Source organism: Ixodes scapularis, unplaced genomic scaffold (assembly GCF_016920785.2).
Source record: "Ixodes scapularis isolate PalLabHiFi unplaced genomic scaffold, ASM1692078v2 PGA_scaffold1__304_contigs__length_218370807, whole genome shotgun sequence".
Taxonomy (NCBI): Eukaryota; Metazoa; Arthropoda; class Arachnida; order Ixodida; family Ixodidae; genus Ixodes; species Ixodes scapularis.
Window position 1 is genome coordinate 194,360,050 of NW_024609846.1, and position 72,089 is coordinate 194,432,138.

The 72,089-nt window shown below is 48.0% G+C and overlaps 1 protein-coding gene and 2 pseudogenes across 1 annotated transcript; 2 read left to right on the top strand and 1 right to left on the bottom strand.

The window, feature by feature from the left end:
* Positions 1-10,648: 10,648 nt before the first annotated feature.
* LOC120842557 lies at positions 10,649-11,722 on the bottom strand. Its single transcript, XM_040213696.1, has one exon. It carries the CDS (start codon positions 11,720-11,722, stop codon positions 10,649-10,651), a length of 1,074 nt encoding a protein of 357 aa, XP_040069630.1.
* A 40,355-nt stretch (positions 11,723-52,077) lies between these two features.
* Positions 52,078-53,350, top strand: LOC120842552 (annotated as a pseudogene).
* Positions 53,351-54,967: 1,617 nt separating this feature from the next.
* Positions 54,968-55,706, top strand: LOC120842545 (annotated as a pseudogene).
* The last annotated feature ends 16,383 nt before the right edge of the window (positions 55,707-72,089 follow it).

A 72,089-nucleotide genomic window follows, 5' to 3' on the forward strand; every position in this document is an offset into this window, starting at 1 on the left:
AGGCAGTACATATCATTGCCATCTGCAGAATACAAAATAATATATTTATTGTTTTTTGACGTTAAGGAATAAATTAACTCATTGCAGAAGATTTCTAGTAGTGTTCAAGTTCAGCACGTCATTAAAAGAAAACTTTTTTTTTTTTTCGCTTCACGTTCCTGGGGCGTGTTTCTTTTAGCCTGTACACATTTTGGTAAAAGAAACTTGTTTCGAAGTTCTGAACCTCTGAATATGCACGAATAGAACACTTCCGACGAATTCTTGATAGTTTTTTTTTCTCCTGCTTATTATTCCCGCATTTATTCTTTTTTTTTTTCTTTTGTTACTATCGGCACAGGTGTTTAGGTCGAAAAGACAGCTTTGAACTTCCGAACCACTAAGCATGTGACGAGCAGTGCCTTCTGACAACGAGTTTCTAACAGTGACCATCTACGCAACCTTTTATGTATAGTGAAGAGCGACAGTAGCTATACATATGCATAAATAATTTCAGATTAAAATAAGCTCGACCACGGCCTCTTTTCCCGTATTGTTTTCTTTAACAGTCCGAAATACCTGCAAGGAAAAAAAGGAGGCTGAAGCCCCCCCCCCCCCCCCCCCCCCCCCCCCCGCTACCCTCTTTCCCCCCGTTTTTCCTCTTCCGACGCCACTTGTATGGTAGAACGCTCCTCGACCTCGAGTTGTGTCGGCTTTTGTGCTTTTTGCGAGGCGTTTCCTCCGTCCCAGAAAATAAACCTCCAGGACAATTATAAACTTCACCGGATCGGATTACTACCAGCGTGCAAGGGGTGGCGAGCTAGTTTGCCAGGTCGCTTTAAGGTTTTTCTGAGCCTCAACCTCCTGCTCGCCCCTGGCCGTTTCGAACTGGATGAGTCTCGTAAAACAGTGTTTTCGTGCAATCACTACTGCGTGATAAAGACCCCCCCCCCCCCCCCCCCCCCCCCGGGGGGGCTGGCGGTCACAATTTTGCACTGGCAAATATTCTAGCACGTCCGGGACACTCGTCGTCTCATTTAATTGCCTTACCAACTTCGCAGAATCTAGGTATCACACCCTAACTTTTCTAAACTTGATTTTGTGAAAACAAGCGAGTCGTGAAAACGTTATTTCAAACTGAAACTGTAGAAAAACTTGAAAATCGGACTTCAAACTTTGAAAACTTGGATTAGAAAAAAATTCAAAATCTTCGAAGTTGTTTTTTTTTTTTTTTTAATGTAGCGTTAAAAGAGAATCGAAACTTTCGAACTTTTCGAACTTTAAGCCAAAAGAAATTCGAAATATTCGAATTGTTCGAACTTCATGTCAATAAAAATTAGAAGCGTTCGAAGTTTTCGAATTTTTTTTACAAAGAATTTCGAAATCTTCGAATTTATCGACCCTGAAGTAAAAAAATATTCGAAATATTCGAATTCGAAATTTTAGAAACCGTGAAAGCTTCGAAATTTTCGAATTCGAAACTCCGCTGTGGACAAAAGTTGCGAATTTTTCGAAATCGAACCTCGGTCGGTACGAAAATAACGAAATTTTTCGAAATCGAACCTTAGTTCGCTTCGCAAATATCGAAACCTTTCGAAATCGAACCTAGGGTGGTTCGCGACATCCCTAATTAAAACTCTCTAACCATACGATACATGCGCAAAGGCGTCGGCGGAGTATCGGGTATTGTTATCGGAGATACCGAAACGATCTGCTAAAACTCCCTATTGCGCGGTTTCAACAGAATAGTGATAAAAGGATTGTGTGAATACGCGATAATTGTGAAGTGTAGCATTCAATGGCGAGTCGCTATTATTTATACCAAGGGCCTTTATTTTTGTAGGTGCGCGGACGAGAAATGGAAGGAAATGAAAAAAGAAACAAGGTAACACGTCGTGCCCCAGCTAGAATATAGTGGTTATCGAAGAACTTTAAGAACATAAAGACAACGTCCTTGCTCTAGCATATCTGACCGGATATGCGGTCAGATAAACTGAATAAGCTAAAGTGCGAGAACTACAAAAATGCCCGCACAACACACCAAGCAATCGCAGCATCCTTCTGGCCATCACTACTACCACCTCGTCGAAGACATCTTCAGATGAGGCCTCCTAGACCCAGCAATGACTGCAGTTAATGCCGTCACACACAGATACGCTGTTCTTGAGCAAACTTGGAAGCAGGTGCTTGACGATCAGTATCCCAACACCACCTGGTCACGGGCCTCACACTGGACTAGCTGATCAACGAAGATTTCTCTGACTTTGATGTGTGTGAACAAGGACACACGAGAGAGATCATGTTGGAGCATGTGTTGTGATGTTTGTTGTATAAACTTTCGACTCAATAATGTTTTTGCCACAAACTCAACGATAAAGTTGCGAGGAAAAAAAAATAAAACAAAAGAAGATTAGCAAGCAAAACAAAAAATCATGCGAGTATCCTAGATTGCGCAGTGACCAGCGTTATGTTCGAGATTTATAACCCACTAGTCAATGAACAAATCTGTGCCGAAAAACTCGAGTAATTCCTAACCTAGGGGGCTGCTTCGCGGCGCGCTTGGTCTTCGCCTAGGCCGAATAGTGTAACTCGTGGAGCCTCCCGGTTTTCCTCCCCTAGGTGGCGTTGGTCTTCCACCCCGCTGTTTCTTTATTCTTTATTTATTCTTTATTCAGGGAACTCCTGCAGCGCCTAGAAGGCATTATTGCAGGGGGCGAATAATAACGAAAAGAACATATCAACATTTGCAGCACAAACTATACATTCCTGTAAAGTGTTCCAGTCCTTGACCGTCCTCACAAAAAACGAATTTTTGCAGAGCTCCGTCCTAGTACAGTATTCGCGTATCTTGTGCACATGATCATTACGTTTGGAAAAATAATTTGGTTTTAAGAGGTATGATGAGCTATTAATACCAGTAGCTTCATGATAAATGTTGTATAAAAATTTCAACCGTAAATTTTTTCGCCGAAGATCCAATGACGCCCATCCTAGTGATTGTTTCATGTTAGTTACACTAGAAAAACGGTCGTACTGGCCCAGGACGAAGCGTGCGGCACAATTTTGTATTTTTTCCAAGCCATCAATGCGATTTTTTTTGGAAGGGTCCCACACAGTGCATGCGTAATCTAGAAGTGGCCTTACATAGGCAAGATATGCTAGTTCTTTTATTTTTTGTGTAGCGTTTTTTAGGTTTCTTTGGACAAAGCCCAGTGCGCGACCCGCCCTCATAATGACATCATCAATTTGCGAATCCCACGTGCAGTCGGATGACAAAATGACTCCGAGGTATTTTACTTTATTCTCATTCGTTACTAGCTCATTGCTTAAATAATACTGTGTGTCAAATTTATTTTTTTTACGTGTGAAGCTAACATGAACACATTTCTTTACGTTAAGTTGCATCCCCCTTCACCGCACCATTGTTCTATTCGATCTAGGTCAGCCTGCAGTTGTCCGGAACCCTCCCCGTTCTTTATACGCGTATACACAGCGCAATCATCAGCAAATAATCTCAGCTGGGAAGTTACATTGACATGAATATCATTGATAAATATTAAGAATAACAATGGCCCCAGAACCGACCCCTGTGGTACACCAGACGTAACTTCAACAAAATGAGACGCCTCGCCGTTTAAAATTACACATTGCTGACGCGAACTCAGGTATGACTGAATCCATTTTAGTGTGGTAATATCTATGCTCAAACAATTCAATTTGTGAAGTAAGAACGAGTGCGACACTGTGTCAAACGCTTTCCTATAATCAAGAAAAACACAATCAGTCTGTTCACCCTTATCTACGGACATGACAAGATCATGATAGAGCTCGGTTAGTTGCGTGACACAAGAATAACCTCTCCTAAATCCATGTTGTGAATCTATGAAAAAATTATGGTAACTAAGATGTTGCATTATCTGGCTGTACAATATGTGCTCAAGTAGTTTGCAACAAATTGATGTTAAAGAAATCGGCCTGTAATTTGTAACATCTTTTTTGGGTCCCTTCTTGTGTATTGGTATTACATGAGCTACTTTCCAATCATTCGGTAATGACCCTTCAAGCAAAGACTGGTTGAAGATTATAAAAAGATATGGGGCAATGGCGTGAGCACAGCGCTTCAGAACCCTAGGCGAAATTTGATCAGGGCCAATCGCTTTAGTTTCGTCTAAATTTTTTAGTAGCTTTAGGACTCCCTCGACACCAACCTCAACTGGAGGCATATCATCGTATCTGTTTGTAAGCGTTACTGGCGTTATATTGTTCGCAGGCAAAAATACCGATTGAAAATATTCATTAAAGATGCAAGCTTTTTGACGGGCATCTGTAATTAGTTCGTTATTTACTAATAGGTCAGGTATTCCCATCTGGTCATTTCCGCAACGTTTCATAAACTTCCAGAACTGTTTATTGTTATTTTTCATTCCGTCTTCGAGCCGCTGTAGGTAATCGCCTTTTGCTTTCCTCACGGTGACTTTGTACTTTGTCGTCAGTTCTTTCAGTTTCCCATGGTTTACTGCTGACTTTTTTCTTTTTGTACCGTGCGTAAGCACGCTTTCGTTTTCTATCCAAGTCTCTTGTTGTTTCATTGCCCACTGAATTGTCTTTTTTATTGTTATTGTTTTCTTAGTCTTTAAGAGGGAAAGGGAGGGAGACAGTTGTTTTTCAAAACGAGATCACTCCACAGAACTCTCCTTTGGTGCATAATTCAAAAGTACGTGAAGAATCTCAACAAGGTTGAACTGCTTTTGATTGCACGGTTATAGTATAGTAATACAATATGTCGAAGGTGCATGTAGAGACATAACTATGAAGACTTCACTTATAATAATATAATTGGGGTTGTGAGGATATTTATATAGCGTGTAGTTGGTCAGCCATTTTACGTGAGCGTTCGGTTGGATGTAGTAAATCCAAAAAATAAGCAACGAACTGTGCAGATAATGTATATTTTAAAATAATAAAATATAGTTTAAAATTACACTATTTAATGGCGCTATAGAAACGGAATCACGTCAACTAAGCAAAATAACGAGACGTTGAATTATGAAGCATCCTGCGATATTAAATTTTCCAGAACTTCCATATTGATATATTACACGTTAAGAATGTTATGAGACGTCAAACTGTTCCCATTCAGTTACGGCAAATTGTAGTTTCTTAATATAAAGACAGATGGCGACACGTGTTCAAGAACGGCAGGATGTGTATTTTCCGTCGTGTGCCGCTCAGAACGCCACGTGAAAGGCAGAAAGTGCGCCAGATGCCAGGGTGTCAAATGCCTGAATGCCCGCAGTGAGCGAGCCAGAGATGTCAGAGGAGGAGGAGGAAAGAACATTCATTGTCCGACAGAATTGGCATTCTCCCTCCCCCCTCGGCACCAGGCCGGGGAGGCGGGAGGCACCGCTTTAGATGCTGGCCAGGAGGTCTTATGTCCCGGCGGCCTCTTCAGCCAGTCGGACGAGGCGGAGCTGGAGCTCAGGGTCCGAACTGCGCAGCAGGGTCTCCCAGGATTTTTTAGAAGCGATATTTAGCGCCCTCCCAGGAGAATTTGAGCATTCCAAGATTATATGGTCGAGGGACCCTCTCAACCCGCAGTGTGCACACTCGTCTGATCTTATATCCGGGAACATATGGTTCACCAGGATTGGGTGTGGGTACGTGTATGTTTGGAGTCGTCGCCACGCGACTGCCTGCGCATTATTTAATGACGGGTCTGGTGGGGGTACCAGCCTACGTTCCAATCTGTAATGTTGAGTAATTTCCCCATATTTTACCATGCGTTCACCGCTCCCTTGCCAGAGGGGTTCCTCACCAGCCCGGTGGTATAAACCTCGAGCTAGCTCGTGAGCCGCCTCGTTGCCGGGGACGGAGGCATGTGCCGGTGTCCAGATCAACGTAATTTTCCTCGCAATTTGTCGCTGATCCAGAATCTTCGCCGCCGCAGGCGAGATTCTGCCTGCACTAAAATTTTGGATGGCAGTTTTACTGTCGCTTATGATGAAATTTGTTTCCGTGCCGACGCAAGCCAATGCTACCGCAACTTCCTCCGCCACTGCAGCGGAGCGCGTCCTTAAAGGGGCACTCAAGTGGATTCTGAGATCGTCTATTTATTGTCATAACTCAATCTGCGGGCTCTAAGCATCCTGGAAATCCCAAAATTACATTCAAGGGCGGCCGATTTCCCTATTAAAAATCCAATCAAAGATCGCTGTTCTGCGCCTAGGCGCACGCCGTCAGGGGCGCTGTCGGACGGGAAGGCAGCAGGGAAGGGCGTGCGCCATCCAATCACGAGTGACGGCTTCCCGGCGGATTGATCCTTCGAACCGGCGGAGTGATCTTCCAAATGTGCGCGTATTTGATGGATTCTCGTTGGGACTCATTTTGTTTACTTCGGGTCTTGCGTCGTGCGGAGATGGACCTGCCAAATCTAACACCGTTGGAGGTGGAAATTCTTCGGCGGACGGCAGATATCAGCTCAATCTCCTACGACGCCGCTCCTACGCGCGACGCCGATGCCCCGAACGCGACGGACTCGGACCACAGTTCGCGATGCTCAATGTCGACACCGGAGGAAGACGACGAAACCGACGACGCAACCCAGCGGCTTAAGAACACCAACTGGTAGGTGATGAGCTGTTTATTATACCTCTCATTTGTATAGCTGATGCTGGATTTCTGTTTTAAGGTGCCAATGCAGTTGCTGCGTGCCGATGGAAACCGTCGCAGAGTGTGTCTGCTGCCGTGACTACCCGGCCGCCGTTCGCAAGCAGCAGGGCCGGCAGAGCTGCGTGACAAGCCACCCGGATTTCGAGGGGCTGTGCCTCGATCCGGGTGTGCTACAGCTGGCCTGTAGCACACCCGGGAGTGATGTGCGTGGGCACATCACTCCCGCGTAACAAGGCGAGGAGAAAACGTAGTTCGCTCTTTTTCAAACAATAATAGCTGTATTACGTCACCTACAGCCAAGGATTTGACGTTGTTGTCAAAAGATAATGTGCATGTGCCTAAAAAGAGCAATAATAATACCTTTAGCAATCTTTTCGCAGTTCGCTATTTCTATTGGTCGAATTCTATGGAGGTGGTGGAGACACGGGATGGACCCCGCAAGAGGATATAGTGCCTGTGTATTTCTATTGCTGTGAGTTTACTAGGGCGCCTTGCCATTTAGAACTGGTCATTTTTATTGACTGAAGCCCAACAAACAATATGCTTCCAAAAACAAGCTTCTCCAAAAAGCACTTGAGTGCCCCTTTAAGGAGACTGCCGTAACGGCACTTCCGCGGCCATCGACTACCGCGGCTACCGCTCGTCCGTCGTGGCCACAAGCGGCGTCCACATACGCTACCTGCTCCGAGGGCAGCTCCCTATACCGGAGACTAATGGCCTCTGCTCTCTTCTCTCTTCTGATCTTATTATGCTCGGGATGCATATTCTTAGGTAAAGGGGGGATGGTTAGCCAGCTTCTGATTCCCTCCTTAATTTCTGCCTTCAGGATTGGCCCCTGTGCGGATTGATTCCTACTTTAGCCACGATAGTCCTGCCCGTTTTTGTGGCGCACAATCTCTCAATCTGAGATGTGCGCACCGCTTCCGCCAGTTCCACCCACGTGTTGTGCATCCCGAGCGCCAAAAGTCGCTCCGTGGATGTGCACGTGGGCAGGCCCAGCGCGCGCTTGACGCATTTACGTATTAATCCGTCAATTTTCATTTTTTCTGCCGACTTTAAGTCGAGATAAGGCGTAGAGTAGCTAACTCTGCTGAATATGAAAGCTTGTACCAGCCTCATTAAATTCTTTTCTTTTAATCCTCGCCCTTTGCTCGCAACCCGCCTGATGAGGCTCAGTGTCTGCATCACGTGGCTCTCCAATCGCTTTAGAGTCTCTCCGTTGTGGCCGTGAGACTGGAGAACTAGGCCGAGAATTCGTATCTGTTCTACTTTTGGGACCTCTGCTCCCGCTACCTGAATTAGAATATCCGACGGTGCCTTACACCGGAGATGCTTAGGGTTGTAGACGAATAGTTCCGATTTTTGTGGCGAACAAGCCAATCCTCGCTCGGCCGCGTACCTCACGATTGTGTCGGTCGCCGCCTGGAGCCTTTGTTCAATCTCCGAGTCACTACCCTGGTTGACCCATAAGGTAATGTCATCTGCGTAGAGGCTGAATTGTAGCCCCTCGATGCGTTCCAACTGCCCCGGGAGCGCGCACATGGCCACGTTAAAGAGGAGGGGGGACAACACCGAGCCCTGGGGCGTGCCCCTGCTGCCCAGCCCAAGAATGGGAGATTCGATAGATTGGAATTTTACGCAGGCCGTCCTGCCGGAAAGGAAGTTTCGCACGTAATTGAAAGTTTTAGTGCCCACATTTAGATTGCTAAGTCCGGTAAGTATCGACTCGTGCTTTACGTTGTCGAAGGCTTTCTTCAGGTCTAGCCCTAGGATCACCTTCGCATCCTTAGACCGCGAGTCGACAATGTCGTGTTTAATCTGAAGCATGATATCCTGCGTGCACAGATGAGGGCGGAACCCGATCATTGTGTGCAGCAAGAGGTCCTGCTTTTCCAGGTATTCGATTAATCTCGTCTGGATGACGTGCTCCATTAGCTTTCCTATGCACGAGGTAAGCGATATGGGCCTGAGATTCCCGAGCTGCGGAGGCTTGCCCGGCTTGGGTATTAAGGTGACGTTTGCCGTTCTCCATTGCTGCGGCAGCTCGCCTTTGTCCCAGCATTCTTGCATGTACTCCGTTAGGTAACCTATCGAGGTATCATCCAAGTTCCTGAGCATTTTATTTGTAATCCCGTCAGGACCCGGGGCAGACTTTGTGCGGAGCCTAACTAATTCCGCTCTAACTTCCGCTTCAGTGATGGGGGCATCAAGCGCCTCGTTGTGCGCACCATCATAGTCTGGAAGGGGAGTTTGATGGGTCTCACCTACGTAGTTTTCTATTAGTTTCTGCATGAAATCGTCGTCGCCGCCGTCAAAAGCCTGTCGAGCTTTGGCGAGTCTGATTCCCGATTGGGTTTTCGAATTTTCGGGGTCGAGCAAATGGCGGAGCATACCCCACGTTCTAGCGAGGTTCATCTCGCCTTCCATCTGGTCGCATTTGTTGCCCCAATTTTGTTCACATAATTTAAAGGAGTAATCCTCAATTTCCTTGTTGTGTCGCGCTAACCTTCTCCGGAGGGTGCGGTTCCATTTTTGTGTCCTTAGACGTCTTTCCATACTTTGCTTAGCCTCCCACATATGCAGGAGGCGGCTATCGGCAATCTCGGGGGCGTCTTCACCTTCTAAGGTTTTGGTAACCTCCCCGACGTTCGATTTTAGCTGTTCCGCCCATTCCCCGATGTCGCAAATGGGCTTCCCTTCCTGGTTGAATCTGATTGTTCTAAACTGGTCCCATTCGACGGTGGCTGGCGCGCGTGCCCTGCGCGTTTTAAGGCCTTCTTTGAGGAGGGATACCAGTATGTAGTGGTCGCTCCCAAAATTTAGCTCTGAATTGTGCCATTCGAGGCCGCGGACGTTCTTGGAGAGGGTGAGATCTGGAGACGTATCCACACTAACGCTGTTGCCCACTCGCGTGGGGCTATCAGGGTCAGTGTGTAACGAAAGCCTCTGGTCTTGCATGTCCTCCCACAATTGTCTACCTTTTGGGCACTGATGAGAGTACCCCCAGGCCTGATGATGCGCGCTGAAATCCCCCACAACCACTAGAGGCCGGTTTCCGCTAATTTTGAGAGTTTTGCGGAGCAGGGCTCTGAGCCTAATCTTTCTTTGTTTAGGCGAGCTGTATATATTCAACAAAAAGAGGCTGGGTTCCGTTTTTTTCGCCCGTTAAAATTTCGACGAAGACGTTCTCGATCTCCCGCAAATCGAGCTCGTGTTCTATCACCGCGATGTTTCGTTTCCCAAGTGTCGTGACAGTCGATTTCTCGCCCCGGTCGCTATGAAACGCCTGATATCCTGACATTTTCGCGGGTCCCCCCGTCTCCTGAAGCGCAATCGCGAGTGGCGTGATGGTCAGTAGCGGAAGATATCGCTGCAGAATCGGCCGCTTACGGCGGAAGCCACGACAGTTCCACTGCCAAATTTGGTTCTCAGCACGACTGGCTATTTTGCAATTTTGAAACAACCTGCTCGATATTTTGCTGCCAAATATTATTGGCAACCAACTCGGTACGCAATGTCTGAGACTCTTCAGCTTGTTTCTGAATAGCCTCTGCCTGCTTCTGGATAGCGCCCAGAATGGCCTGAACTTGGGTATTCATGTTAATAATGAACTCGTCTAATGTGTTTTCCAGTTTCATCATTCTACCTTCTAACGTCTGACCAGGGTCCGCGTCCTTAAATTTGCGCTTCAGCGGGGGTGGGAGGGTCGCCTCGGTAACCATTTTGTCCTCGCTTGACGGCGGCTCCGGGGCCACGGGCCGTGGCTGAGGCGGGGGAGGGGTCGGTGGCCCCTGTTTTTTTTTTAACTTTGAATCTCCACCTTTTGAGATTCCACAATCCCGCTTAATTTTTCAACCATTTTCTTTAACTGATCAATCTCGTCAGCTCTTTTATCTTCCTTAGCCTGGGTAACCGCCTTTGCGAAGCTCACGCCCTTACGCTCCTGGCTCCAACCTCGTTTTCGTGGGTTGGCCAGGCCTCTGGAGCTGGAACGCCCCCTGGACTAGCTTCTTCCCCTGGAGTTGGCCCGGGAGCCGGATCGGCCTCTGGGTTCCACCGGATTCCTTGTATCCAATCTTGGGAAGGACTCGTCTCGGACCTTGTAGCCCTTCTCCGTCTTCGGCTCTCTCGGTCGGCTCTGGCGTTCCGATGAGTCGGTCTGACGTTGTTTCCGCTCCCACTGCTTCTTCTTGACGACGTAGGGTGTCCGGAAAATCTCCCGGCATTTCTTGTCGCCCAGTATATGCCCTTTGCCGCACAGTTGACACTTGGGCTCGCAGCTGTGGTCCTTCGGTGGCCTTTCGAGACCGCACCCGCGGCACCTGACGTTCTTCGGGTCGGGGCAGACGTCGTCCCGATGACCCAGGCGTCCGCAGGCGGTGCAGATCTCAAATTTCTTCTTATAAAGTTGGCATCTCAATGGGACGCCTCCAAAAAGGATCCATCTTGGTACCGTGTTCTCTTTTAACAGTAGCATCACGGCCTTCGACTCCTTGCCCAATCTTCTGACTCCCAGAATCTTAGGGTTGTCGCGGCGGTCGAGTCTGGTCTTGATGTCTTCTATCGTGTAGAAGAGTGGGATGTCGTATATCACCCCCTTGCCACAATCCTCCGGGGTGGCCACGTAGGCAGAGGTTTCGATACACTCTCCGTCGAGCATTATCTGCTTGATGCAGGCGTACTTAAGCTTTCGCTTCTCGCACGTGGTCCCGACGAGAATGGACTGTTGTTTCAAGTTCGGCGAGAATATATCGTCGCCCTCTTCCTTGGGATCGATCCCGGCTGCGGCTTTGATGACGTCGCCCAGGTGGGCCGTCCCATATTGGATCAGCTTCGTCAGGCCTCCGCGCGGCCTGAGCACGATCTTCGCCGCCTCCGTCGGCATGCGCATCTGCCTGCGCTCTATGGACTTCAGCGCCATCTTTCTACCCATTGCCTTTGTCGGGGCGCGGTTTTGGTCACTTTCCCGCGTAATACTTTCCAACGGGACAATCTTCGATTTTCGGCTGGTAAACCATTGGCTTGGCACTTCCAGCTCCTCGGGTCGGATGAGCTCACCCTCAACAGTGACCTCCATGTTTAAATTCTTCGACGGCGAGCGCCGATTGACCCCGGGTAGGGCCGCCGCGGACTCAGTCGACTCAGTAGGCTTAGCGCGGTGAGGCGCCCGTTAGGCTTAGATGCTCCACATGCGATGCGGATCTCGAAAAGCTGAAAAATGGCGAAGAAGTGGTCCACTTGCCCAATATTTTGTGCCTTCGTGGTCCTTGCGTACTCCACCGCTTGATTCACCGAAAATCTGGGGTAAAAACTTCGAAAAGCTACGGAAATCGACGAAAAATCGCAGAGCCCATGTGAAATGCATCCACACACTCGTACTTCGTCGTCGTCCTTCCAGAGATGTCAGAACAACAAGCGTGGGGCTGCGGGTGCACCTCACCTATTTTTGCGCGCGTTCTACTGTGCGTCGGTACACATGCCCAACGCGATCTAAGTGAAATGGGCACCATGAAATGCAGTCCGCCATTTCCAATTCCGCCAAGTATGCAAAAACATTTTAATGTTTTTATCACTTGCAAAATCATTTTCGCAATCAACCTATGCTTGTCGGAACGGTTTGACTATATTTTGTTTCAAAAACCACCTCGGTGGCTTTTAAAGGAATACTGAACCAAGGAATTTAGTGTCCATAATAAGTGGCGCACGTTCTTTCCACGAGCCAGCAGGCGCTGGTGTGCGCGAGCACACACAACAAAAATGAAAAGACGTCGAAGACCTACAGGGTGTCACAAAAGAAAATTGACACGGTCTTTTTTACCGGAAAAATAAACTAGGCATCGGCGAACGCTCATTCTCCGCCCAAAGGTAGAGCTAGAGGTCACAACCATATGCCAAAGTTTCAGCCGGATCTGGTAACTTAATCGAAAGTTATAAGTGATTTTCTGAAAATTTCAATGGGAAAATGGAGCCCATTTTTGCCCGTTTTCGGTTTCTGGTGCCATAGAGCCCGATGTGTCTGAAAACTTCGTCGGCCGCAATTTTCCCATTGAAAATTTCAGAAAATCACTTATAACTTTTGATTCATTTATCGGATCGGGCTGAAACTTTGGCATATGGTTGTGACCTCTAACTCTACCTTAGGGCGGAGAATGAGCGTTCGGCGATGCCTAGTTTATTTTTCCGGTAAAAAAGACCTTGTAAATTTTCTTTTGTGACACCCTGTACATTCGCGGTTAAAATGACAGTGAAATGTATGGGCTTCGGGCCAAAGGAGAATAAAGACAAGTTTTTCATCTACACGGTGGTGTCTGGTGTAAGAGGTAAGCGAGTGATTGGTCTGACAAGGACGTACCTTTCACTTGTAGAGATGGAAAGCCTGTCTTTATTATCCTTTGAATGGAGGTCTTTGACGTCATTTTAGTTGCGTGTGCCCGCGCGCACCGGCGGCTGCTGGCTCGTAGAAAGAACGTGCGCTACTTATTATGGACACTAAATTCTTTGGTTCAGTATCCCTTTACAAATGTAAATTGTTGTGTGTATGTTTATACAGCCGGAAGTTAGTCTGCCTCAGTGGCCGTCTGGTGTCTCAGCTGTAGAAGAGCAATTTAGCCAGTGTGGTGCAGCCGCTGGCCTGGGGTCTTTAACGTGCACCACGCAGTAGTGATACACGACCGCACGCCAGTACAATGCTCATCCAGATCGAATCCAACGCGCTGGCCCATGAACCCATATTTGTCGGGTTTAAATATCGGCCGAGGTGCCCGCAATCCGACGGAGGATAATCTGAGATTTCGGTTGCACGTCAAAAGATCTCCAGTTACTCAAAATAAACCCGCAATTTATTTTATGTTTTGTTTATTGGACCGTGTTAAGTGCTTTTTGTTGGTTTGGCTTGTGAAACCCTAATATCTGAATATTTGCTTTGCTTTATCTTAGTTCGGAGCGCAGCCAACACTACGGGCTGATGAAGCCACTGAAGCAGCGCCAAGAGCGCGAGGTCAAGCTGTTCGTTCTCATTATGAAAAAAACCAGCTGAACTAAGGAAAAGGTAGAGATAGAAAGAAAGACACCCGATCGCTGGACTACCAACTGTTTTAAAAACAGTTGGTAGTCCAGCGATCGGGTGTCTTTCTTTCTATCTCTACCTTTTCCTTAGTTCAGCTGGTTTTTTTCATAATGAGTAACCAACTAGCTCAAATTACACCAATCGTTACTGTTCGTTCTCTTTCTGTGCCTATGCGGTCGGACTAAACTAGAGCCACTAAATAAGCTACGCTTCATACACATCTTGGTGCTTAAAATTATGGTTTTCAGTTATCTGAAGCTTTATCTGAAATCACAGGAAACGCTTTTCCGTCCTCCACAAATGTTTAAACAGTTCGCGACAAAGCAAAGCAATATTGCGTGAGATTCCTGACACCGAAACCAATACTGAGGAAGTCGCACTTTTGAATCATGACGATCGGCACTTGCGTTTGATTTGTTACTAACCACCAAGATGGCGGCGCCCACAACAATATCGGGGGAAAAAGTGTCGATACTCTGTGGGTCGCTACCTGATCGACGCCCGATCGGGACGTGCCTCGCTCGCTCCCCAAGAAGTCACCCACACAGTGCGTGTTCAAAAGAGTTTACTCAAACTCACGTCGTCTGCGAGCCGCTCGTCGCTGTCGTCCCAATGACCTCCCTGACCAGTCCCTTTCGAAGTCGGCAGCCCAAGACCCCTTCCTTTGTCTCCGTTCCCCTTTTAAGACCTTCCCAAGTCCTTGTCCCGCCGACCGTCCGCGACAGGACGGCGACGGAAAACGGGAAGGTCACGGGGAACGAAGGAGCGCCCGGCAGCACGGCGGCAGGGACCGGCGAGGTCACGGAGCGCGGAGGAGCCAGGGAGAGGGGTCCCCACACCTCCCCTCCCTCAAGGCTCGGACCCCGGGGGGCCCGAGTCGGCGGAGGGTGGACGGTCCCCGGCCAGGAACTCCTCCAGCTCCGCCATCACCGTGTCCTCGGCGGGCGGAGGCGGAGGCGGGAGGGGTTCGGCCGGGCAGGCGAGTGGCGCCAGCGGGGGCGGCAGCGTGTCCGAGACCGCGGTGGCGGCGGTCGCGGCGGCGACAACAGTGCTCGGCGAGGCGGCGCGCCGCGTGCCGTTAGCGACAGATCAACTGTAGCACGCGACGACCGCGCCCAAGTCAGGTGCTTCAGGTGCCACCAGCCTGGGCACATCAGGCGGCAATGCACGTGGGCAGCGGCCGAATTCGGATACTCGGAAAACGCGCGGGGCCGGCGCCAGTAATCGGGTGGCCCGAATCAAGGTTGCCGGCCGCTGCCGAGGCCCCGGGTCAGTTCGCCGACGGGGCGGAAGTCGCGGGCAGCGATCGGGTAGCGTTCGCGCCGTCGGCATGTCGGGCTCAGGACTCGACACCTGAAAGGGGTCCGTACGTGCGAGTAGAGATCGGTGGTAAAGATTATCTAGCATTAGTCGACACCGGCTCAACCCTCTCTCTCATCGGAGACTCCGTGTACACGGACCGCCGCAGAAGAAACCTGTGCGTGCGCGAAGTTGCAACTCCGTTGCGTTTAGCGGCGGGATCGGCCGAGGCGCAATGCGCAGTTCGCCTTCACCTCGGCCTCGACGGCAAGCGAAGGAGGCAGCGCTTTGTTTACCTGCCGGGCATGTCAATCCCAGTTATTTTGGGACAGGACTTCGTTTGCCGAGAGGGGATCATTCTAGACCTAAAGAATAACGGGTACCACTACAACCCGCTGACCCCTCTCATCCCCTTTGTAGCCCCACCTAGTTTGGGGAAGGGATCGGAATGTTCGATCGCTAGGCTGCGCGAGGAGCAGGTGTTAGCTGCGCGGGCCGTACCACATAACGTTGAACAGATCGTGGCTTCTTTCGACGGGCCGGCCGAACAAAGGCGATCGTTAGCGGACGCTTTGTCTAGACACGCAGCTATGTTTACTGAGAGGCCGGGAGTCACGCATGTTTTACAACATGAGATAGACACGGGAGACGCTAGGCCGTGGGGTTGTAACCCCAGACCGCTGAGTGTGCACAAGCGAGCTCTCCTAGATAAGGCTCTCGATGAAATGTTGGACACGGGGGCCGTACGGCCGTCGCAAAGCCCGTGGGCATTTCCGGTAGTGCTAGCGCCGAAGAAAGACGGGACAGCCCGTCTTTGCGTAGACTACCGCCGACTCAATGAGATGACCAAAAGGGACGCGTATCCTTTTCCATCTATTGAGTCCATCATGTAGTCGCTGGGTAGCGCGAAGGTCTTTACCACGCTGGACTGCAGCAGAGGCTTCCTGCAGATCCAGGTAGCACCAGACGACGTCCAAAAGACAGCGTTCACTTGTCACAGGGGGTTGTTTGAGTTTACCCGCCTGCCGTTCGGATTATCGAATTCGCCGTCTAGTTTTCAGCGGCTGATGGACATCGTGCTGGGAAACGCGAAGTTTAACTTTGCCATGGCTTACATGGACGATGTCGTAGTATTCTCGAACTCGTTCGAAGAGCACCTAACTCATCTCGAGATCGTTCTGAGTAGAATGTGGGAGGCTGGGTTGACGATCAACCCAGCTCGCAGCCTCGAGGGTTAATCTCTTAGGCTTTATCGTTGACAACGGTACGTTGAAGCCGAACGACGATAAGTTGGGGGCCATCCTCAATTATCCAGCGCCGTGTGACGTAAAGAGCCTTCAGAGGTTTCTAGGGATGGTCGGTTTTTATCGGCAGTTCATTCCGGGATGCGCGGAGCTAGCACAGCCATTGAACCAATTGCTGCGGAAAAACTCAAGGTGGATCTGGGGGAGGGAGCACGGCGCGGCTTTCGCGTCTCTCGCGAAGGCAATAGCTGATACAGCGAGCTTACATTTACCAGATCTAAACCGGCATTTCGTCGTACAGACGGACGCGAGCGACTACGGTGTCGGAGCGGTGTTGCTACAGGAGCACGATGGGCAGTTGCGCCCTGTGGCTTTCGCGAGCCGAGCGCTTACACCGCCCGAGCGCAACTACAGCGTAACGGAGAAGGAGGGGCTGGCCATCATGTTCGCTTTGAAAAAGTTCGATCTCTATCTAGACGGTACGACTTTTGTCATACAGACGGATCACGCTGCCCTAACATGGATCCAGAGGTTGAAGGAGCCAGCGGGAAGGCTGGCTCGCTGGGCTCTGACCCTGCAGCGCTACTCCTACACTGTCGAATACCGAAAGGGCTCGAGCAACAAGGTTGCGGACGCGCTCTCTCGGGCGCCCCAGGACGGTGGTCGGGAGGAGGAGACGCGACCGTTGGGGGGCGAAGAGCGCGGGAGAGGAGGGAGAATACCTCCGTGCGCGGGGGAGAAGCCCCCCGCGATCGCGGGAAAGCGAGAGAATGGCTGGGGGAGGGGAAGCAGCCGGAGTTCGTAGCAGCGGTGGGTCACTCTACGAGGGAGCAAAGGATCGTGGCTTGGGGGGAAGTGGTAAGCAAGGCAGAGCTTGTCGAGGCCAAGGGAGCAGATGGATTTTGTCAGCGGGTGTTGGGAAAACTTGCGGAAATTGCGGTTGACACCGAGAACACTGACGGACGAATCGGCGCGCCGTTCGATTCGTATCTGCTGGGCGAAGATGGGTTATTGCTCCGCTATATCCCCGCGATCGACAAAGAGGAGGGGAACGACCCTCCCTTCAGGGTGGTGATTCCTAGGAAGCTACGCAGGAAGTTTATCAGATACTTCCACGACTCGGCTCTGGCCGGTCATGGCAGCGGCAGCAAGACTTTTCAAAAGTTATGTCGCGTCGCGACCTGGCCGGGAATGAGGCAGGACGTATTTTGGTACTGTCGTAGCTGTCCAGCTTGCCAGAAGGCGAAACCGAGAGGCGGGAAACCTCCGGGGTTGATGCAGCCGGTGATGAGTCACTACCCGTGGGAGATAGTCGCGTGCGACATCGTTGGCCCGCTGCCGAGGAGTCCTCGGGGAAATCAGTACCTTTTGGTGGTCACTGACCATTTCTCGAAGTGGGTGGAGCTGTACCCCCTGAGAAAACTGGTCTCGGAGCGAATCTGGGAAAAGTTGTTAGACACTTTCCTGCGTTTCGGAACGCCCAAGTGTCTAGTCAGCGATAATGCTAGTTATTTCACTAGTAAAGTCTTCGTGGACTCCTGCTTGGCCCTCAATATTAAGCACAAGAGGACGACACCGTACCATCCTCAGGCCAATATCACTGAGAGAGTGAATCGCAACCTGAAGAGCATGCTGATCGCGCTGACGGAGAGACACCGGGACTGGGACGAACACATCGTCGAGATGGGTTTCGCCATTCGGACGTCAGTGAACCGATCAACCGGGTTTACACCAGCGTTCCTGAACCTGGGTAAGGAGCTCCCGTCTCCACTGGAGAACGGGTTAAGAAACAGCGACGGGGCATCGGGTCGCCCACTCTCTACGTACGCGGCCGGGCTCAAAAGCCGCTTGACGGGCGCGTTGCACGACGCTAGAGAGAACCTCGATGCCGCAAGGATCGAGCAGGCGGCGCAGTACGACAAGAACCATCGCCACCTGGAGTACAACGTCGGAGACCTGGTTCTGAGGAGAATGCACCCACTGAGTAATGCAGCTTGCGGATTCGCAGCATCGCTGGCTCCGAAGTAGGATGGGCCCTACGAGGTAAGTACGCGAGTGTCGCGGCTTACGTACAGACTCACTCGGCCGAACACAACCGAGGAGTCTGGCCCTGTTCACGTGACCGATTTAAAGGTGTACTACCTTCGCGACCAGGACGGCGATGGACGAGAAGCGGCTGATGAGGACGGGGAAAGCCCCGTCTCGGCCGGACGGCAGACGCAGTCCGGAGCACGGATGGAGCGCGCTGGCCGGACGGTGCATGACACTGTCGGCGAGCTCATTTCTAACAGGAGTTTCTGCCGTCACTACAATCTGCGGCGCAGGGTTTAATCCATTTCTGTGTTTTTAACTGAATTTCCTCCCCACAGAATGCCTTTCTGGAACGACGCCGGACGCCGAGCACGTGCCGGCGCTGGACGGGGACGACCCCTCCCAGGAGGCCCGCCAGGCCAGAACGGGGGCGCTAATGCTCCCCCAAGTACCCGGGGTGGGCGCCCCGGGTCGAGGCGGCCCGACTCCCGAGGTCGGCGACCATGGAGGTGGCCCCACGTTGGGCGCCAGATTATGTGGGTCGCTACCTGATCGACGCCCGATCGGGACGTGCCTCGCTCGCTCCCCAAGAAGTCACCCACACAGTGCGTGTTCAAAAGAGTTTACTCAAACTCACGTCGTCTGCGAGCCGCTCGTCGCTGTCGTCCCAATGACCTCCCTGACCGGTCCCTTTCGAAGTCGGCAGCACAAGACCCCTTCCTTTGTCTCCGTTCCCCTTTTAAGACCTTCCCAAGTCCTTGTCCCGCCGACCGTCCAATCGGGAACCTTGCTGCGACCGACCCTCCGACGTCAGCGCTGGGTGAGGGGGCGCTTGCCCCATTCCTCCCGGAGAGCTCGGACGTTCCGCGACAGGACGGCGACGGAAAACGGGAAGGTCACGGGGAACGAAGGAGCGCCCGGCAGCACGGCGGCAGGGACCGGCGAGGTCACGGAGCGCGGAGGAGCCAGGGAGAGGGTCCCCACAACTCTAAGTGCAGCTCATTTCGTTTAGCTCACAGGCTAAACCAAGTGCGGTGGGGATCCTTGGCCTAGTGTGTTGTGGCACCGCAGATCAGGGCACGTGGAGAAATTCTCGAGCGCGAGCTCCGTTCAAAACACGGAGCTAACGCTGCACAACCTGTAGGGACTTAAGGTGCAACCCCACCGCGCGTGACGTTTTGATGCTTTTTTGACGGCTTATACCTTTCTTTCCATGTATTTTACAATTACAAAGTTAGTGTCAAATTAAAGAGCAGTTTCTCAAAAATCCTTTAATGTCTTCATATCACGTTTATTTTTAGTTAGTTAATTATTTGGCTTTTAATAAACCACAGTCTCTAATACTGAAAAAATTATTTCTCGAGTTATAACGTCCCATCGTCCATGATATTTTACGTGAGCGTTCGGTTAGATGTAATAAAATTAAAAAGTAAGCAACGAACTGTACAGATAATGTATATTTTAAAATAAAAAATAATGTTTAAAATTGTAATATTTTATGGCGCTATAAAAACGGAATCACGTCAACTAATCAAAATAACGAGACATTAAATTATAAATCATCCTTCGATATTACATTTTCCAGAACTTCCATATTGATATATTACACGTTAAGTATGTTATAAGACCTCAAACTTTTCACATTCAGTTACGGCGAATTGTTGTTTCTTAATATAAAGTACAGATGGCGACACGTGTTCAAGAACAGCTTGATGTGCATTTTCCGTCGTGTGCCGCTTGGAACGCCACGTGAAAGACGGAAAAAGCGCCAGATTTTAGGGTGTCAGATGCCTGGATGCCCGCAGTGAGCGAGCCAGAGATGTGAGAACAACAAGCGCGAGGCTGCGGGTGCACCACAGCTACTTTTGCGCGCGTTCTACTGTGCGTCGGTACACACGCCCTACCCGATCCAAATGAAATGGGCGCGATGAAATGCATTCTGCCATTTTTGATTCCGCCACGTATGCGAAAACATTTTAATGTTTTGATCACTTGCATAAATCATTTACGATATCAAACTATGCTTGTCGGAATGGTTCAACTATATTTTGTCTCAAAAACCACCTCGGTGGCTCTTAAGTGGCAATGACATTAAAACGTCTCAGTTCCTCTCAGCCAACGCGCTGGCCCATGAATCTACATTTGTCGGGTTAAAATATCGGCCGAGGTGCCCGCAATCCGACGGAGGCCAATCTGAGATTTCGGTTGCACGTCAAAAGATCTCCAGTTAGTCAAAATAAACTCACAATATTTTTTTTTATTTGGGCGTGTTAAGTGCTTTTTGTTGGTTTGGCTTGTAAAACCCTAAGATCTGAATATTTGCTTTGCTTTACTTTAGTTCGGAGCGCAACCGACGTTACGGGCTGATGAAGCCACTGAAGCAGCGCCAAGAGCGCGAAGTTAAAGGATACAGAACCGAAATTTCGAGCTCACTAAGCAAGGCCGGACGAATGTCCGTAGTGGCTGGTACTATAAGAACACTCTCTGCTAAGATAGACGATCTTGAAAATCGAAGTCGAAGGTCAAACCTGATCGTTTATGGAATACCAGAAATCGTAAACGAAAGTAATGAATCACTTGATAGTTTTGTTACCGAAAAAATTCTCAAAGAAATTCTCGAGGTTCAATCTGCAGGTTTTGAGAGGATACATAGACTCGGCAAAAAAATGGAAAACAAAACTAGGCCGGTCATTTTTAAGCTATTCGACTTCAGAGACAAGGCAAAAATACTCAAAAACTGCTACAAGTTGAAAGGGACGATCTATGTAATCAGCGAAGACTTTTCCCGCCCCGTACAGGAAATTAGAAAAAAACTTTGGAATAGCGCCAAGGAAAATAGAGATAGAAGAGAAAAAGTGCAACTAGTCTTCGACAAAATCAAAATCAATGGCAGTCTATTTGTTTGGGGCGATATTAAGAACGATAAGATTCCTCTTCAAAAAAACGACCAAGACAGCGCAAGCAGTCTCCCACGGAACCAACCTGCGAAACTAAAACTGATCAATCTAAACGCAAGAAGCTTGTTGAATAAAACTGTCCCCTTTGAATGCGTACTTCTTGATCACGAGCCTGACATTGTCAGTGTCACAGAAACTTCGCTATCACCGTTTGTGCTTGATCATGAAGTTGTACCACCGAACTATGTTATCACAAGGAAAGACAGGCAGTCACGTGGAGGTGGCGTAGCCATATTCATTAAAAAAGGAATCGTTTTTACACGTTTGCTTGACGTACCTGACGTTGAGGCCGTTTTTTCCAAAGTCATATTCGAAAAGAATGCGATATTTGTTGGTGCAGTTTATAGGAAACCTGGCACTGAGCTTGACAGCTTGACCGCGTTGCATGATTACATGTCTAGTCATCTTAAAGATTGCAAGCTTATTTTGTCTGGCGATTTTAACCTGCCTGATATCAATTGGTCCACTCTTCAGTATGACACAACCTGTTCTGACGCACTTTTTGACATTATGTTAAGTTTCAACCTCACGCAAATGGTTCACCAGCCAACACGTGTCGACGGAACAACTAGTAACGTTCTTGATCTGGTATTTTTAGCGACCATCTTCCAGAAAGTGAAGTACAAGTTGATGTTATAGACGGCATATCTGACCATAAAATTGTTGTCTGTTCTTTCCCAATTCGCGACAACATCCGCTTTTCTTCTCCATCATCTGTGCTTAACTTCAATAACGCCGACGACGCGAGCATACTATCTCATCTTTCCCATGAATTTTCTTTTTTTACGGAGTATGCCTCTAGCGATGACGTCAGCAATAACGATTTATGGAAAAAGTTCAGAGATATAGCTCATTACAGTGTTACTAGATACATACCTACAAGAAAAAAGTTAACAAAAAAACGCAATCCATGGATCAACCGCGATATCATCCATGCTAAGCGAAAGATTAAAAGAAAACGAAAGTCACTGAAAACAAAAGCATGCCCAGAGGGTAGACTTGCCCTTGCTGAATTGGTAAAAGTGCTAAAAAATAAAACAAAAGAAGCAAAAGAAAAGTATTACAACGTGACTCTTCATGAATTCTTAAAGAACTCTCCAACTAAATTCTAGAACCCCCCCCCCCCCCCCCCCCCCCCATGTTAATCCCAAGAAAACGAACTCTCCCAGTCAAAACCCTGAGGAGAGCCGAAATAAGGCAAATGAGTATAATAGTTACTTTCAGTCCGTTTTTACAGAAGATAATGGTACTATCCGTAATCTCGAACCTAACGCTATTGCTCTGGAGCCTCTAGTAATAACTGAACACGGAATTTTAAACCTCTTCCTTAACCTAGATACAAAAAAATGCAGCGGTCCTGATAATATTCCTAACGCCTTCTTAAAACGATACGCTGAATGGATGAGCAAATACTTGTACATAATCTTTAATAAGTCTCTTAGCACGTTTCAGCTACCCGTTGAATGGAAAAAATGTAAAGTCATACCTATACACAAGTCAGGTGACATCACCAACCCTTCGAACTTTAGACCGATTTCTCTCACCTGTACTTGTTGTAAACTACTTGAACACATCATTCTAAAGCACATTACAACATTTCTTGATGCACACCAAATTCTTTCTCCTGAACAACATGGATTTAAAGTGGTCTTTCAACAGTCACCCAACTCCTTGAAACTTTGCATGACGTGAGCTTAAGCATTAACAACAGAAAGCAAGTAGACATACTACTGCTCGATTTCTCGAAAGCATTTGACAGAGTTTTACACCCCAAGCTAATCACCAAGCTAAAACATGCTATTGGCGAAGGACCTATAGTCAGTTGGATTGAAAACTACTTATCAAATCGTTCCCAGTTTGTGCAATATGGACAAGAGGCTTCAGAAACTGTCAGAGTTACCTCCGGCGTTCCGCAAGGTTCTGTCCTTGCGCCAGTTCTCTTCCTACTTTTCATTAATGATATTACAACTAACATTGATGCTAAAATTAGATTATTTGCAGATGATTGTATCATATACCGGGAAATCAACACATCGGATGATCACCTTGTACTAAATAGCTCTCTCCATGCTAATCAATAAATGGTGCGCTAATTGGCAGATGTCCCTCAACGTGAGCAAAACTGTTTGCATGTCTGTAACAAGAAAGAAATCTATCTCTGAATTTCTGTACGGCTTTGATGATGTAACGATTTCACGGATGACTCAGTGTAAATATTTAGGCTTATTTATTACTTCAGAATTAAGGTGGGATCTACACGTAAATCATGTAACGTCAGAGGCATTAAAAAAACTTATGTACATAAAAAGAACACTCAAGCTAGCCGCTACACCCACTAAACTCTTAGCATACACTAGCCTTGTTAGACCAACACTAGAATATGCAAACATCGTTTGGTTTCCTTACACGAAGAATAATATAGCTAAGCTTGAAAATATACAGCGCAAAGCAGTAAGATTTATTTTTAACAAATACAGGCGCACCGACTCACCCACTGAACTTCTTAAAAAGTGTGGTCTTCTTACACTAGCTAACAGGGCAAAGCGACTTAGGCTTAAGTTCTTGTACTCTTTGTTGCATGATGCTTTCAAAATTGACAAATCCAAGTACGTCTCTTTTTCAAATACTAGACAGACCAAACACAAACATGGTAAAACCTTGACTGAATACTGCTTTAAAAATGACTGCTTCCGCTACTCTTTTTTTCCTTTAGCTACCAGAGAATGGAATCAACTGGATCCTGTCATTACTAACAGCACCTCCATCAAATCATTTCTATCTCGATTGGATGTTTTATTGCACAGTGATGTGTAATTATGAATGACTTTAATTGCCTTTTTTTTACGTGTGATTGAACAGTGGTTGTTTAATTTGGCTTTGGAAATGTATATTAACCCATGTGTATTAATCTTAAAGGTATTTCTACTCCAATTTATATCCCAGTGTTTATTGTACAATTTACTTGCATTTTTTGGTTGTAGACTTGATGAAATGTGAACGAGTGTGTACTTACTTACTTTTGTGTACTCCTTCCTGCGAAAATCCCTAAGGGATTGGCAGTATTTTCAAATAAATAAATAAATAGGCGGGATGCTGCAAAACCAAAAAATACCACTCATACGGCGATATATCTAACGGATCGCCGTATTTTTTTAAAAATAAGTGCGCGATTGAGCCCGGCCGACGAGGCCGACGAGACAAGGCACGTCACCATTCCCATTCTCTCTCCTCCCCGCTACGTCCCGTCAAGCTGGTGAACCGAAGCGAGGAGGAGAGAAGCGAGGGCGCTTCTCGTCATTCTCAAATTCTCCCGGAGGACAGTTACATCAAAGAACTCGCTTGACCGCGCCCTTCTTTACCAAAAGTACGGCCATCCGTTTGAGATATCGCTGTACGAGTGATGTTCTGGAGTTCGTAGCGTCCCGTTCAACACTTCTGCAGCCTTACTTTGCGAAATTCAAATTTCGGTTCAGTATCCCTTTAAGCTGTTCGTTCTCTTTCTGTGCCTATGCGGTCGGGCTAAACTAGACCCACTAAATAAGCTACGCTTCATACAGATATGGATGCTTAAAATTATGGTTGTCAGTTATCTGAAGCTTTATCTGAAATCACAGGAAACGCTTTTCCGTCCCCCACAAATGTTTAAACAGTTGGCGACAAAGCAAAGCAATATTATGTGAGCTTCCTGACACCGAAACTATTGCTGAGGAAGTCGCATTTTTGAATCATGACGACCGGCAGTTGCATTTGATTTGTTACTAACCACCAAGATGGCGGCGCCCAAAACAATATCAGGGGAAAAATTGCCGATGCTCCAAGTGTATCTCATTTGGTCTAGCTCACAGGATAAATAAAGTGCGGTGGGGGATCGTTGGCCGAGTGGGTTGTGGCACCGCAGAGCAGAGCACGTGGAGAAATGCTCGAGTGCGAGCTCCTTTCAAAAAACGGAGCTCCCGCTGCAGAGCGTGCAGGGACTAAATCCCCTCGATGTATTTGCGTTGGTCTTTCAAATAACCTCAAAGGTTCCAGTGCACGAGGCCCGTGTCTCGACCGGCCCTTGAACACAAATGGAGACACAGCACTCATACATTCGAGTTGCCCGTGTGGCACGCGTGCCACACGGGCAACCCGAATGTCATTTACAACGAATGACATTCATGTGATCAACGAATCGGCTCGCGATCTGTCGCGCGTGGAACGCCCCACGCTCGGAGTGTCGCGCGCTGATTGTCCGATCCATCAAATGTCATTCGTTGTAGATGGAATTCGAGTTGCCCGTTGGCACGGGTACCGTGGGCACGGGTATATAATGACTGGCCCTTGAAAGCGAATGCACTCTAAAAAATGTCCGTACGTCTACTTTCCCGCACAACACTCAGAGAGCCAATCACCGCAGCTTACGGAGGCAGCTCAGTGAATGACGATGACGAAACATATGTTTAGACCGAAAAACAGTCTGAGTTGTGACATTAGGCAATGCAAAACGTCACGCTTGCATTAATGTCACAACTCAGACTGCGTTTTTTGGCCTAAACATATGTTTCGTCATCGTCATTCACTGAGCTGCCTCCGTAAGCTGCGGTGATTGGCTCTCCGAGTGTTGTGCGGGAAAGTAGACGCACAGCCTTTTTTTAGAGTGTGGCGGCGGAGCGCCCGCTCGTGGCACGTGTCTTGCGCGTTTTCACAATAATGGTTGGCGGTACTTGCAAAAAACGCCTTTATCAAGGGGCTTTAGCAGGGACCCTGGGTTCAGTCGCCCATCTGCATCCTACCGTCGTGCGATCGTGTATCACATATACTGCGTAATGCACGTTAAAGACCCCGAGTTAACAGTTGCACTGCACTTTTTATACCCTTCATCGGGTAACGATGTCGTAATACGAAACTGCTGCTCTTTAAAAACTAACAACTAATTTTGAATGCGCCATTACATCGCATTTTTAGTGTGTGTTCGCGTTTTTTTTTTACTTTTATTTTTTTTTGTCTACATCTTTATGTGGCTCTTACTTATAATGAAACAGACTAAAGTTGTCAGACTTCTGGAAAAATATTATATAACTAAGAAAATGGCACGTGAACGTAAAGGTAAAAAAAAAACGCATAGGCGCATTTAATAAAAATAATTGAGATAATAGAATTGATTATAATTGTGTTTTCAAAGGTTTGAGCGCCCCAAACGCTTTAAAAGCGAGCTCGGTGCTTTGGATGGTGCGCTTGTTCACTGGAAGTGTAGTTCAGGACAGTATGCTCGCACTTGTATGTTCCGCTTCGCTCGCAGGAGAAAACCAAATACTTTATTGGTAATGTATTTAGTGAGACAAAGCATACCTTCTGTATATGTGCAATGCCCTCAGTTTTCGCGTAATTACACGCGTGTTTATCATTATTGATTTCGTTTCCCACAGCGATTCAGTTCGTGCTCTTTTATGTGCTCCATGAATTATTAGAGGCCAAGGTAACCCAAAAGCAATCTTTTTCGCGGATTCTAAAAAAGAAAACTAAAAAAACTATGCAACTTGTTACGTGTGCCATAACCAATAGAAAATACTTTAAGCTTCACATATGACCGCTTGCCTGACTAAACATTGTTGTTTGTCAAGAACAATTGGGATCGTATGAAATCACGTGGAAAAAACTCGTTCTAAGCACGCGACCGTTGGCATGCAATGAATACTCATAATCGGCGTCGAGATGATTTGTGGCCGTCAGCAGGTGGAGTTTTTCTACCAACCCAGAGTTAGAATGTTTCCTTCTTTCTGTTGTAAGCAATCAAGAGGTACACCAAATCTGAGGGTAATAAATTACTATGAGCATTCAAACACAATTGCCTGAGCAGTATATGTGTACAAGCTTTAGCTTTTGACGTACCCTTAACTTTCGACACGCTCAACGCTAGTCTTAAACGTAGGGATGTTTCATTCTTAACCAGCGTACCATGTTCGTGCTTACACTATATTTTATACAACGTCAAAGCCTAGTCGTTTGCATCGTTTTCATTTTTGCACACCACTACTTGCCCGCATGAATCACCAAATTAAGACTGGCACAGGATGTCACAAAAACAATTTACAAGTTAGTTTTTTTAACGCAAAAATAAACTACGCATTGCCTAACGCTCATTCTCCGCCCAAAGGTAGCGCTAGGTCACAACCAGATGCCAAAGTTTTATCCCGAACGGACACCTTATTCAAAAGTTATAAGTGATTTTTTGAAAATTCCAATGGGAAAAATGGAGCCCATTTTTGGCCTGTTTTTTGTTTCTCGTGCCCATAGAGCCCCATGTATTCGAAAACTCCGTCGGCCGCTATTTTCCCATTAAACTTTTCAGAAAATGACTTATAATCTTGAAGAAGGTATCGTATTCGGGCTGAAACTTTGACATCTGGTTGTACCTCTAGCGCTACCTATGGGCGGAGAATGAGCGTTCGGCGATGCCTAGTTTATTCTTGCGGTAAAAAGAAACCCTGTATTTTTTCTTTTGTGACACCCTGCAAGTTGCTTAAAGTATGTGCAAAAGCTATCAACAGACCCAGAATCTTTGCATGGTCAGTCATTGCATTTATCACCGAATTCGTATTAAAATTAATAATTATTCTTTATTGCTGTGAGTTTATTTTTAACCTCGGCATTTTTTATTATGACCCCCGCACCAGTCCTACTTTGGGTTTACCAAACTCAACATCTAAACCTGAGTGTAATTTTTTTGTGTTTTCCAGTCTCGTGGTTTGGGTCAAAATAAACACCCAGCTACCTAAATGAGACACCTCACCACCAAAAAAATAGTCTTTTCTTTTAGGTAGGTAATTCCTCAAGCTAGAATTTTGAAAACCAGCCTATGATGTCATCACGTTTTGCTGGAAATCCACAAAGATCCAAACACATGCACGATAAAAGGGCCGGCCCGTCATTTTGCCGCCCGCAGAGCCGAGAAAGCAACGGTCGGTCACGGACTTGTGGAAGATTCGCGTTCATTCTTGCACCAGAAGGAACTTTCGCTCTGTTTTCTTGTGCTCGAAAGTGCCAGTTCATCCTCGCCCCAAACGCGCGACGCTCGAACCTTCTCTGCTAAACTTTCGAGATGGTGATGGACGCACTCTAGATAAGCAGCTGCCATCGACCTTGTCGAGTCAGTCTCGCTCTCGCTCTTTGTTACGCTGGCGAATCGCCGCCTGCTTTTATGCTGCCTAGACGCTCTTTGTTTACTTTTTTTTTTTGGAACAAGTTTGCCGATTAAACCTTTATTTTTCAGTTCACTGTTCGTCTTCTCGTCACCTTCATTCGTATCAGTATAAATCTGATCACAATGTAATATGTGTCATTGGCCTCTGAAATCTCCGATAACGGCGCACAGGCAATTTTATATTTTTCAATGCGTCGGTAGTTTTGTTGTGCATGTGTCTCGCCATTTGGCTCAGGACGATATTCGCGTTTTGTTCTGCCTACATTTGCTGGAGACGTGAGCTCGGAGCGTGGCAACTGGCCCCCTTGCACGAGAACTGGCGCAGCCGTGCGCGTTCCAAAGAAAGCTCGTGCAGGGAAACCCAAGCAAGGAACCAGGGGTGTCAAATTCTGGATATAGAAGAATATCCAACTGTATCGAAGCGCCAACACACACGATTTCTCGCATTGATGTACAGGCCTGGATGGATGGATGGATGGATGAATGAATACGGCTGAGCCCTTTGGATCGGGCGGTAGCTTACGCCACCTAGCCATTTTGTTTTACCATTTAAGCTTAGAATATTTAAATGTGAAATCTATATTCACTTCGCAGTGCAAAGAAAGTGAGGCTATGAAACCCCCTTGCCATCAGTGGATAAGAAAATACCTAGTTTTCTCTCGATTTCTGCCACCATTCACTTAATCTTTGCTTGGTAATCTCTACAGTCTTGAAATCCACTCTCCCTTCGCTGTCTCTAAAACCCAATGACTTTATTAAATCTATGTTGTCTTCGGTAGGCATAGGGTGAAGCCCTTTACAGTAGAGTATCAAGTGCTCAGCCGTCTCGTCCTCTTCTCCACAAGCAGTGCACACTGTATCAATTTCCTGGTACTTCACTCTGTATGTTCTGGTTCGCAGAACACCCGTTCTTGCCTCAAACAGCAATGAGCTTCCCCTAGAATTGTCATAAATGCTTTCTTTGGCAATAACTCTTTTGTTTAATCTATAGCTTTCCAGAGCCGTCTTTGTCTGCATTCCCTCTAGCCACCAATCTCTTTCTGTGGCCTTAACTTTCTTCTTAACTGAGACTTGCTCTTCCGTATCTTCGCTATAGCCCAAAAACTTTCCTCTTAATTTCCTAGTGCGCTGTCTCCACTTTGTGTCTACACTCCTCATGTATAAATAGCTGAAAACCTTTCGTGCCCATTGCTCCCCGTCCATTTGCCTCAACCTATCCTCAAATTCTACCTTGCTCACCGCTTCCCTGCTCTCAAATGATGCCCATCCCATGTCTCCTTGTACTCCCTGGTTTGGCGTTTTGCAATGTGCCCCCAAAGCCAGTCTACCTACTTCGCGCTGTTTTATTTCTAGTCTCGCATGCACTTCGGATTTCATGCATAGCACTGCGTTTCCAAAAGTCAAGCCAGGCACCATGACCCCTTTCCAAATCTCTCTCACCACCTCATACCTGGAAGGCGATCCCACCGCCATCTGTTGGTTCAGAATCACACTAACCAGGGGTGGGGTTGCACCTTAATCCCCTCGATGTGTTTGCGTTGGTCTTTCAAATAACCTCAAAGATGCCAGTGCACGAGGCCCGTGTCTCGCGCAGTCCTTGGGGGCAAATGGCAGCGCAGCATTAAAATGACTGGCCCTTGACTGGCAGGGCCCGTTTTCTCGAACGCAAACCGTGGTTTAAAGTTAACTATTGTCCCTAGAACGGGGAATTTTAGGTCACGTGACTGGGCGAGCAGGGGCGCCGAGGGAGAAGCAGTACCTACAAGCAAAATGGCCGCGACGTCGCTTAATGAGGGCTAATAGTTCTGCTTGGTTCTGCCGAACATTCATTTCGATCCGGCTGTTATATTAATGACGCGCCATCAACCTAGTAGCACGTCAAGCAAAGCGGTAGTTCAGAGGGACAACTAAGCTAACCGACGGCAGCATTCCGCGAACGCATCACTCTTCACCAGTCCGGGACCCAGGGGTGCTATGTTGCGCTTTTTGCACTCCCAGGCGACTTGGAAGAGGGAAGTGAAGTCAACGACACAGCAAACGCAGATTGGGTGTTGACAGAAGAAAACGAAATCAACACCCAATCTGCGTTTGCTGTGTCGTTGACGTCACTTCCCTCTCCCTAGTCTCCTGGTAGTGCAAAAAGCGCAACATAGCCCCCCAGGACATATGACGGTACATCAGCCTTGCAAGTGTTTTTATGGTGAGTAAAAAATGTTTTGCGAACAAGCGTTGGTATACGAACAGGTTTAATTTGTTACACTGTGCACGCCAACTCGCGAACAGCGATTACTTTGCGGAGAAAGGGGTTATCTTCGATAAAGTCTTCGTTCCGAGTGAACAGCTGAGACATTGTACCGTTTTTTTTTTTTGTTCGCAGTGCGCCGACAGTATGCCGACAGCATCGAGGTTTCTACATATCCCCGGTGGCCAGCAATTCAACGGTGACGAGAACCTTAGCTTTACGCTGAAGCAGTGCCGCTGCGTCTGGTTCTGACCGCGACGGTCGGTCGATGCATCCACCAATGGAAAAGATAGTACAAGCGCGGTATACGAATCAACCTTGCCGATGTCATCTGCAGAAGTCCCAGAAACGAGAAATAAACAAACACTTATTACAAAGAAAGTTGACGAGATCATCCTTTCGCTTTTTTTGTTCGTTTTTAAAAGTCATATTGGGATTATCTTTCGTCTTATTGCGATATATAGCAAAACGCAGGTGTGCGGGTAGAGAAACCAAGGTAGCAGACGATAGTGTCCTGACCGCAAACGTCGGTTGAAAATGGACCAAGCGTCAGTATCGAGGGCTTGCGAACAGAGGCAAAAAATTATGACATTAGACGAGAGATTGAAGTTAATTCGGGAAGTTGGGGCAAGAAGGGAACAAATTATGGGAAAATTCGGTCCTGCAGTAACTGCACACACGAGACAGCAGGCGTGGCTCGACATTGCCGATGCAATGAATGAGCAGGGAGCTCAGAGGACCGCAAAGCAGTTGAAGGAGGCGTGGCAAAACCTCCTGAAAAAATGCAGAAAGGTCTACAGCGCCTACAAGAAGCATGAAGGGCGCACAGTTGAGTCGGAGGAATTTGCATATTTCGAAAAACAAACTAGTTTTCAAATGTTCGCTTTAAAGATGAGTGGGGGGGGGGGGGGGGGGGGGCAGGGACACAAAAAATAAACAGAACCTTTTCTGCCATTGATTATAATGCCGTGTTTGCATTTAATTTTTTTATGGCATGACTGATGACAGATATAAAAGTGAGTGTTGACGTGTAACTTTCCACTACATTCCTGTCCTTGTTCGAAAACAGTAATAAAATCAAAAGAGGCAACATCTCAAAACACTTTATTGAAATTTCCTTTAACCGTGTTTTAGTAACCGAGACACACATGAAACAGCAAAAAGTGTGGTAGACCTGAGACAGAGGAGATCAAAATGTTGAAAGCACACCACCTAAACTGTGCCTTTTCTGCTGTTTTTAAGAAAACAGTCCTAAAACTTAGGGCATTGTTGTTCATCGAACACGTCGCTGAATACCCTACACTACTGCGCCCTCAAGGCACACAGAAAGCGCTATGTACAAAGTTGACTGCAACACAATTGCACGCAGCGATGTGCATGTTGGAAGGTTACTGTTGCGAGATCACTCCACTGCAATGTTAAGAAGTTACATTTCTGCCACACAGTATAAATTACTATGCTTTTATTTGATGCTTCATAATGCTGTTGGATTTCTGCTGTTTATATTCTAGCTTGGTAGTTGGTTATTGATCCCCCTCCACTCTGCAATGCCTCTGGGGCCCGGGTGACTACGGAATGAAAATAATGTGCATTCATTTGGTAGGTGCCGGCCCGAACCCCCATGAACTGACGCCCCTAATTCAGGCAGTTCTCGACGTGATCGGCGTCGACTCGCCGAACCTGTGTGGGCTCGATGTCATTGAGGGTGACACGGAAGAGTGAGTGGATTACTCTTACATCAGTCTGTATGACAAGTCAACAGCACTGAGTGCCGCGCATGCAGAACAGCTGTTATTAATGGTGGGACCCTAAGAAACTGATGTGAGAACAGGGAGATTGTAAAAATTGTCATAGTGCCATACACACAATATCTAATTGGAAATCAGCGCACTTTCATGTATCACTACTGCGTGATGCAGGTTAGGATAGGGAGCCCAGGCTAGCGGACATACTGCACTGCCTTTGGGTCACTTATGGCAAGCATGTAATCGTGAATTTCTCTTTATTTTACTCATACGGCTGCATAATTGCTCTACAAGCAACCTGCAAAAAACACACACAGAAGGATATGTAGCAAAATGTGCTCATTACTAACATAACTAACACCCAGACAACAGAACTACCGATGTACCAAAGGCAGATATCCGAGCAGAGTTGTAGTACACTTTTTGATGGTTGAAGGAATGCAAGGTGGTGATATTCTAACCTCTTAACCAACAGGTGCAACAAATAAGACAATATTCTTCCTTTGAAAAAGAAAGGTATAACCCTGTTGTTACGCATGATATTTGATTAGTTGTTGAATGAGTGAACAAACTCATCGTTTATGCTGTGTCGAACTAGTGCGGAACGCAAAAAGGAAAGAGGTAGCGTTGCTGGCATCAGTTATCGGTTTAACAGCAGGATAGAAAGCCATAGCAAGATTGACTCTATACATAGCCAAGCGAAAACTCTTTTGTAGCATCGTGGATTTCGTAAACAACGAGACTTGAATGTTTGGTTTCACAACATCCTTAGGTGAAATAAATGGCAAGGTTAAGAAATTTATAAGAAAGCTAAAGGTAATGAAATACTGAAAGTTGCAACCGGTACAAGGAATATTACCGTAATATCCCGAGAGACGACCCATCCCCAACAGATAGCCCATCCTGATTTGTAGCAGGACTTTCTATTTTTCAATGGCTCAAGTTGAGCTACCTTGTGAACACCGAATGTTAGCCTACCCCTTACTTTTACCTAATGTGCTCTCAGTTTTGGGTGGGCAATTTCTCGGGATATTACGGTGAGCATGGATTTCTGCATGAGCACCATGTGTGTGGTCCACTCGGAGATGCTTGAAGCATCAGAGAGTTTCTGTTCTACAGTTAAGTGCACTGTGGCAAAATTCCAGCAACATGTCGGTGTTACAAACACTGTATGTTATACGTATGTTGCCTGCACACTCCTAATAACTACAGCAAATCACTTCCTGCATATCCATTTGTCACAGCGATAGCTTGAGGCAAACGGCAGCGCCGCAGCCTCGGGCGTCAGGAAGCGGCCAAAGGGTGGCAGCAGCAGAAGAGTGGGCAGCAGCTCCCCGTGTCTTGCAGACGAGACGTTGGTGCCGGGAAGCTGCGCAGAGGTATCAGCAGCAAGCTGAGGACCAGCAGCAGATGGAGGCGGAGAACCTCCTGTTGGATAGGGAGGCAACAAAAAGAGCCATAGATGCCTCCAACGCACAAATCGCTGCAGCAGATGCTGCTAAACAGTATTACACTGAAATGCTAAGGCTACAAACCTTGCAGGCTGAACTTCAAATTGAGCTTTTGAAAAAAACAATTGGGAAAGGAGTAATCAGAACAGACCAAGGGGGGCAGACCAAGGGGGGGGGGGGGGCATTAAGTTCTAAGATATTTTTTTTTTTTTAGATTGACGAAGCAAGGGCGGATGTGAAATAATAAAAGTATGTTTTGAAATGCAAGGATTTGTGAAAACCTCAGTACGTTATGGGGTAGTCGTCCCTGGAGAAAAACACTCGACCCTATGCGACAGCCAGTAAGATGATGCAAGTAATTTTAACGAATAATGAAATATTTTTATCGCCTCCCCAGTATTCCAGAGTACCACATTGGTATCCGACACCAGCGACAATCTAACCAGCGGAGTTTCCATACATGTGCGCAAGCCTGTCGACATGTCAAAAACATCATTGTTGGGCACTAAGGAAAGAAGCTTAACAATTCGACCCTGCTCAAAACAAAACAGCAAGTAAGCAAATAACCTAGGAAGTGCCTGCACGGCGCAAACAGTGATTATGCGTTTAAATGCATGGTTACTGGTGTGACCACTCGGTGTGCCTGATTTCTTCGAGGAGAGTGTGTCGCGGAATTTACACCGTTCAGGAACTCTGTACTCTTTTTGTTCACTTCCCGAAAAAAACAGGCATTACCATACTTCAACGTTGTTCGACAGCGATTTTATACACCCTTTACTCTTTTACTAAGTGAAATAACCAATGACAGAATTATTCCTCTTATGTACATGACCCATTAGTGGCTGTTATAATCGGACCACTACTGTGACGCATACAGGTTGACTCCTCTCACCTGTAGAATACTTTTAAATATGGTAATAATACCAACTTATAGGACAGAGGCACAATAAAATGAAATGGTATTATTTTTAAGGCTATTATTTCGCTCACCCCTATAATTGCTCGCACTGAGGGCATTGATGTTCGCGTAGCCTGTAGTACGAAGACAAGCACAATGACCAACACGCAGAAGTGGGCCGAAGCTTTTCGCACAAAAGCCGCACGCACTGTTGACCGAGGCACACAACAGCAATATATTGCAGGACTTTTGCGCATGTGGTTCCATGGGTCATGCAGCAATTTCACTGTTCAACGCAGTTGCAATTATGCTGCTTGACCAACTCTAACCTTTTATAACAAGGTACGCTGCAAGACATGTCAATCAATCTTTGGGCATTTGTTACTACATACCGAAACTGGATGAGGCGAGAATGATTCTGATCCGTGCCTGCATGGCTGTTCAGAAGAGTTACCTTGTTTGGACACCGCCACATTACATCTTAAGTGCATGTCATTGTTGCAACCAACAAAAAACATGCTGCAATGAAGAGGGTTTGCGAGACAATATGGTTTGCAATGTTTGAGGCACTCTTTCTGCTACAATGTTCGGAATCAGAAAAGGGTACAGACGTCTTCAACATGAGGGTGGACGCCTGAGCGGCATACGACGGGCGCTGCATCGTCTCCAAGCGACGCTTTTGCAAATAAAGGTGGATAGCAGTCGCAGCACAACATCTGCTTGCTCTAATATCTGCCAATGCTTCCATTCTTTTGCAACGAGTGAATTCCGCAAAGCCTGTTTACCCTCGTATTGAAACGATACATGAAGAATGCTTAATAAAGATTAAAATATCTATGTTCTCCAAGGAATATGCTGGGGTTGGTTCAGCCCCTTATATCAGCTGCTGGTAAAACCACAGCCAAAAGATGCCACGAAGCATTCAAGAAAATTTATTATATGAAATCGCGTGCCACATTCAACCATTTACGGAGCCTCGTAAACACACAGAGAGGACAATATCTCTGTATGTTTCTCGCATTCAAGAAAATCAGTTTGAATTGAAGAGACCACATACCCACATACCCACGCTCAACAGAAGAACTGGTCGACAAGGGCACGCCGGGCCTTGTTGCTTTCTCCACGGCCGGCTGCCATGGGCTCCACAGGAACCTCAGGCGGGATGGCAGTCCCTGGCATCGCGCAGGGGTATCTCTTCGCGAGATTGTGGAGCACGCAGCATGCCACGATGATGTCGCAGCATCTGCTTGGCTCCATGCGCAGCTCGGCGTGCAGGCAGTGGATCCTGCGCTTCAGCTGGCCTATTGTCCTGCGTGCATCATATGGACAGAATGAGTATTATTTATTTAAATTACACTAATATATTAGGGCTGAGACTATTTCATACTTTCTGAATGCTGTAGCCTACCGAAAACCCGGCAATCATTTCTTATCATTGCCAAGATATATAACAGTATGTTTACATGTAGACCATATTAAACTTCCCTCGACAAATGTTCCTCATAGCTGAGTGTAAGCGAAACACAGTTTCATACAAACAGTCGTTAACATTAGCAGTCCGAAGATGTCTGTCAACGACTTCCCTATAGCAACCCGAGCCCGGTGCAATTTGTCACATTTTTACGGCGAGTCCCAGCAGTGTGGAGTATTTTAGAATGTATGGCAAGTAGGCGTGTAATTTCTGTAAAGGTGGGGCCGGAAAAAAAAAACACGGCTTTGCATTTGTATCTTTTTGCTCTTCTGTATCCAGGCTGAACCAAAATATTTTAACGAACGAACAATGTGATATGTTCTCCAAAAAATATGTTGGAGAATATTTCACGTTTTTGTTTTTTGATACGATGCATGCGTTTTGCATGTCTGCTTTTTATGCAACACAGCATATATGTGTCTACGTTGCACCCTTATGCAGGCCCTCGGGCTGTATAGGGGCACTGGAAAGTACAATAAATAAATATATATTCTTGGGATAGTATTTTCTTTCTTCTCTCTTTAGGTTCCGTGCAATTACTGTTTTCTGCTGGGTCTAGAGAACACAAAACTGCATGTAGGGGCGTTACAATTAACAGTGTCTTCTGTGCTATGACAACAAAATGTTACGTTGTCTAGTGGCATTCTTTTCAATATAGCAGCCCAGTAACCCACCACGATGCGTGACTTTGTCTTACCTTTCAACAATACTCCTTGTCGTGGTGTGTGCCGTGTTGTACCTCACTTCTGCTGCTGATGATGGCGAAAGGAATGGCGTCATCAGCCACGGCTGGCAGGTGTAGCCGCTGTCGCCGAGCAATAGGCCATCGTAGATGCCATCGGCCAGCTTGACTGATAGTGTGCTCTCGGTGAAAATCTGGAGTCGTGCGTGCTTCCTGGCCATCTCGCAACCACATTGCGTATGCGGCAGGACGCGTCAACTACCACCTGTACGTTGATGGAATGGTACAGGTGGCGGTTCACGTACACCTCCTCGTGCACGCGCGGTCCCTGGATTCGAATGTGGGTGCCATCAACAGCACCCACGACACAAGGGAACCCGGCTACGTCAAAGAACTGCTCCTGCAAGGCAGCACTCTCTGCGACGTCAGGCCACCTGCATTGCCAATACATTCACAAGTTAATTTACAGCACAATACCCTAGCATGCACATTTGTGCAAAGTTTAGCCGACAACATTCGTTTTTTTTTTCTGCTTCAGTGTTCATCGTAAAAAAGAAATGTCGTAAATATCGCCAAATGCCTCGACAAAACAAAATGTTCGAGAAAAAAAAAGTGGGCCCACACCGCGGATCGAACCCGTGTCCACTTATGTATGAAGCAGACACCTTACCCCCCTATGCACGGTGTATGCCCCTATGCTATGCCATCTTTTCTTTTTTTTTAACCCTATGCTATGCCACCGCTTATAAAACACGTAGTAACCATTCGTGTTATAGGCTCCCTGCACTGACGTCACATCGCATACTTTTGAACACCAAGTAAAAGGAGGAGAGGGAAACTGCCTTTGTAAGAATGTTGAGTGACAGGTTAATCTTCTCTAATCATCTGCCAGGAGAATAGCAACGCCTGTGCAAACCCGGGAGGCACAAAGGAGGACCCTGATAAGAGGGTAGCTCCTTCTTTCCCTCTTCTCTGCAGGGCAGTTTCGCGTATTGCGTATAGCCCTTTCCGGCCGAGGTGCACGACGGAGTGCATATAGCTTTACTCATAAACAAACTTAACACAATCTGACTTTTTTTTTTTTTTGACTCGGAACGCTCAGGAACTCTTTACCGAATGAAGTCTTACCGTTTGAAGTCCCTTGCTCGACGTGCCAGAGCTACGGTGACCTGCCTCACGGACCGTGAAGCACTAGAGACTTGCACGTGGACGTAGTCGCCTGCAGTGATGAGGAAGTTGCCTGTGGCGTAGAATTGCAGAGCGACGATCACCTGCTGCTCTGCGGACAAGGCGCAGCTGCGACGCGTCGACCGCTCCAAGTCCGGGCGCAGCGTCTCCGCGAGAAACATAATTCCCGCGCGACCAAACCGGAATCGTTGCTGCAGCGCATCCTCGTCGAATTCTTCCAGCGGATCGAGGCGGTCCCGGAACACACGTTGTCGTCCCAGCATGACGACAGCGTACTGCGCGTACGCGCGGTCTCGTCGACGTCGACGCCTCGTCCCGTTCGACATCGTTTCCGTTATCAAAGTACAAATAGGTCCGCAAATCAGTTGTTATTAAGTCCGCAGTCGGTCGGTGGGCTAATCGGTGGATCGGTTGGGCAAACGGAAGAGAGGGCAAACAGTTGAGATCAGCAGGAATCGTAGAAACGTGCGTCGCAGGGAACAAAAACGAGTCTACAGCAGCCGCGTTGCCAGACTGGAAAGGACTCGGGGAAAGTTATGCGTTGTTTATGGCGAAACATATTGAAGGAAATGTTTCTTACGTCTTCAAATATTCGTCGACAAACTCTAGCATGGTAGCTAAAATTTCTTCGTAGCATCTGAAGCAAATAAATTGTTCTTCAAGTACAACATTACTATATTTTGACTTAAAATATCATACTAGAGCGATAACAACCAGCGGAAAAAGAGAATAAACAAAATGACTGGCTTGTTTCACCGATAGATGACGCATCTTACTGCCCAATCAAAAATAATTATTGTGGTTTTATATCCAGCCGTTTATTATAGTACCTAGGTACTTTTTCCTTCCTAGGTACCGTGGTTTACTAAAATGGGTTTACCATCGCTACGAGAAAACCGGCCCCTGGGCCCGTTTGCTCGAAGCACTAACCGCGGCTAAAGTTAGCCGCAGTACCTAGGAGAGGGGTTTTGAAATCACGTGACTGGCTCGGTAGGGATGCGGGGAAACATGGCGGCGCCCCAGCGAGTGAGCGCCCCTCGCTTTGGGAATATTAAGTCGTTGTAGCTGCAATATCGAGCGCGTTAGTCAGCAACGAATGGTGCAGGAGGCTTTCGCTTTGCCCTTCCTCAATTAAACCGCAAAGCATGCGCAATGACATTGGCGCATTTTTTAGATGGTGTTTCGATTCTGGGCATTCCTAAGCCTAAATGAACGCGATAATTGTCGGCATGGCAACGTCTTTGGAAAGCGGATTGCCTTGACTCAATCGGCCGGGTATTGATAGCACACAAAAGCATACAGCGTCCCAACAGACTTTCTTCTAAATTATCCAAGCATCGCGAGGAGAACGTAATTCTACGGTCCACGCGCGCTGGCCTTCCTCTCATAAAAGATTCGTAGTAAAAAATCATAATAAGGCTTTAACGAACGCGCGTGCAAGGCAAAATTTGTTTTATACTTTTTGCTTTAGAACGGTTACTACTGCAGACGCCAGCACGTGCGACGCGTGCAACTACAGTCGTATCATGCACCTCGGTGCTTGGATAATTTAGAAAAAAAGGTCTGTTGGGACGCTGTCTGCTTTTGTGTGCTATCAACAATCCGCTTTCCAAAGACGTTGCCATGCCGACAATTATCGCGCTCATTTAGGCTTAGGAATGCCCAGAATCGAAAGACTATCTAAAAAATGCGGCGATGTCATTGCCCATGCTTTGCGGTTTAAGTGTGGTAAAGCAAAGCGAAAGCTTCCTGCACCATTCGTTGCTGACTAACGCGCCCGATATTGAAGCTACAACGACATATTATTTCCAAAGCGAGGGGCGCTCACTCACTGGGGCACCGCCATGTTTCCCCGCATCCCTACCGAGCCAGTCACGTGATTTCAAAATCCCTCTCCTAGGTACTGCGGCTAACTTTAGCCGCGGTTAGTGCTTCGAGCAAACGGGCCCAGGTGTCTTGCGCGTTTCCACCAGCAATGGTTGGCGGTATTTGTAAAAAACGCCTTTATCAAGGGGCTTTAGCAGGTACGCTGGGTTCAGGCGCCCATCTGCATCATACCGTCGTGCGATCGTGTACCACAAATACTGCGTAATGCACGTTAAAGACCCCGAGCTAACAGCTGTACTGCACGCTTTATAACCTTCAACCGGTAACAATGTCGCCCTACGAAACTGCTGCTCTCTAAAAAAAAACTGACAACTAATTTTGAATGCGCCGTTACCTTACAGTGTACTAGAATACTTGGGTAGTGTTGGGACCGAAGCGGCTAAAGCCCCTTCATCTTTTAAAAGTACCGCAAGGTGCGTCGATGCACGGGGCACGTGCAACGTGCAGCCCTTGGGAAGATCATGGCGACACAGCGCAGCACTGAGCTAGATTTCAGACACCATGTTCTTCCCGGAAGTGGAGCGCGGCACGTGTCTCGAGCATTTCCACAACAATGAATGGCTCCACTTTTCCCAGAATAGAAGGGCTTTAGGAGCGGCTCGCCTGAGGCGCGCGGTATTGGCGACGGGAGCGATCGAAAGCGTCGCTGCGGTCGGCCTGCCACGATTGGCCGAAGACTGACTCTGACGTCAGCAAAGGATTTCTCATCGATGGAAATAAGAGTAATGGAGGAACTTCAATTTTTACGGTGTTGAGGCAGCGTTCGTTTCAGAGCGCAATGATTTCAAGCTGCTACCATGTGCATTACAAACACCATCGAAATTGTTGTTCGCGAGGTTTGACGTCACGACAGGTAACCATACGAGGGCGCCACCAAAACATCTCGCCCCTAATTGATCGTGAAAGGTGTCGACGTGTCGACACCGGCGCGTTACCCAGTAGGTGAGCGCATGCGCGACCGTAGTCGCGAAAATATGAATTTTCGGTGCCGCTTTCATTATGATGCATCTACGACCTGCCAGCGGTCGTACCACGGCATCAATTACGCTTCGGCACGACCGTTTGCAACATGATGCTTCAATGTGTTGGACCGTACAGGCGTCATTACTCTGCCTTCACATTAAAACAACTGCGACTTTAAAGAAGCGGATTGCAAGTTGTTTCAGCGTAGAATTAGCTGCGAACTTCGGTTCGTCGAATGGTGAGCATTTTAAATAAAATTCCCATTTCCTTGGCTGCAAAAGGCCGAACATGAGATAATTTTCGGGAATAACTAAAACTCGGAAGCATTTTTTTTTTTTTTGCTATTTTATTTTACGGTGGAACGAAACGCCACCTACTAAAGCCCGAGATTGTTTTAGTATGTTTTTTTAAGTAGCCCAGTTTACCTTCTCCGTCATTTTGTCTGCCCGTCTTCTTCTCCTTCTTGACCTTAATCAGCTCGCTTCACTTGTCACTCATTTTCGCGTTCATTTAAATGCGACAAACCACCGAAGCGACGGTCGGAAAGTGATGCGAATTTTATATTTCTTCGTGGCTGCCACGACCATCCGAGGACCACCCGACGTTCACTTGTAAGAAATGACAATTTTTATCACGCGTTTTAACATTGAACTTAAGTCCAAAAACTGAGACAACTTGGGTTGAAGAAGTAATGCTTTATAAGATTCAAAAAAGAAAACAAGCAACTATTTCACATCATTTAGACCAGGAAACAATAGCACACGTAAAGGAGGCAAGATATATGTTGTAAAACATGGTTACAATGTACAGCGCTTACATGGTGACAATGTGCAGCTCATACATGGCCCTGAAAGTATACATGCCTTGCAAGTGACGTCGCGCTAGGGAAGGACGGTGCACCGCACCATACTGGTGGTTGACTTCACACCGCGCGGATGCGCTTACCAGGGCGTATAGGATGCTGCTAATGGCTCGGACATGCGCTAACATGCACCTTATTTTTTACAAAGGTACCTAGTTGTGTTACATCTGAACTTGGAAAAACGTGCTGAGCTTACGATGACGACGTTTATCCACAGTACGTGCGAAAGTTTTCGGCATTGCTGCGATTGCGCTACGAGCAGAAAGTTTCGAAATGCCGCCGACGAAGTTTTAACGCGAGGGGTGTCGTGTCACAAAAAAAAAAAAGAAAAGAAAAAGCTTAATTGCGGCCCAAAATTCGACGAGCGGCTCTAGGAGTCGGGTGTAGAGAAAATTTTACGATTTTGCGAAATACTGGTAAACAACGCAATGTTATCGTCATAATCAAAACCTTGAGACAAGGAGAAATCAAATAACGAACAAGACAACTCTCATTGTCTCAGGGTTTATACTATGATGTTTCCTAACCGACTCGCCTGCATACGTTCGCTCCTTGCAACGGTTACCGTCTAGCGGACAGCACAAACCGATGACCCAGCGGCGGCGTCTCGGCGAGCTTGAACACGGGGGCCGCCGCCGACCGATCTGTCTAGCCGGGCTCGCAGCGCGACACTCGGCCGGGAGCCCCGAAGCCTGAAGGTGCGCTCGAAGCGTGGAAACGTCGTTATGTAACGAAGGCCAAAGGCCATATGCACCACGAATGAGAAAAAGCCGATGAAAAGGCGTGTGCGAACGTAAACAACGGTAGAAAAGTGCCGTCACTCGCCGCTATGAAATGCGTCCCGCAAACTCAGTAATCCACGGCACATCCCTTTCCTGCCGCTCGTACATTGTCTTGACGGCTACTCTGCCTCACGGGGCATGCCGACGAAACGATCGGACGACCGTCGGGATACGAGGTAATTGCTACAGTCAAGCGCGGCGCAGTTTCTCATTGCTCTCGCTGCGAAAGGCCGTCGAGTCAACCACCAGCATGGCGGATACCGGTGTTCGACGTCATCATGTGACGTACGTGAAGGCGTGTATACTTGGCATACCACATCAGGTAAGTTCTTGAAACAAATGAGCACGGCCCTTTCGATGCTGATCTTGTTAGACTTCGGCTCAAGAGCCGTCTCCAAATAAGCAACACCGTCGAAGTTGCTGAACTAGTGAACAGCCCAGTAGGGAATTGGCATATTGAGGGAGCTTAGTGCGTCGCGATCGATGCCTTGTAGGGTCACGGCAGGAGCTTCGCTGTTCACCACTGGTGACAACGGGTCAGTTTTCCGAGCGAGTCCCGAACGCTTTGCAACAACGGGTTCTCGTGGACTTGCCTTCACATCCTTTCCTCTCGTCCTGCGGGAGGGTCACCACGTAGGTCCTGGCGTACACAAGGCAGCAGAGTCGGCACCGCGTCTGGCGTAAGCGCGGGGTGTCCACAAGGAATCCTCACTTCTTTTCCGCCGATTATGTGGACGTCGTCTCGAAGGATGAAGCGGGGCTCGAAGTGCAGCTCGGAGACAGCGCTTGTTTCTTCAAGACGCTTGTCTGATCGTGGCAGATTCTTTTTCCAAAGATCTCTTTTGGCTCTGTCCTTTGGAACGCCGAAAAGGGACGACGTTGTCACGCCTTTCACTCGGATTTAGCCCGTTTGGAAACCAGGGGACCTATGTTGGACAAATGTTTCGTTTCTCCTAAAAGAAACGGAAGTGACGACATCACGTCTGATTGGATGAGGCTCAAATGACGAAAGTTCCCTATGAAAATGTGGGCGGAGACGGGGAACCGCCCCCACCGGAAGTGACAACACTTTGACGTGTCGTTTCCTCGGTGTTTCGTCTGGAAAGGGAACTAGTCTGTCGATGGTTTTTTCGCAATGGGAAACACGGCGTCTCGGAGGCAGAGCGACAGCTTTGCTATTGTGGAACTTTCTTTTTTCTCCGGAAAGGCTCTACCGGCAGCACCGCGATGCCTTTGAACTAACGGAAGTGTCTTTTTGGAGGCAGTAGCATCTCACCAAGAATGTGGTCCGTTGGCTGTGCGACGAACTGCGCGAAGAGCCAGAGTTGAGGAGGCTGCGAGGTTCGTGGGCGGTGATGACTGTGGAACAGCAAGTGTTGAGCGCACTTCGCTTTTACGCCACGGGGAGCTTTCAGGACATGGTGGCGAGCGTCGAGCACATAGCGAGGGATCAGGCTACAGTCAGCATCGTTGTGCAGGCTATGTCCCTCGCTATTGTGCAGTGTCTGGGGATCCGGCGCGGCTGGATCGACTTTCCCCAGACAACCGGCGAGAGAAACGACGTCGAGGGGGGCTTCCAACGGCTCGGCAGGATACCCCGCGTCATCGGTTGCGTCGACGGAACGATGATCGCCATTGTCGGCCCGTCGGAGAACGACCCCACCGTCACGAAGGCGGCGTATTGGTGCCGCAAGCAATACTACGCTCTCAACGTGATGGTGGTAAGTACGATCACATATATTTTTGTTTGTTTGGCAATGTATTTTAATTACTCTTGGAAAGGATGCAGGACTGTTGGTAGGACGCTAGTGTGCGCATTCTTGTCACCGTCCTGCAAAGGGAAGGGGAAGGGGTAAGAAAGAGATAGTATAGTGGAGAATGTGAGAGGTAAAAAAAAAAAATTTCAGAAGTGCAATGTCCATACGTAATAAAACAATAGAACCGCCAACACTTCAACGTCAAGCCGCTGGAAAGGTGGTATGATCGTGATTTATCTTCATCCTAGAGGAAGAGGTCAGCTGTGCCGATGTCGTGGCGTGTGCCCTCTAGGTGTCCTGTGGCAACGCAGTTTTCTGGAGGTTCGGAAATCCGGCAGGAGGGTGCGACAATGACTTAGTCGTGTGCTGAGAATCTTGTGTTTATATGGTGCTGCGCTTTCGTTTTTGTTCGGCCTTTCATCTCACTACAGGAGGTTTAGTAAGCCAGTGACCCCTAAGAAAGTAATAAAGTGCCTCAGAGCCCTCTCGTTGTTTGCTCTGGGTCCTCTTGGCCGTAGCATTTCTTCCTCAGTGTTGCAAGGTAATCCGAGGGCGGTGTACCTTGCACGGAGCTCTGTTCTTTGGTCATCCAGCCTCGTGCAGTGCGCCAGGAGGTGTGCTGCGTCCGCCGGTACACTGCATTCTTCACAGTTGGGGTCGATGTGCCTCCTGAGGCGGTGCAGCCAAACCGGGGTGAATGCGCTTCCCGTCCTGAGACGGTGCAGCACGGCGACCGTCGCCCTGTCTAAGCCACATGGGATCCTGGTTGGGCGTTCCCCCGACGCGATGCCTGGGTCTGGGTGCAAGCTGGTTATCTTCCTCCGTATAAGGAGCTTGGCGTCTGCAAAGCGAGTAACCGCGGATGTCGGGCATGTGAGGTCCTTGTGTGCTTCTGATGCAAGCTGGTCGGCCATTTCGTTTCCAGAGATGCCGCAGTGACTAGGTAGCCACTGGAATGCCAGAGTGTGTCCTAGTTGTTTGAGCCTTATGGCATTATTCGCCACGACCAGCGCAAGTGGAGGAGCACGATGAAGGCTCCCGAGCAGGGCAAGTGCAGCCTGGGAGTCGCTGAGGATGACCCACCTTCTTGTTGCGGTGTTCTTTGCGATAATGCCGCGCACAGCCAGGCCAATCGCGGTTAGCTCAGCGGTCGTCGATGAGGCGTGAAACAAGAGTTTCTCCGTGAGCCAGGTCGCTTCTGTTTGGAAGTACGCGGCCGCGGTGGCCGTCTTGTCGGTAGGGTGTACAGAGCCATCGGTGAAGATGCGCGTCCAGCCGTCGTAATGCCGCTCAAGGTGGTGTTCGGCGAGCTGCCGTGCAGTGGTAGTCGCTGCAGTTTTCTTGCTTCGCAGGTCCTCGATGTGGAGATCGACGAGGAGCGGGTCAGGTTCTTCGTGTCCTGTTGGGAGCTTGGGGATGATAGGCGGTGGGCCCGCGATGTCCACAAGTGTGGCTGCTTGTCTGCCAATTTCCGAATCTTCCCGTGCCGCGATTCTTCTCGCCAATGCGGTGGTCGAGAAGCAGTTGTTCATTCGTACTAGATGTGTCAAGGCTTGTTGCTGTAGTGCATTGGCGACGGTGTTGATGTTGGCCTCTACTAGTGTACGTTGGGATGACGCGCTGCGGGGGACACCCAAGCATACACGGAGTGCCACCCGTTGCACTCTTTCAATGTTTTCGAGTTGAGTTTGGCGGAGTGTAACAAAGGGCAATGCGTAGAGAGGCCGTGCAAGAATTAGTCCTCTATATATCTGGAGCATCATTGCCTGTGACGTGCCCCAGGTGTTGCCTCCTAGTGATCGGAGGATGTTTGTGTGTTTTTTCATTGCTAGGATGACATCTTGCACTGCTGGCCCCCAGGTGAGCCTTTGGTCAATTTTCAGCCCGAGATACGTTGCTGTTGTTTCGATATTGATCTGCTTCGTGCCAATGAATAGCATTGGCCTGAACTTGTTGATTCTTCTTGGGGCATAACAGATAGCGACCGATTTTTCGCCAGATGTGTTAAGCCCAAGTTGTGCAAGTCTGTAGATGGTGTTCGTGATTGCGCGCTGCACTTCCCGCACCATTGTCTGTCTTCGGTGACTTGAGGACGTCGCCCATAGCGCAACATCATCCGCGTATACCGCCATGTTGATTGGGTAGTTGGGTTTTTCGCCTACTTTGGCTGCTGTGGGTAGGGAGGATATGGCTAGAGAGAAGAGCAAAGGACTTATAACACTGCCCTGTGGGACTCCCCTGACGATCTTTCTTGGTTCGCTGAGGAGGCTCCCGACACGGACACGCATTGTTCTCCCACTCAGGAAGGCACATACATACTGGAATGGCCTTCCTCTTACGCCAAGTGTTCTTAGGGCTGAGATTATAGTTGTGTGCTGAACGGCGTCAAAAGCCTTACTTACGTCAAGGAAGACCATCACCGCGGACCATTTTTGTGCCTTTGCCTGTTCGAGCGCGCTGATCAGGTCCCCGAGGGCGTCAGCGGTACATCGATGGTGTCGGAATCCCGCAAAGCAGTCGGGAAGCGCTCGCGTCGCCTCTAGGTGGTAAACGAGGCGACGCAGGACCATTCTCTCCATCAGCTTGCCAAAGCAAGATGTGAGAGAGATGGGCCTGTAGGATGTTATCTCCCTGGCAGGCTTGTTTTGCTTGAGAAGTGGTACTGTGACGGCTTCCTTCCAGGAATCGGGCAGCTGTGCTGTGCGCCAGATAGTGTTGATGTATTCTAGCAGAGCAGGGTGGTACATTTCATCGATGTTTTTCAATGCTTGATTGGTTATGCCATCCAATCCTGGTGACGAACGGTGCCGTGGAGATAAGCGCAGCGCAATTTGCAGCTCGTGTAGCTTGAAGTCAGCGTCTGGGCTTTGCATGGGAGGTGCCGTAGGCTGGCAGAAACTACTCCAATTTTGCGGAGCCTGGTCTGTTATTGGTGTGGTAGGAGCGGTGGTAAAAGCGTCCGCCAATAGCTCTGCGATGTTGAGAGGTGTAAGGTTTCGCGCTAGCCCAATGCTGAGCACTGGTGTTCTTGGAGATGGTCGCCTCGCGAGTGCGTTTGCCATTTTCCAGGCTTTGCTCCCGCCGGCGCTCTTGTGAAGTGAACCGCAGAGGAGCCTCCACTGGCGTCGGGCTAACTTCTTCCCGTGTCTCCTAAACTTTGCGTCTAACCGTCGGTACTTCAGAACGTCCTCGGGGCGTCCCGTGCGCCAGGATCTCCTCTGGGCCCTTCTTCTCTGAGCTCTTAGTTCGAGCCACTTGAGGTCCGGGTTAGGTCTCGAGCTGGGCACTTGTACAATCTGTGTTGCCGCTTCAAGTGCGTTCGAGATGACGTCCTCAGTGAGATTGATCCCTGACATGAGTCGCTCATCGAGCAGTGCCCGGTATTTGTCCCAGTGAACAACGTGGCATGTTTTGAGCTTGGACTTTGGAAGTTTTCCTATGATGATTGGAACGTTGTCACTCCCCCAGCTGTCCAGTTCAGGTTTGGTGGGAAGTCGCAAGCTGGGCGATGTCAGGGTGAGGTCGATCACACTCCCGTGTACCCCGGCGCGAATGAATGTCGGTGTTCCGGCCGTCGTGTTTCTGAGTCCCATATTGTGAATGGTCTGTTGCAGGTTTTTCCCTCTCTGATCCGTTTTAGAGTCTCCCCATGTTTCCGAATGCGCATTGAAGTCCCCCGCGAATACGATAGCATGTTTTGTGCGGGCACGTATCGCGACGAGAACAGTAGGATCCCAATGCCCTGAGGGATTTATATAGCAGCAGACCAAGGTTAACTTGGTTTTGGCAATCTCCATCTCTACTGCTACGAATTCAGAATTATCCGTGTTGAAGTCATTGAGATCGAGTTCAATCGGTGCATGCGAAGTATGGACAAACAGGGCCGTTTTTGGTACATCGCTTCCATTTGATGGGTGCCGTGGTAATAAATGTAATCGGATAATCGGAGAAGGTTCGGTTGTATTCTTGGTTCCTGAATAGCGAGCGCGTCGTAGGTGTTATCTTGCAAGTGTTTTCTTAGCTCCGGTAAACGTTGCCGAATTCCATTGCAGTTCCACTGAAGGATGGACACTGGCGTTTGGCGTTGGTTGCTTCCTGTAGTTTTCTTATTGGTGGCTGCCATGGGGTGTGTGTGGACGTTGACTGCAAGCTACCGAGTCGGGCATGACTTTTCGGCTGTAACGCGCATGTTGGGGATGTAGAAGCCTGTTGTAGTAGAAGGCGTAACCCACTATGTGTAAGATGTCTGACAATCTGAGTCCCTGCTTAGCCACAGCATTGACTGCCTGAGCCATGATGTCGTCGTAGAACTCTGGAAGTCGTGTGTTCAATCCGTTACAATTGCATTGGAGGGAAAAACAGGCATGGAGTAGAAGTCGAACTGTAGTTACTCTATTAGTGTCCCCTATCATGGTTTAGAATACCATAGAGATAAGAGACTCTAATGAAAGGATTGCTCTGATCACCTGATGAAGAGTAGATGATGATGATATTGAAGCCAATATTTTGCGGAGAGTGGTAAACACTAGCGTGATTATCGCTTTAAACGGAAAGGTTGGCTCTATTCCACTGCTTGCTTCGGTTGATACCGACGCACTTGGACCTGAAGGTGTGCGTGAAGTAATGGCTTTGATGTTTTGCTTCTCCCAAAACAATGATTTTTGGGGACCTTCTTGTGTGACTGTTGCGGCATCATCAAGAGTAGTGGTTGTGTTCCGGTTTTCAAGCGGAGGGAACTCTTCAGCAGTTGCTGGTGGCACAGCCTTGATGCTGGTGTTCTGTTGATGTTTTTCTTTCGGGGACGATTGCTTGCTTGTTTGTTTCCTAGCATGTATCGCCTCTTTTGCCTCGCGAAATGTCGTATTGTGTTCTAGCTTATATCTTGTCACCTCTGTCTCTCTTGCCTTGATCGGACATTCTGCTGCGTTAGAGGCATGGTCTCCTTGGCAGTTCACACAACAGAGTTTGGATTCACACATGCCATTATGGCATTCTCCACATCGAACGCATACTTGTGATTCTGATGAGCACGCAGCTGCTATGTGGCCGAACTTGTGGCACTTATAGCATTGCAGGGGGCGTGCTCTGTAGGGAATGACCTCGGTTCTTACAAGGCCCACCTTGACGTGCTGAGGTGCCTGTTTTCCTGCAAATGCTACCCGTATGACAGGCGATGTTTTGCCAAGTCGCTTAACTTGTACTATGCCGATAGAAGACTGAAGTTGGGCCTTTACGTCTTGCTCTGTGCAATCTAGATCAATGTCGCGTAGGACTCCAAAACAATTTGAGCGGTCGTTCGGTATAAAAGCTTTGACGGGCACTGTGCAGAGCTTGTTTAGCTTGAGAAGCTCGGCTTTGAATGCTGGTCGTTTCACATCAACTGCAACGATGTTTCGGGCTTTTTTAATCCGAACAACAGTGACCATGGTTGGTGCAGCGTTGTTCAGGTAGTCTGTGAGCTTTAACTTGCTGAGTGACTCTACTTTGTGATTCTCAGTAGGGGTAAACAGTACTGTGCATCCTACTTGCAGGTTGGAGCCATCCTTGGAAGATGATGCTTCGCTCTTGCTCGTCTTTCGTCGTTTCTTTCCTTGTACGACCTCATATTCGCCGTCCTCAGATTCTATGCCGTCATCATTGTGAATGGACAGAACCGTCAATGAGGAGCTGTTGATTGCTTCAGAGTTGGTTCCCATCAGCGGAATTTCATCATCATCTTTCAGAAACGTGCATGGACTTGCTTGCTCTTTGTCTGGTTCAAGGGCAATCTGTGTCTTCGGTTCCGCGGCGGACATTTCTGCAGATGTTCTCGCCTCCTCGATGGAGGCCCTTGTGCATATGGATCGTATGCTTCTCTGGTGGTAGGGGATCGTAGGGGATCGTGATAATCTGATCTGAGGAGCACAATTTAGAGGCTATTGAAGTATAATTATGGAAGAGCCAAAACGGGGTTACCCTGAACGGTGTCGTCGTCGTCTTCCGTACCATCACATATATACTACTCTCACCTTAACATGAACTAACGAGAAGATTGTGCAAGCGCGAACGGCTTGACTGGAGCACTCGCTGCACGAGCGCTCGTGCAGCCGCCGGGGCTTTATTCAAAGCAGCTAGCTCGCGTTTTAGCTATAGGTCAATGTCCGTTTTGAATGGTTTGAAAAAGAGCCTAACACTAATGCGGTGTGGATATACCATTTTATAAATGAGAGTTATGGGTTGTTAGTACTCGTTCATCCTCCGCACAAGCTTTTGTTCGAGGGACGGAGGGAGGTTTGTTTTCATATCGTGTTAAGCTTTTCAGCATTAGTTCCTGCCCTGCACGATAAAGTGTAAACTCTCCTTTGAAGAAAAAAACAAATTTGCCTAAACTATTGCGTGGATCAAAGGTAGTGGCTATTTATCATATAATTTTGATCTTTGTAACACAGACAGCGCTCTGTCTGTGTCCTCCTTCATCCAGTCCGTCGTTTTCTTTTTTTTTGGCGCTCAGCGCTCTATGTGCTCCTTCATCCAGTCCGTCGTTTTTTGCGCTGTTTTAGTATTTTAAGTTTGTGAACCACGTAATTTATTGTGGTGTGTTCGTCAGCATGTAAATAGTGTTTGGCAGGGCCCCATGACCATAAGTGCAATAAACTGTTTGTGGATTCAGTTGAATTAATGTCGACATATGTCTCACTATTGCAGGTGTGTGACGCCGACTGCCGGGTGATGAGCATCAACCCTTTCCTGGGTCGGTGCACGACTCCTTCGCATGGCACTACTCGTGGCTCCGGAGCAACTTTGAGCAAGGCCGGCTGATAGACGACGGCAGGTTTCTGCTCGGTAAGCATACTCCATTTGTTTGTTCTGTACATGATGGCTCCGCACCACTTATACGCTACAATATCACACATACTGTTCCGAACTTGAATAACTGGCATGCGCTCTGGCCATACCTGTGACCCGTCTCCTTGGAAACGCTCTGACACAGCTGTCAAGTACATGGGGGGAAAAGTTGCAAACAGCGGCTTTACCTGCTTAGTTGTAAACAATTTGAAAGGGACTCTACAACGAAATTTCGGTGCTTATTCTTTGGTCTATACGTGTTCAAAAGAGCAGTATCACGTCAAACACATCAATATTTTGTTAAAAAAGAAACAAAAAGGCATTAAAAAAAATTAGGCGATTAGGAAAGAGCACCTTCTAGATGTCGCCAAAGCCGATTTTAATGGCCGTCTAGGAACCTTGACAGGTAGTGACGATAACTGTCTCGCCTAGAACTATAATGCTTTGAACCTGACGTCATTTTCACAGTTCAACGGCCAGCAGAAGCGACACAGCTAGGGCATCCTGACGCTGTCTGGCTCGCCGCAGCTTTGCTCATCCCAAGAGAAACTAGATCACGATCGTACCGGATGTGACGCGCTCTCTGCTGGCTGCTCTCCGAGGCGCTTGCCAGTGTGGCCTGTTTATAATGAAAAATATAGCCATAAAGGCTCAAAAGACAAATGTGGGATTATCATTTACGGGTATTGTGGATCATATTGAGCCTATTTCTGAACACGACGGGTACATTTAAATTTTGTTGAAGTATTCTTTTAAAGAGAGCAGCATTATTATCATACATTTCCTTCTCTAAATGTGCAGGGGACAGCGGCTATGCCTCGGAGCCTTGGCTCATCACCCCTGTCCCGGGATTCCACGCGACCTCCACCGCATGCGGCCGGTTTAATAAGGCACACTCTTTGATGAGGTCCGTTGTGGAGTGCTGCATTAAGCTGTTGAAAAGCAGATTCCGGTGTCTGCAAAGGCACCGGGCTCTGTATTATCATCCGACAACAGCCACCGTCATTATATGGGCGTGTGCAGTGCTCCACAACATCTGCCTTTCATTGAAGGAGCCAGAAGCGGAGCCAGACTCTGACCCTGACGAGCCAAGGTTGGAGTCTGGACCGAGATCGGACGGTTCTGAGTCGAGCTCGGAGGGGTCAGCGGCGGATGACGAGAGGCCGGCTCCTGCCCACCCTCGGGTCAGCCTCTCGGACAGGGGGAGGGCTCTGAGGCACCGCCTTGTTGCCCAGTTCCAAACCTGACACAGCCGTGCCGCCCCGGAGCCCCACGCAAGCCACGGTGGCAGTCCCGCCCACCAGAGACACCACCAGCGCCAAGGAGTCCGTCACCACAACGGAGCTCCCACCCATCAGGGTCACCGTCGGCGACAGGGAGCCCTTCATCGTCCTCGCCACGGTGGCACTCCCGCACACCAGGGACGCCACTGGCGACGGCGAACCCTTCGTCGTCCTCACCTCGACTGGCGCCCTCGCCACCAGAGAAGCCCTCCCCGTGGCAGTATGTACTTCACTTGTTGTTCCAAAGTCATGGCTGTCCATAAGATCCACAGTGTCAACTCTAACGCCATGCGCAGTTCGTCGCACAACCACCATGCTACCTTTACGGACATGTAGTACTACCTCCGAAAAGCTATTCGGTGCATCGCGGTGATGTTGATAGAGCCTTTTTTTAATTTGTAAGCAGGGTGCATAAAATGTGTGGGACAATAACAGGTTTTGTAGGGTTATGAAGCTAGCCAACAGGGGGCATCTGGCTCGCCCTTGCAGGAGACTGAGAACTCAATGAGGCTACTGGTGAGACCCATTTTCCTTTTTTTTACTGCAATATATTGTTTGTATCGGGTTTGGACATCGATTCATTTTCTCTACGTTTCCATTGCCAGGCTCCATTACACAGTCTATTATGGCTACCACAGAGCCAGGTGTATTACTCGATAATCGCAGATTGGATTTGTGTCAGTTTGAATGTATAAAAAAGAGAACAAGCAGTTTCTTTTGAAAGTGCTTTCTTTTTTTATAACAATGCCGTAACGTGAAAAATAAACATGTTTGAAAGCACAGGTTGCAATGCTTTCTATAAAGTGAAATTGAGCATGGACTAGTAAAAACCGTATAAATTTTTTGTCATTATCAAGGATATATCCCAGACATTATTTCACACTTCACTTAATACAGCACACTGCCATTTCGTTTGCGTTTTGTCACACATGGAAGCATGACAGATTCCTTAGTAGATGATGTTGAGATCAACAATGATATAAGAAAACAAACAAAAAAAAAAAACCACAGGGACACAGACCAAGGGAAACAGGACAAGACGCACTCTCAAATGAAGTTTATTGAAAATTCAACTTCAGTTGAGAATGCGGCTTGTCCTGTTTCCCTTTGTCAGCGTCCCTGTGTTGGAGATTTCGGCCAACTGGCCCAAATCTCCACTTCATTGCGATATAAGAAAAATGACAAACCCAGAGGCCAGTTTTAGGCGGAAGAAAACTACAAGTATAAAATTCCGATGGCACAAGCCACTTGACACCTTTGATGAAAAAGCATACACTACATATTGCTGTCCTACAAGCATGAGGGATGGCTAGCTTTAGCATATATCTGTCATGACTGTTGCCAAGAGCATGTTACTAACTTGCTTCACTGGTTATAGTGACTCCAGTAAACAAACGCAGAAGGCACAGTTCTTTGTAAACAAAATATGCACTGAAAAGTATGGACGGACTTTCCCGTAATGTCAACATTGTTGTAAATATGTTTAGACAGCAGGACATCAGCCTTCCTTTAAGCAGTCGCTCACTCATAGTATTATTCACCGTATGGCGAGCCGAGTGTGCGTAGGAACTTGTCCATTAAATGCACCACATACCAGTGGCGCAAAAGAACATATTTCTTGTCTCCACCTGGAGAACAAAACAAAAACAAAAAATAAATATCGACTTGGCACATAAAATAATCGTCCATTAAACTAAATTATTCGTGGCTGGACTCGGCGGGACTTGGCTCGGCCGTGCTGCGCTCGGCGGTGCTGCGCTCGGCGGTGCAGGGCTCGGCGGTGCTGGGCTCGGCGCGGCTGGGCTCGGCGCGGCTGGGCTCGGCTTGGGTGTGCTCGGCGGGGCGGGGCTGGACTAGGCTGGGCTGGACCAGAGCCGTATATGTAGAGTTTGGTCAATGGGAGGCGCGTGCAGAGCCAGGGCGTGCGGCAGACTTGAAAGAGGGCTTGGCATGCTCTCTTGACCAACCAGAAACCGAAAAGTATCCCCTAGCGGTGGTAGCGAGAAGCAGCTCTGATCAAAGGTCTATGTTCGTATATGGTTTTAATAAGCGCGTAAGATTGAAGTGTAATAACTCTTCGTGGTTGAAAATAGGATGCACGTGTTGTTTTGATCATGATCATGCAGAAAGATGTAAGAAACCAATGCGCCGCTCAACTCTGTTTTGTGTGGACAGAGTGTGATCGCTCGGACGGCAGATTCCCGGCCCTCGGCGCTTCGCGTAAGGATTATGTCGATCTTTCCGCTAGTCGCACTCTTCCACCATCATTTTGCATGAGTGTGATTGAAACATCACGTGTACCATATTTTCAGCCATCGAGAGTTACTCCAATGCAGTTATCAGGTTTGTTTCCCGCGACCACCGCCAGGGTATTATTTCCGGCTTCTGGTTGGTCACATTCCAATTTCTGAAGACGCCCTGGAACACGCCCAGCCCGCTTTCGACCAATGGCGCCGCTTCATTTGTCTCCTATACTTCCCAACGAATGGCCAAACTCTCTGCATATACGGCTCTGGGCTGGACGAGGGGTGGATGAGCAGTGCTCGGCAGGTCTTGGCTTCGCTGGGCTTGGCTTCTCTCGGCAGTCAGCAGCAGAACGACCTCGACGAGCATACGGGTCGTGTTTTGGAGTTCCAGGGTCACCGCCTGCGTGGCGCGAGCTTGCTCCTGGTTCGCCTCCACAACAGCCTCCATACGCTGGCTGAGGGTCTCGATGGAACGCAGGAGCTGGAAAGACGGGGCATTTAATACGCAGCAGTAATATATTTCTAGAAACCCAGAGGGCGTGAAAACCTTGCATATGTCACAGTTCGGTTAGCATTATGCTTTTGTGGATCTCCATTGCCCTCTGCTGCAGTCCCACTTTCACAGTGGCATCTTTGTTAAACTCGGACCTATTTAGTCATGTTACGGAGTTCTATGTTTGAGCCAATACTTGGCCTTGAAACTCCACGCCCCGCGCGTCCTCGTCTCGTTCTGCTGCAGCTGGAGAGTTTGGTTGGCGACAGCCTACATGGCAGCCTCGTCGTGCCGCTCCTGCCTCGAGATCCGGGTGGTGGCACGAGGCGCCGTGGGCCGCACACGGAGTCTTGCAGGTAGCCTCACATCTGCCAGGAAACAAAGAATGCTTCTGTCATATCACACAATCCTAGTTGTGCTCATAAGAGATCTCACCCCGTGGGGTGGAGGGCACCGGCTCGGCTGCCTGCTGCCTGTGACCTGCCTGGGCACCCGCGGGTCTCCCCTAGAAGGGAATTTATAAGTTCTAGAGCGCACACAGGACTTGTCTGCATTTTCTAGATATTGAGAGTGGGTTTGATGAGGCTGCATTCCATTCAGGGGAAACAAAATTAGACTGTTTCAGAGGTAGTGCCATTCATGTCAAGGATTGACTCCCCAAATATGTCTAGTGAGAGCTCGAAAGATTGCACTTCCCCTGTTTTTATGAAAATGTAGCTCTGTGTACAGAAATGGAATCTTACGACAGCCTGCACACAATACAACTGAGGGTCGCGACAACCACAAAAAAAAAGAAGAAAAAGGACTATACAAAAACTACACTTGTTTTAGCCTTAGAAACTCCAGTATTACTGCAATCAATATGTTTTTTGTCGTAAGCGCTTTTGTTTTAGATTTTGCCATTACGTGAACGAATTAATCCGCCCTCCGATTCGCTGAATTATAAAAAGTGCCAGCACCTTTAATGCATATATTCACGTTCATATCTATCACATTTCATTGCGGTGTACATCGTAGCTCACTGATAACAAAACCCTGCACGGATATTCTCCTCCCTATTGGGATTGTACAGCTACATGTGCAATAGTATGTCATGTTCAAGTGTGCACTCACCTCGGCCTCGTCCTCAAAAGTCAGGACTGAAAACCCTGGAGCGCCCAGGGCCTCGTCCTCGCCCACCCGCGTCAAAATACGTGCGTATGAGGACGCCAGTGAGCGCACCCGGCCGCCTCCGCCCCCTGCGAGTAAAGGAAGTAATTCAAATAGCCTGGTTCACACTATGAGTAGACTACGCAAATTACCTCGCCTGTTTCGCCAGCTCGGCTGCCCGCGCCTGCTCGGCTGCCCGCGCCTGCGCTTTGACACCCGCACGGCCCAGTAGCGTTTCCAACCATCCGGCTCCTTCCTCGGAGGCCCGAGGAAGTTGAGCCGGGAGGTTAGCTCGGTCCAGAGACGAACTTTGTCGTCTCTGGACAGCGCCGGGCTCAGCTCAGTTGCGCCGCGTACCAGAGAGGGGTTCTCGAACATAAATGTATCGAGTTCCTCCCTCTGGGCCGCGGTCACGCGTTGCCTGCTCCCGTTCTCCATGTTGTTTGAACCATAGTCACTGACAATTTATGTAACGCAGGGTGCTGCAAGTCTGGAACCTTTTATTATCGCTCCGTAGCCAATGAGCTAGCCGCATTAGCCGATGAGAACGCCGATGAACGAATCACGACGAAAGAAGAGTGAGCATGACAGGTCACATCCTTCCGTTTCATGAGCCGTCATCAGCGACAGTGATTTTAACTAGGCGCTCATCCGCGTCCCGCATGTTGTTCTAACCTTTTATGCGAGTTTACTCCATCTAATATTTTCTGGAGCCGCTACAAAATCAGTTGTTTATTTCAATAGAACACGTGTATTTTTTTTTTGACAAGTTTCTTTAAAATAGAGGAGATGTGAAGGTCGCCATCGCAAGGGATTGGCTGCCATCGCTTCACTTAAGCGCAAAACACATGTACGACGAAACCTTCCGATCCGACGTGCGGACTGCCGGAACGACCTTGGGGGCGAGGGTTTTCGTAACATCGGAGAGCGTTGAAAACCCTCGCCTCGGGCCGCCGTATTGCGTGGTCGGACGTCGGATCGGACGGTTTCGTCGTACATGTGTTTCGAGCCTTAAAGCAGGAAATGCTCCTCCGGTTGCCAGAGAAACGGACGCTTGCGGAGGGACTAGGTTCCAGATAGGTACCGTCGGGAAAGCGTCGGTACGGTAGGGGGACAACGTAGCTACAAATACCGTGGAAGCCAATACTGGCAACTCCCGCGGAAAACGGGCGAAAAGTGATTGCAGCGAACCTGGCGAGCTCGGAGTCTCCGTTAGGAGACGAATTCTCCAAAATGCATTGGTTTTGCCTACCTCCGTGCAAGGTGACCAACAAAAAAAAAAAAAAAAAAATTGTCACGGACATTCGCTGCTTTGAAAGTTAAAAAAACGGGTGCCAACTCATGAGTGAAGGACAGTTTCTTCGCGTGGGAAAGATGTTACAGCTTGTAGGGTGCAATTTCGGAGTTCTCCCGAAGAAAACATTCTGTCACAACTTATGTAAGCCAGGCAAAACACGAATGTATGCCTTCGCGCTGTTTCGTGAAAAAGGGCATTGTACAAACATTTAGAACATAGCTTCGTTTCAACTTAATTTTTCTTATAAGTTAATTTGTTTTGCTGTTGCAATTCCAATTTTTTCATGAATGTATTGCTTAAAACCGTTTCGTCGAATACGCGAGGTGGCCAATCCCGTTAAGATCGTCTCCGGATGAAGAAGCAAAAGGCAATTTCGAACCACGTACGTTACGGCGATGCCAGTATGCTCTGAAAGAAGTCGTTGTGCTTATTCAAATCTGACGCTATAATAGATTAATAAAAGCGGAGTTACGAAAAAAGCAGACCTCTCGCGCTTGCAAAGAAGGAAGGGGAGAGCGTCGTAGCCCCGCAAAAAAAGGTGATTTCAGTCACGTTATTTAGAGTGCAGAAATTCCGATTGTCAGCGCGGGGACGACTCACATCTTCTGCTTCGCTGCTTCTTCTACGATAAAGGCCGACACCCGTTGAACCGTCTCCACTCTTTCCATTTTTGAGTCTTGTTTCTTTTATATTTTTGAGGCGACGCCACTCTGCCGCGTTCTTTCTTCCTCCTGCTTTTATGTTTCTGTGTATTTTTTTTGTTTTTGTTTGCTCCTTTTTTCTGTTTTTTTTTTTTTGCCCGATGTGTAAACCATCGCGTATCCTTGCTTTGTTAGGCTTAGTTTTTACCAGGGTGTAAGATAGACAGGTGGCGAAACAAGAGCCAAATGAGCGACCGGATTGTGTCCCCCTCGGTTTTTTTCTTTTTCTGTGGCGCCATCTATGTGGAAAACCGCGAACTCTCACTCCGGGTGGGCGACCGGTGGCGACCAGCGAAACTGACAGAGATGGTTTCTCGTGGATTTTCAATGGAGGACTGTCCTGCTTTTGGTTTATTTTGCGCACTCTTCCATAGAATTCCACGCTTATCCGATTCCGACTTTTTTTCCTCTCGCCGCAGCGCCATCTGTCGCAAATCGGGGGAACCCGCAAGCAGACGAGTACACAATCCGGTCACGGCGCTGCGGTAGGCTTCTATGGGCCGTTTCCCCACCTGTCTATCTTACACCCTGGTTTTTACTCTTTCCTTCGCTTTGGTGCTTACTACCCCCGGTTCGTACGCTACGCTAGGCCCGGACATTTGGAGGGCCGTCTGCAACTTTGTTATTGTTGATGTTTTCTTCCAGTGCCGTCTGCGATAACCTCCGATTTTCGCCTTCGATTGAGTTTCTAATCCGAAATCGTGATACGTGCTCTTTGATATTTATTAAATATATTAACAAGTGTACGCTCGTTATGCATTTTTATTCAAATTTTATTTATGTACGCCGGCCGGCACGTCTGCTACGGGTCATCGTTTGTTGACCAACCGGCCGCATTCGAGCATACACCAGAGCATACTTAGAGATGGCAGGCATGCCATGTGCTGCCTACCAATGCAAAAACAAGTTTTTGCGATGTGGTGGAAAATCTTTCTTCCGCTTCTCGAAGGTCGAACAAACGTGACTAACTAAGTTATGCAGCATTCAAATTAAACTGTTAAAAGTGTAAATAAACAAACAAAGCGTTCACCTTTTTTTCCCTTGCTCTTATTTTTTTTTTTTTTTTTTTTTTTTGCGTTTCAGCTGTCGTATGTGGGTGCACAGTTGCAAACGTGCTGACCTTGATGGTAAGCTAAAGCAGTACGGAGCAGCCCACTTTAATGAAAGAAACTATCGGCTATGCGCTGATCACTTTAAGCCATCTGATTTCAAGGATCCAAAACTACCGAGCAGCGGGTGAGACGTTTTTTTAGCACTGATATTTGTAGTAAATCTGATACATGCAATAAGTGTGAAAATATTACATTATCCGTCCAAATACAGATTCCTTAGTAATATCGATACGCCTGAAACTCCAAAACGAAAGTAAACCTCGCAAAATCATATTTTGTCTGGTTGTTGTCGGTTCATGGTTTCTCTAATTTTTTTAAACCTTCTGCTTAACAGGCTCAAACTGGGAAGTGTACAATCGCAAATGCTCAATTTTGATCAGGCTAGGCGTGCCAATCCAAAGAAAGCGTGCCAATCCAAAAAAGTGGCATCCGAGCAGGACATCGTTCCCGACAAACCAATGGTCGAATGTAAGTAAAAATGAACAAAAATAACCAATTTAGAATATTCGAAAACGTGGATCCATTTTAAAAATATCCATTCACAATTTTTTCTTATATTTTTATTTAAAAATAATATCAGTCGCTCGTGGGACTGTGATAGCAGTCAGTGGCACTGAATTAAAAATACGAAAACGCGTTAAACCCATAAATCGCAATAAAAAACATCTCCACGAGGCAAAGCGCTATGTCAAGGGAATATGGCTCGCGGACACAGGAAACTACTTACGAGATCTAGACGGAAATTTTCCGTATCCCTCCTCCCTCATTACTAATCACAATTAAAAAAAGATACCAACAAACCAACCAAGGGTTTGCACCATAAAGTGGTGGAGCACATACACGTAAGCAAATATATATAGACTGAGTATTAAAGTGGAAATTATGCGATAAGTGCTTTAAAGGGTTTGTATTCGGTATTAATCGTGCCGCAACTTTTCCAGCCCTTCCTCCGGATGCTCGTCTACCGAAACGACGGAAGGGGCTAGAGCAGCAAATGGAAGATATGAAGAGGAAGCTCCAACGGTCTCAAAAACAATGCTCAAAGCTGAAAAAGACGATCGAAAACCTTCGGGGTAAGGTAAAAGCATTGAAAGCGTTTGAGAGTCGCAAACAGCTGGTAGAACTCGATGACAGTCATCCTGCAAAGCAGTTCATCCTGAACCAATTGAAGCAACTCAAGCGAAAGCGCCGTGGACGGAGATTTACATCATATGGCAAAAGCGTTGCAGCTGCCTTGCACTACTGTTCGCCGACAGGCTACAGATTCATGGAAAAAATCTTGGCATTGCCATCAGAAAGATCTATCCGGGCATGGCTGAGTTCTCTCGCCGTTAAACCAAACCTCAACAAAAGCTTGTTGAAGATACTTGCCCTTAAAAACGCAAACCTCCCTGCGCAAGACCGGTTGGTGGCCGTCATTGTTGACGAAGTTTCACTAAAAGAACGCATCACCTTCTGCGCGAAAGGTGATTACATTGAGGGATACACTACGGAGAGTGGACCCGACCTTCTTGCCAACCGAGCCCTGGCAGTGATGATTAAGACTCTAAAAAAAGGAGAAAAGCAGGTGCTTGGATACTACTTATCCCACAATGCGATGCCTGGAGATGAAATGGCCCAAATGCTGCGTCAGATTTTGAAAGAAATACGCGAAAGTGGCTTCATCCCAAAAGTGGTGGTTTGTGACCAGGGACCCAACAACTTGAGGATGAAGCCAGAGCTCGGTATCACGGAAGAAAAACCATTCATCGAGGTGTCAGACGAAAAAGTGTACTTCATGAACGACACGCCACACTGGCTAAAAAATACTAGGAACAACCTCAAAAAGTATGACTTCAAGCACGGAACGGAAATCTACAAGTTTCGTCACATTCAAGACTTCTACAACTTAGACAAAGGCTGTACCCCAAGAGCTGCACCACGACTTCGCGCGGTCCACCTCGCTCTTCCACCGTTCACTGCAATGAGAGTTTGTTTTGCGGCACGAACTCTCAGCCATTCTGTCAGCTCTGGAATGTTCACTAAAGGCCTGTTCGCACATGCAGCGGAGCGCTACAAGCATAGCGCTCACCTCGCGCTAAGCACGTGCCAACGGGAGCGTTCACCAGCTTTGTATCGCACCATCAAAACTGTTGCTCATGGCATACGATAAGTAGCTGACGGCACGTGAGCAGCGCTACATCAGCGCTTCGCTGCATGTGAGAACCGGCCTTTACATCGAGACGAAGGACCTAACGGAAGACTCTAGGGACACAGCAAACTTCATCGAGAAAATGGACTCTCTCTTCGATTCGTTCAATTCCTCAAGCCTACATTGCACGAAAGCGCTAAAGCGAGGGCTTTCCGACAAGACTCCACATCGACAGTTTTGGGAAGAAATGGAGGCTTTCTTAAAAAACCTTGAAGTACTCAATCACAAGCAGAGGAACCCGCCCTGTCATCGTGGATGGCTGGAGAACATCCATACCGTGAGGCTGCTCTGGACCGAACTGAAAGACCGATATGGTTTCAAGTTTCTCCTGCTTCGGCGTCTTACGCAAGACTGTATTGAAAACCTCTTATCTATCATTCGAAGCAAAGGCGTCAACTATCAAAACCCTGACCCAGCATCTTTCAGGTCACGAATGAAGGGAGTTATAGCGAACAACCTGCTACAACCAACATCAGACAGCGACTGCGAAGCAGATTTCGCGGATTTTCTTGTGCAGAAGGAAGAGCTATACTAGTCCGGTTTCGAAATCGCCACGGACGTCTTAACAGACGAGGATGACAACTCAACGCAGATGGCGGAGAACCTCATGGACAGACCAGATGCACGACTGACCACCCAGTCCTATGTAGCCGGGTGGGCAGCCAGTCAGATATCTCATCATGCTTGCCAAATCCAGCTTCAATCAGAAACATGGAACACCTCAAAAGACATTCTGTTGAAGAACAAAACATATTCGTATGCGAAAATGACACCACCTTCCGAATTAGCTCGTAACCTAGCCGAAGACATCAGCCGTGCCTTCAACACACATTTCACCGACATACTGCACCAAACCAGAGTTCAGGTGAAGGCACACTTGAGGCCGCTGATCGAGACTGGAAACAAGGGTACGGTGTGCCAAGATTGTTTGGACAAGTACGTAAATAAGTACTTGAAAGTACTTTTAAACTGCTTTGTCAAGCGAGCGAACGAACAAACCGCCAAAGTCACTGGAAAAAGAAATGCGAAAGCAAGAAAGGTTACACACTGCTAGCACATATAGAAGATTACTGCCTGCGACCAAAACATTTGTGCGACTCTTTTTTAGCGGGCAGTGTGAGCTGAACTACGTTATTTATTTTCCCTGTTTTGTTTTTAGTTCGTACCTCCGCCGCGAAAGCAAATAAACAAACGTACAACAAGCAGCTGAAAAAAAAGGGACGCTTTCTTCTTTTTTCATTAGTTTCGTCTGTTGCTTCCGCTTTGTTGTTGTCAACTCAACACCGGCGGTGACCACCAGCTATTCATTTGCTGCTTTCCATTTTTCTTTCTTTTTTCTATAAGCGCCGCAACGATCGTCGTCGTTGAAGTAGCTTTTTACTGGGTATCTTTGTATCGTCTGCTAACTTCTTTGTTTTACTCGCCGTTGTTCGCTTCTCTTCCCCGTTTCTTTTTATTTTTGTCGGGAATGGCGACACCACTTTTTCTGCGAAGTTCGGTAAGTGTTTGCACGAAAATTTTATCCTTACTTTTTGTTTTTATGCTCCCGCAGCTCGTGCGCTTGCTCTGGTAACATGTCGTTTGTGCATGCTTTAATGATTACGACGTAGTCCCAGTAGCTAAACGTCTTTTTTCTGCTTTACAGACGCGCTTCAAACGCGTGTGATCCCCCTGGGTGGCGTTTGAGACCGCTAAATAAACTGCTCTATCTTTGTTTCTGCGCGCGTTGTTATTCGATTGTCGTTGCAGTTGCGATCAGTGGATTCCGCTTTGCAAGCGGACAAACCGTAATAAATTGTTTCAAGTGTTGGGGCGACGAAACGGGTCTCGCAAAGCTCGAGGACGTCGCGGAGCCTATGCGGAGAGCAAGTTCGTCTGCTTCTTGCGCAGGGGGTAGCGGTGACGTCAGAACGCCGAGCCCTGATTGGCTGATCGCGACCCCCTACCTGAGCGTCGTCTGCTCCTTTGCAACGTCGTCTGCTCGCAACGTCGTCTGCGTCTGTCTTACCTTTCGTGCGACTTTCGGAAGTGCAGAGGCCAGATTCACGAAACGATCTTACGCCAAAAATGTGCGTAAGACATAACTTAAGAACAAATTTGTATTCACGAAACGAAATTTTCGTAAGTTTTGCACAGGTTACGACGAAATCCTACGACAGCTCCAAGGCTGTCTTACGCACTTCTTACGATCAAATCAGCATGGCCGACAGCGTCGCGGTCGCGACGATCCACGGACGTTTATTTTTCTATGTGCGCTTCTCACGCGTCCCGACTTCAAGCAGCAAGAAAAAAAAGTAAAAAGTACTTGAAACAGACCACGACGAACAAGAACGCTGGATCCACAAACACCCGGGAAAGGCTCCAACGGCCACGATTCCACCGAACGCGACGAAGCGAGCACGGCAGTTAGGCCTAGCAGCCACTCCGACCGGCTGGTGTGCTGAATGGAATATGCCCGCGCGACCCTTGTGAACCCTTCCCGTATTATACTTTGATCGCTGACCCCAGTTTTAGATTAAGAGGTCAATTTCTTCCTCTTGTTATCTCCTTGTTTCCCGAGGCAACGGTGACTCTCGCCGGTGAAAAAGCGGTGAATCTCCGACAGACGCAGGAAAGGTAAAGCAGCCATTGCTTTGACTAGCAGACGTAAAACAGACGGCGTTTACTGCGCCAACTTGCCGACACCGTTAAAGAATGAGGGGTCTCGCCGCACACGAAAGGAGGGAAAAAGTATTTGGGAGGGTTCTTAGCAAACAAACCTCGGCGCCTCAGGACACCTCGCCAGTGAGTCCTTTGACTTCCCTCCTTGATGCGCGTCTGCTAGTTGTTAGACATCAACAACGTACCGCTCGATTTATTTCGTCTGCCCTCTCTAAAAGGCGAAGTCGAGCTCGCTCGTTAAGACCTGCACTTCCGAAAGTCGCAGGAAAGGTAAGACAGACGCAGACGACGTTGCGAGCAGACAACGTTGCAAAGGAGCAGACGACGCTCAGATCGCGATCAGCCAATCAGGGCTCGGCGTTCTGACATCACCGCTACTTCCTTTTTCATGCGCAGAAGACGAAAATGAGCCCACTTGCGAGGCGTATACGCCTCGCAAGAGGGCTCATTTTCGTCTTCTGCGCATCAAAAGGAAGTAGCGGTGACGTCAGAATGCCGAGCATTGATTGGCTGATCGCGACCCCCTATCTGTGCGTCGTCTGCTCCTTTGCAACGTCGTCTGCTCGCAACATCGTCTGCGTCTGTCTTACCTTTCCTGCGACTTTCGGAAGTGACTTAGCCTTTCAGAGAGGGCAGACGAAATAACTCGAACGGTACGTTGTTTTTATCTAAAGGCCCGTTCACACTCTTGCAACCGAGCACGACCGAGAGAGACCAGACCGGATTTTAAACCTCTTGCGATCTCTTAGGACCAGCTCCGCTGCTGCGCATCCGGTCCTAAGAAGTCGCAAGAGGCTTAAAAACCGGTCTGGTCTCTCTCGGTCTTACTCGGTCGCAAGAGTGTGAACGGCGCTTGACAACTAGCAGACGCGCATCAAGGGGGGAAGTCAAAGGACTCACTGGCGAGGTGCCCCGGGGTGCCGAGGTTTGTTTGTTAAGGGGTATTCACACGAGGGAGAAATCCCGGGGATTTCTCCCCGGCACGCGCATCCCACGACGAAAACGTCAGGCTTTGCGAAGTGCAAAAGCCTCGCGTTTTCATCCCGTGATGCTCGCGTGCAGGGGAGAAATCCCCGGGATTTCTCCCTCGCGTTTAAGAACCGAGAGGGTGAAGCGTGTTAGCGTCCGCAAGTTCCCTCCCAAACCCTTTTTCCCTCCTTTCGTATGCGGCATGACGCCTCACTCTTTAACAGCGTCGGCGCGTTGGCGCAGTTAACGTCGTCTGCTTTACGTCTGCTAGTCAAAGCGATGGCTGCTTTACCTTTCCTGCGTATGTCGGAGATTCACCGCTTTTTCACCGGCCAGAGTCACCGCTGCCTCGGGAAACAAAGAGATAACAAGAGGAAGAAATTGACCTTTTAATGTAAAATTGAGGTCAGCGATCAAAGTATAATACGGGAAGGGTTCACAAGGGTCGCGCGGGCATATTCCATTCAGCACGCCAGCCGGCCGTGGGCAGACGGTCGCCGAGTTGCGGAGTGCCTGCTAGGCCTAACTGCGGAGCTCGCTTGGTCGCGTTCGGTGGAATCGTGGCCGTTGGAGTTTTTCCCGGGTGTTTGTGGATCCAGCGTTCTTGTTCGTCGTGGTCTGTTTCAAGTATTTTTTTACTTTTTTCCTGCTGCTTAAAATCGGGACGCGTGAGAAGCGCACGTACAAAAATAAACGTCCGTCGGTCGTCGCGACCGCGACGCTGTCGGCCATGCTGATTTGATCGTAAGAAGTGCGTGTAGGATTTCGTCATAACCTGCGTAAAACTTACGAAAATTTCGTTTCCTGAATACGAATTTGTTTTTAAGTTTTGTCCTACGCACATTTTTGGCATAAGATTGTTTCGTGAATCTGTCCTGCACTTTCAAAAGTCGCAGGAAGGGTGAGACAGACCCAGACGATGTTGCGAGCAGACGACGTTGCAAAGGAGCAGACGACGCTCAGATAGGGGGTCGCGATCAGCCAATCAGGGCTCGGCGTTCTGACGTCACCACTACCCCCTGCGCAAGAAGCAGACGAACTTGCCCTCCGCATACTTTTCCATTGCGTCGTCTGCTTCCGTAGACTCCGAGTACGCTAGAGGCGCCACTGTCACGTTCGCCGCCGCTCCTATGGGTTTTCCGAGGAGTTTCCAGTGTTGGTAGCTACTTCCGCTCTTCGGGGGTTGGCTCTTGACGCCTCTCAAGTGAGTCACAGACGCCAATCTTGCCATGTCGTCACGGCGTCAAAGAGGGCGGTTTCGCCGTGCGCGCTGTTGCTTTGTTTCTAGTTTCTCGAAAGTCCAACATAGGTCCCCAGGTGTGCTATGTTGCGCTTTTTACTCCCACGGCGAGCAGGGCGAAGGAAGTGACGTAGGTGTGGATTAACGTATCTCAGCAACACCATGCATCGCAGAAAACTCACCTTCTGACGCCGTGACGACATCGCAGTAATTAACAACGACACACTTCCGATGCACGGCTGTGAAGACACGAAGCAAAACAAGCGAACCAAGCCAACGACTCTTGTACTTGCATCGAGCCGATGGTAGACAAGGGAGTGCGACGCTCACCGTCACATGATTTATCTTACACGGCGTCGTAAATAAAAAATACTTTGAATGCTGATGAAATTAGAACGTTTTTCTTTAGTTGCAATAAAAAGTGAAACCGAAGTTATGTGATGTAAAAGCTGTCGGCAACAATGCGGGGTACGGACGCGCGCCTTTTTCGAAAACTGTTAGCAGACGACAGTTTACCGCCTCAATCATGTCTGTCATGTCTGATCAGGCAAGCGAGAGAGAGCCCTGCGAGCCAGTCAATTCCTCCCAAATGGAAGAAATGGACAATAGAATCGATTCGCCCAACCAGAGGGCGCTTCGAAATTGCGATGGTAGCGCCACCGCAGTACAACACATGGTCGTGTCGTGTCGGTCGTGTTCGTAGCGTTGCATTGGCGTCGCAGGTATTTCGAGCGTACGGTGAAGATTTAGAGAAGGATAGAAAGCGTGCGAGAATTATTTCTCATGGTGAGTCAAGAAACGATAGAAAAGCTTCAATAACATGCATCTTCCACCGAGAAAGCGGTTGATTTCCCCGCCAACGAGTCGGGTCCGCCTCGCAAGTACGGCCGTGGCGGCCGTGCGGCGTCTACGAGATAACTTTACAGGTGAGCGCCACTTGTTTAAATTTTTAAACGAGTTGGATAGCTTTTCGGGCTCGCCCACATCGAAGAAATATCAACGTGTCGGGGATCGTGCGGGCATAGGGTGATAATTCCGGGAAGAGATAAGTCCCCCGCGTACAGTTGAGACTGCAGGTCCTCGCTGGGCTGGAGTCGCGGACCGGTGCGAGCATTGTGCCGACGCTCGTAATTTTATTAGTATTGTTGAACACGCGTCCTGATCAGCCTGCCTCAGCAGTAGGGAACTAAAACCTCAGGGCACGACCTGAACAAAGGCCTCGTAGATTTATTACCAGGTTTTTTTGTCCCACTTCACTGAGGCAGTAGGTTGCAGTTACTGGGGACCTGCTCCTGCTGATTAATGGTACTTTTTCTGCGAGTTTGAACAATAATGTGCCGCGAGATTCTGTCAGAAAGAGGGGCAAAACAGTTGAAAACGAAAAGAGGCTAGCCTAGACTAAGTCTCCAGCATAAATGTCTGCTATGCATATGACTGCACATAATTTTAGTCGAATTTTCATGACAATGTTCAGTTGGATGGATTTATAAAAAAAACTTCATTTCTCTTTCAGGTTCAAGTTGTCCAGTCCACATGCAAGATTTTCAAATATTGGGTGGGGGCTTGATTCATACTTTACTGTGTGGGACATTTTAGGAGGAAAATGTTGTGTAGCAAAGAAAACATGAGTGACACATCATAGGTTGTCATTAGTGCAACAATTTTTATTTTCTGGAGAAATAATCCATGCCTGTCAGTGTTTCATTGCTGCTTCACTGAATACAGTTTCGTTCGTGGCATGTTTTCAAGCGTTTCTAGGAATGTACCATATTTTCCGGGCTATGCTTTTAAAAGTGGAAATTTTAGGCTGTGCGGACTATGCGGGATTTTTGTTTTTCAATATCGTTGATTATGACGAGACGAGACGGATTTTGTGAATGAAAGGGTATGTTAATGATAATTTATGTATAATACCAGCTTCTTTTTGCGCTAAGAAAGCAGACATTTCCCAAGGTGAGCTGTGTATGAGAAAATATTCCTGACAACTAAGCGCCAGGTGCGGACGATGCACCGTATGTGTACAATGTAAGCAATATCTATTTTTTACCCCAAATTTGCCCCTGTGGACTATAGTCTGGAAAATATGGTACAGCAGCATAATGCAACGCTTTCAGAAATGTTTTGTTGACTGAAAAAGATTCTTATTGAGTTTTGTCACAACCACGAGTAGGTAAACACACAACCTTGTGACAATATAAAAACTTTTCTCATGCTCTTAACACGGTGACATTGGCGCAGACTCGAAGTATGGCTGGCAGGACACTTGCAGATGATGTACACATGTCTCGAGAAGCAAGGACTGACCAAGAAATTGTAGGGCCGAGAACCCCGACTATTTCAGAGATCTTGCACGGCAGATCAGCTGTTCAAGATATTTCAGATCTCACGAAAGATGTCTCCCAGTTCGTGAGAAAGCAGTCGTCACCTAAGATTATCCATATTTATCCAAGCTATATTGAATCTTGGGGTACAGACTAAACCAAAACGTGCAACTCGAAGACGAAAGAGACTACAGAAGTTGCCAATCAACTAACGATACTTTTAACTGACTAAGAACCGGACACATATAGAGAATGCAACATAGATGAGGAAAGGTCACCTGTATCTTCGAGTGAGGGAGTGAAAATTAATTTAAACTAACTAAGAATCTTTCACGAGCAATTACAGGGTTGGTAGGTTGCCTGCAATTAGTCTTTATTAAACACCTCAGCTGGCATCTCGTCTAGCAACTTGTTGCAGGATGAGCCTCAGCGTTGTCCTTGTAGGTGTTCACGAAGTGCAAGCTGCAGATCCTCGCTGACGCTGGCGGAATCAAAACTGAACCGCCCCCACTGAAAAATAAATCAATATAAGATCTCTGGTGTGATCAGCGGAAAATCGACACGAAATAATAGAAACTATTATTGTCCCTAGCAAGTACAAACGTAATCAGGCTTTCTTTTTATTTTAAAAAGGAGGGGGGGGGGGGGGGGGCTGGCTGGCTGGTTGAGGCTGTTGGGAAGTGCATTCCTTGTGTGTGTTGTTTGGGAGGGGGGGTGCACGTGTATATTATAGCGTCGTACATGATGGCTATAAACAGCTAAAAAAAAAACGGGAACAGCGATTAAGAAACACACACGGCAGAAGAAATCTGCAATCGCAACCCCCAAAAGCCCCTCCCATAGCTAGAAGTATGCTGACAAAGTCAGAACGGCAGGCAGGGCGTCTCTTGTGAACGGCTGAGCTCCAGCACGTCTTCGTTACCCTTCGCTGCGATGTGGCTGCACGTGAACGCTCGACGCTCGCGAGATAGAAACCCTGTCGAAGGTTGGAAGCTAGTGCTGGAGGAACTGAAGCTTCTCCCTGCCGTTCTCACCCTGCCAGTGATTGTAGTTGAAATATTCGTGCCAAAGGTATCCAACGTCGCGACCGAAGCCCCGTCAAACACCTCGAGGGAAGCGACAGACGCGCACGAAAATCAAATATTCTGTCACGCAGGCACTGCCAACTGACTTTCCCGAGTTCGGTAGTGACTCTGTTTCTATTCTGACACCAATTCTATTTAGTTTTTCCCGCGTATTTAGCAAAACTGATCTTCCAACGAACGAGAAACTTACTTTTGTCGGAGCACCGACGTGGTCCAGGCTTGGCGCCGTTCGAGTCTCGCACGGCTTTTCAGGGGAGCGGTAGAATTTTAAGGATTGACTACAACAATATCGGAGATTGTTGTTGCGATCAACAACGAAATATTCGTGCTAGCGGGGCTTTTATATCGTTTCTATCGCAATGAATGTCATATCCGACCGCCTACGACGGAGAAGCGAGGCGAGAAACAACGAGCCACTCGGATTCGGGCGTCCCGCCAGGGGCTGGAATGGCGCTGTAGTCAGCGGCGAAACTTGAGCGCTTCGGTCCTATTTTATGTATCAAAATCGAGACCTGGCTCGTGGGGCCTCCGACCCCACGCCAAACCTGACCAGAGATGACAAGGCAAGGTTATGGGCGGAATTAACCTGCCGCCTCAACCACCTCGGTCCGCCGCGCACCACAGAGCGATAGAAAAGAACTTGGTTCAACCGAGTGAGTAAAGCCCGGAAGCGCTACGCAGTCGTTGAGGCTGAGAGGGAAGCTAGGCAGTAGATAAATAGTCGGGACAGAGTTAATAATATATATTTTGTATTCACAGTCGCAAAACGGGGGAGGCTCCTACCAGGGTTGGGCAGGAATACTCAAAAATGTATTTGGAAATACAAATACTGGGATACATCAAAATAGTACCTAAAATACTGATACTGAAATACATCTGTAAATCTGTGTCGCGATACGTATCGGAAATACATTTTAAATAGAGGCAAAAAGTCTTTGGAAATACAAATACAGGAATACTTTTTAGGGAGGGCAGAAATACAATACAGAAATACTAATACAGCAATACAATTTTTTTTTAATTTGTTTGAGACGCCAAACGAGATGAAGCTTGAAGTTGGAAGTGGAAGTTTTTGATCCCGAAATTACTTTTCCGTAGACTTGGCACTTTGCCTCGAGTGTAGTGATTTCGGACGACGAGGAGTCTTGAATGGGCTCAAAAAAAACGTTCCATCAAGGACTGACCGCGGTCGCTTCCCTGACATCCTGTCTGTCTGACGAGGGATACTTCGACCTCTAAATAAATTCTGTCATCCTAAATCTCATCAAAACGTCACCATGCCCCTGTTCAATAAGGACACCCGACCCTGTCAAGAATGATCACATGACGTCATGGTGGAATGAACTGGTATTCTCTATTTGTAGGTGTGGCCTTGAATATGAAACTTTACCACGCTGCTGAGTGAAAGGACAATACGTACTTTCATTGTAGGTTACCTCGTTGAAAATCGTGCAGCCAGTGTCATTTGTAATTTTTGAGAATAGTGGACCACCTGAAGCATTCTGAAACACATGTCTTATCTTCTGTTACGGTTGAAAAACCCATACGGTGGCATCCCTGTTGTGAAGGTCCTTCCTGCCGACCCTCCGCCACCGACGCATGAATTGCAATCCTCAAGTTTCGCTTTACATAATCCAAACAGAGACATCGTGGATTTCGACCTGATATCGCCCCGTACTGGTGCGAGCTCTCCAAAAAACAGCGCGCTCAAGACGAGTCGCAGGTGTACGAAGTCTGGGTCGGAACAGCGAGGCCACGTCTGGCCTCCTTTCTGGGTTTCGGATCACGAGAGCATCGGGTCACGTTCACGTCAGCTGATGACGTACCCTTGAGCCGTGAAATATTACGAACGCAGCCGCAGACACATTCGAATGTGTGTGGAACTTCATTCTGCGAGTCATCATACTATTTCAAGTCTTAACCATCACCAGGCTCGTGCTGCAACGGACTGTGAATCAGCTTTGCCGGCTGGGTGTACTGTGTACGCTAAGGCAAGAGAGACGGTTAGCAGCGGGCATTGGATGCCAGCAAACAATGACTCAAGAAGCCCCTACCTAAAGACCTGCGGCACAAGATCCTGTGACTCCATTTCCACGCCACTTGGTTCGAGTCCCCGACTACGCAACACGTCTCAGAAGAGAGAAGAGGACGTACAGAAAAATAATC

Bases quoted from the DNA above. Each gene is read 5' to 3' on its own strand.
- LOC120842557 (XM_040213696.1), bottom strand. From the start codon at position 11,722: ATGGAGGTCACTGTTGAGGGTGAGCTCATCCGACCCGAGGAGCTGGAA.